This window comes from Monocercomonoides exilis (assembly GCF_001643675.1).
Source record: "Monocercomonoides exilis strain PA203 chromosome Unknown scaffold37-1059404, whole genome shotgun sequence".
Lineage (NCBI taxonomy): Eukaryota > Preaxostyla > Oxymonadida > Polymastigidae > Monocercomonoides > Monocercomonoides exilis.
This window is the reverse complement of record NW_027150582.1, coordinates 47492-105779: the sequence shown is the minus strand read 5'-3', so window position 1 is coordinate 105779 and position 58288 is coordinate 47492. Positions and strand designations below refer to the sequence as shown.

The window sequence follows — 58288 nt, the reverse complement described above, 5'->3', positions numbered from 1 at the left end:
CTTCCATTCAGCAAGTCATCGACTTCAACTGCTCTGTATATGAGTGCTTCCAAAAAATTTGTGTGCATCTGTCATATATATATTTTTTTTCTGTTTCCGCTTTGTACTGTCCAAAAAGACAATAAATTTGTTTAATACATTCTTTCTTTCTGAAACAGCACAAATAAAAGGTTAACTCAATGTTTTGAGCAATCTTGTCATAATTTTCATCTCTTTTTTTTATCATATCTTTTTTTTTTCATTCTCTTCTTTTCCTCTCTCCAAATCAATATATCTAACGAGCTCTCCCAGTTCATTTCTTTGTTCTCTCGTAAAATGTAGTTAACGCACAATTTCTCTATCCAAACATATATTTTGTGATTATAGAAAGTGACGCACATTCAAATAGATTGTTTCCAAAGGTGAGAGAGATTTTGATGTTCTTGATAAAAAAAGATGATTTCTTTGATTTCATAAAGGAAAAGTTCTCGTTCAATATCCTGAAAAAAAAAATAAAAATAACAATAATTTCAAAAATGAAATTGACATGTTCAAACGCAAAAAACCTATCAGAGCAACTTTAAGCTTACATTGTCATTTCAACTTCTTTCTTTGCAGTTATAAGGAAAGAGGAATGCAAGAAAACATTCATTTGATAAAGAACACAAATTTAAAGTAAGTTGAAAGAGTACCAGTTGCAAAGAAAAAGATGACATTTCCAAAGAATAACATAAAGAAATCATCCGGTAAGTGGGCAGATAACGACCGGTAAAAAAAATCGATTGACATGTTTTTATTTATTTATACAATTTTCAATTAATGCAATTATGACATTTCGAAAGTGATTTTCGTATAACAGTGATTTAAAGCTGAGAAAACCTATTTTTTTAAATCCAACAGTAATTTTAATTATGTTAACTTCCCCACCTTAAATAAAAAAAACCCTAATCGGTTGATTATATTAAAAGTTAACGTTAACATAACCCTAATAAACACATTGATAATAGGAAAATCTTTATTTCCAATAAAAACCTAAAAGAAAGTATCTCTCTAATATATCTTAGGGGTTTGATCACTTATTTTTAATAACTCCTGCTTTATAAATACTAAAAATTTTCAGTTTTTAATCGAATATTTCTCCTATTTGTGAATTTTAACATCTGAAAATGGGTTTTTCAAGGTCAATAATTCTTCTTTTGGATAAATTTAATACCGGTCGCTATGTACCCTCTTACCAATCATCCTTTTCCATAAACTTCAGATTTTCAATAGCATTCATCTTTTCACATCCCACATTAATGAAGAACAGAATAATCCATCACTTATCAAACACTATCACACTTTGAAATGTCCCACTTTTTTCATCAACAAATATAAATTTTTCTTAGATATTCACATTTCTTTAATCATTTTGGATGTTTTGTTGAACAGTTAAATTGATGAAACAATTTCAAATGAATTCTTAATTATTCCATCTATTGTTTCATTCATAAAAGATAAGTTTCTACTTTTTTCCTTTCCTCATTGCAAAAATTCAATTCAGAAAACAATTCTGAAAAAAAAAGAAAAAGAAAGAAACAACCAGAATTTCAAATACAACAGCAATTTCTCATAAGAAAATTTCTTGATGGAATTAAAATCCCATGTTTTGACAAAAAATACATCAGTTAGATTTCAAATGTAATATGTTATTCATGAAATATTGGCAAATGAACTGATAGTGGAAATGAAAGTGAATTGAAATTAAAATCAGCAATAATTAAATCATTACTCATTCAATTTTATACGTTTCATATTGAATTTGACAAGATTTGAAAAAAAAAATGGTTTCAACAAATAAATAGAATATAATGGTATGTCTGATCGTATAGTATTAATCAATTTTCATAAACAAAATGAATATATTATACCTCTGTGACCTGACAAATAACTTGAAGCCTCGTCTGTCACAAAGAAAAAAAAATTTTTTTTTTAATGATAATAAAAAATACTATTGCTAAAACTTCTAAAGTCTTTTCAAAGCAAATTGGATAAGATTTGTTGATAGTATATGTAATATCTTGTTGATTTTTCTCTTTTGTCAGTGACCGGCAGTGACCGTCAGTGACTGTCAATGACAAATTGTGACAAAAATATTCCTCAACTGACATTTCATGTCAAATAAAATAAATATTGGGAACTTGATCATCAAAATTTTAAATTTGATAATTTCAAAATAATAAGAATTGTTGTTTTTCATTTTTCAAATTAATTATTTCTGCAATTAATTATTGTGAAATCGTGATTAATAACACTTTTTGACAAATCATAAATATCTTGTCAGTCATTTTGTCATTTTTTCAAATTTCTCTTGTCATGTCACAGAGGTTTAGAATATATTTATTTGATATACAATATGGTGTTCTTTTTTCTATTAAAAAAATTATTATTTTTTTTTTTTTTTTTTTTTTTGAATAATAGCATTAGATATGTGCGACACGACATACTATTTTTTATTGCTGTCGGTCACAAAAAAAAAAAAAAAAAAAAAAAAAAAAAAAAAAAAAAAAAAAAAAAAAAAAAAAAAAACTAAAAACATCTTCCATTCACTCGTTTAATCTGCCAGATTTCATTTTCTCTAGCTCAAGTATTTTCTATTTATTCTATTCATAAATTAATTGTGATTCAAATATTTTTTGATTTATTTGAAAAAACATGATTCTTCAAATAATTTGTTGGTTTTGATCAAAAAGAAACAAAAGATTTCCATTTTTGGCTTCATACAGCAAATCCTTGAGGTTTTTTTTCCAATTTCTTATACACTTCTTTTCATAAAGCAAAAACAAAACCATTTGTGTTGCGATCATTTTAGTACTGCAAGATAATCAACGATGTGTGTATTTATCTTTTATTTTGTTATTTGCCAAGCTTTGCCCCTAATTTTGAATATATTATGCAACAAACAGAATGAATTTGTCAAATGATGATATTTTTGAAGATGATTATTCTGAAGATAATAATTCAGAAGATGATTATTCTGAAGATAATAATTCAGAAGATGATTATTCTGAAGATAATAATTCAGAAGATGATTATTCTGAAGATAATAATTCAGAAGATGATTATTCTGAAGATAATAATTCAGAAGATGATTATTCTGAAGATAATAATTCAGAAGATGATTATTCTGAAGATAATAATTCAGAAGATGATTATTCTGAAGATAATAATTCAGAAGATGATTATTCTGAAGATAATAATTCAGAAGATGATTATTCTGAAGATACACCAAAAATAATTCTATTTCGAAAAAAAATAATTCAAAATCGAAAAAAAATAATTCAATTTCGTAATTAATATTTCAATTTCGAAAAAGAATAATTCAAAATCGGAATTAATAATTCGAATTCGAAAAAAAATAATTCGATTTCGGAATTAATAATTCAAAATCGAAAAAGAATAATTCGAATTCGGAAATTAATAATTCAAAATCGAAAAAAAATAATTCGAATTCGGAAATTAATAATTCAATTTCGTAATTTATTAATTCGATTTCGAAAAAGAATAATTCAATTTCGAAACGTGAATTTTTTTGTTGTGTGGTATGAAAAACTTGTGTTTGGGGTTTTTTATTCTTTAAATTTTTATCTCATCAGCAAATTTTGATTATCAATATTTGAAAAATTATGTATTTTCTTCGAATAATTTTCATTCATTTTGATTGAAAATATTTTATTTTGTTGTTTATTTGAAAAGAAAATGTATTCATTTTCGTTTTAAAAATTGATGATTTTAATATTTTTACCAAAGAAAAAATTTTTTCTATTGGAAAAATAAATTCTTGTTTTTCATTTTTCAATAAACGTGATTGAAATTTAAATATTTTTATTTTGATATTCAATAGAATGAATATTTTTGAAATTTCTATCATTTCAGTGCTGATTTTCGAAAATGAAAAAAAATTCAAAAAATTGATTTGATTCATATTTATGTTAAAAAATATGTTATTTGAGCAATAATATGTCAAAATTTTTTTGAAAAGTTCCTTATGTTAAATTTACAAATAGAATAAAATTTTCATATTTCTCTCAAAGTTCTGAATCCACTCACTAAACTTTACTAAAATGGAAACAAGAACATTGACAATATTTTGTTTTCATTACATCGTTAATTGGTCAGTGGGAACAGAAAATTGATAATTATTTGAAAATTTTTCTTTATTTGAAAATGAAACAAAAAGAACTTTTCATAAAATTTTTGACATATTTAATTGATTATAAAACAACTTGAAATTTTCTGAAATCCATTCTCGAGATATATAAATATTTTCGGTTTTTAATGAATTTCGAAATTGAAGTATTCATTTTCGAAATTGAATTATTCTTTTTCGAAATTGAATTAATAAATTACGAAATTGAATTATTAATTTCCGAATTCGAATTATTAATTTTCGATTTTGAATTATTAATTCCGAAATCGAATTATTTTTTTTCGAATTCGAATTATTAATTCCGATTTTGAATTATTCTTTTTCGAAATTGAAATATTAATTACGAAATTGAATTATTTTTTTTCGAATTAGAATTATTTTTGGTGTAATAATTCAGAAGATGATTATTCTGAAGATGAAATTTTGATTACGGTCAAAACTGTGAAGTTTTCAAGTTTGTCATTATACTTGGTTTGAACAATTTTGAACATAATTTTTGTATTTTGAAACTTGTTTGCAGAATTGTTTTGTGAAGTGGAACATTGCAGAGAAGATGAACAAATGCAGAAAATTGAAGAAATGAATGAAATAGTTAATGAAATGAATAAAGAAGAATTTGAGTCTATTTTCACAGTTAGAATGTATAATAAAATAGACCAAATGATTGGAGAAGAGAAATTGTCATGGAGAAACGCAATTTTGTTGTTGAAGAATGCTGGATTTTGCAAAGTGCTGAAAATAATTTGCTTAGAATCTTTTGATTATTCATTATTGAGCGAAAGGATGAAAGAGATGATAACTAATGAAAATAAGAAGAAAAAAGAAGAAAAGAACGAAAAGCATTTTGTTAATCTCTGCGAATGCTTTGTTTCGCTGGTTGAAGGGGACATTTCAGATGAATTGTTTTCAATATGTGTACCTTGTCTTCTGAAAGTTGCTTCGAACAAGGAGGAAAACGAGGAAACTCAAAAAGAAGTGGAAATAGCGTTGCTATCTTTGAGCAACATAGGATATTGCGTATGAGCATATCTTATTCATTTTTATTTTTCAAATTAATTAAATTCATTGCTTCTTTTTATTATTTTCGTTAGAAAGTGGGACAAGAACAATTTTATAATGAGATCAAAGAGATTTTAAAATATCATCAGGAACATCGCAACCTAACCCATCTAGCTTATCAATCTGCTTGGCAGTTTTTTATAAGAAGAATTTTATTTTATAGAAGCTTGAAAGAAGAAGTTGTGAATGAGCTGCATTTTGTGAGGGAAGCAAGAAGAGAATTAGAAAAGCTTTCAAAATGTGTTGATGGGAAGAGAAAAGAAGGAGATGGAGGAAAAGAAATTATTATTCGAAGATGGATCGATGTTATTGATAGACACTTGACCAGGTACACATTGTGGAATGAAGAACTTGCTGGTGTGATAGGCAGCCTTGTTCATTTATCTCGAGCATCAAGAGATAATCACCCAGATACAAGCAAACAATGCTTTTTTATATTTAGAAGAGTAGCGGAACGTGTTATTGTGAAAATTGATAGCTTATTGAAAAGTGGAGTTGTTGGTGTTGTTTTGGAGGAAATGGAGCAATCAACTTTGGATGATGGAATCATGCGGGATTGCTTGTATTTCTTTTTGAATCTTTCAAGAAGATTGAATAAAGAGGAGAAATATGAAATAGACGAAACGAAAAGAAAAGAGTTGAAAAGGAAGATATTTGAAAAGATGGAAGAAGAGGGATATGAAGATGTCATCACAAGTTTTCATGAAATATTTTATTTTCTATTCAGAAATTTTGATAATTTCTCTTTGGATATTTCAGATTATCTTGTGTATTTTTGAGGAAATAAGAGGAATTTCACTTTGAGAGTCAAACATCAGAAGAATTGTGAAAAAGCAAACATTTTTTCCTTGCCCTCCATAATTTTGTTTTGATAATTTCAGCTTTGTGAATCCTTTAAATTGTATTTGAAAATGTTTTAAGAATATTGAATTTTTTTTTTTTTTGAAAGTTGAAATTTTTTTCTTCATAACACACATAGAAAAATTCAACAAGCTTGATTCTCTTCCTGTTGATTTTTCTTATTTCTTATTATTAATTATATACTTTAAAACAAATGTTCATCTTTCTTGAAAAGTATTGGTATTCTTTGAAAAAACACTTTTATTTAATTTTGCACATTAGAATTCCTTTATTTCCAGAACAAATGAGTGTTCTGCACAAAATATCATAAAAAAGGAAACACAAAAAGATGAAGCGAATATCTATTCAGTTAAATTATTAATACAAAAAATAATCTGGATTATTCTTAATCAAATGATAATCTTCAGAAACACCTTTACATATATAATGGCACAACATGATGATGTAATCTTCATTTCCTTCTTCTTCCATTTTTCAAATATGTTCTTTTTCAACTCTTTTCGTTTTGTTTCGTTCGCTTCTCCATCCGTCTTTTCTTTCGGTCTTTTTGAAAAAATCATAAGAATAAATTCCAAGCATTCTTATTCCATTTCTTCTTTCCATGCTGATCGATGAATTTCCTCCAAAAAGAATTCAAAGACTCCGCCTTTCAACAGTCCATCAACCTCTGCCACTTCTGCAACTCTGCTTTCTTCTGCTATTTTGAATAAACGAATGAGAATCGGCTTCTCTGTTTGCCTCTTTCTATTTAAAGAATTTTTTGGAATATTTTTGTCAAATCCATCGATATAATCTGCTTCTTCCTCTTCCTCTTCCTCTTCCTCCTTTTCATTTCTTCTTTCCTCCCAGAAAACAAAAACTGAACAAGATATCTCCTTTATCTTCAATGCATTCAGAAGATAAGCCTGCTGAAAATGTTCAATAGCATCGCAACATAATTTCAGCAAGGTGACATTTCTGGTTCAGATTGTATTTTTATCCAATATGAGGCGATTCATCAGATTAATAAAATAGTTTGCTCAGATTATGATTGAAACCCATCTCACTGCGGGTGTTGTAAATATGCACTGCCACAACACGAAGAATGCGATTCTGTGGAAAGAGCTGCCTTTGAACCAGCTGAACCACACATTTGCCCACAAGCTCCCATTCACTGAAGAGATATCCAACTGCTTCCAATGCTTTCTTTTCACCTAAGTATTGATGCAGCTGCTTCAGACTCCACTTCACTTGCCTTTCTGTTTGTGTGCTGCACCGTCACAACTCAAAGTCACAGAGGTGTTTGTGTTTGTGCTTGTGTGTGCAGAACAATGAGAAACTTCTGCTTGATTGGAGAAAACGCTATCCGTCAGACATTGTTGCGAATGGAGAGCATTGGATGGAGGAGAAGAAGATAAAGAAGAAGAAGAATTTTATGAAGAAGGAAAAGAAGAAGAAGAAGAAGAGGAAGAGGAAGAAGAGGAAGAAGAAGAAGAAGAAGAAGAAGAAGAAGAAGAAGAAGAAAAAGGAAAACCACAAGCTTTGAACGAAGATGAATCGCTCACGATGTTGTTGTCTGCTGTGAACTTTCAATAAATAGATAGTAACATTTCTCGGAGCTGGAAACATTGTCTGCTTTGGAAGATAATGAAAAATGCATTGATGCAATTTTGAGGGTTTGAGGGGAACAACTGATGTAATCTTAAATTGCAAAGATATTTTTAAAAATAGTTTGGACTTCGCTTTTCTTATTTGTTGAGGAGCAGAAAACAATTCAGATGTGAGGAGTGAATTTCAAACGTGGCTATGATGGAAGCATCTTCGCTAATAAGTTGAAACAGTGTCTTCCACGGCATTGCATCGATTTTGCCTCAGAAAACTGCTTCCTTCGATGCAACAACAGCACTCTCGTTTTGGATGTGTTCATTTTCTGTATTTTGATTCTGAGAATATGATTTATGTACAGCTTCTGGCTTCTCCAAGTTATTAATTCTTCAAATGCATTCATAGATAAATAAATAAACAAAACATTTTTCCTTTGCGTGAAAGTGGCATTAATGCTCCGCGTGAAAGAGATGGTTCTTCCAATATTTCACTAACATCAGATTGAATTTCTTTTCCATTTTGAAGCATCCAGATATAAAAACATTTGTTTCCTGCAAGAAAAACGTAATGTCAGGGAAAACTGAATCTCTTCGCATTGCACATGAAAAATTATCAGTGAAAATATGATGCCTCCAAGGTTTGAGTATGATCCTGGAATAAAACTCAATTTGTGAATAACTTTGATTCACTTGGAAAACGAATTCGAGACGCTGAATATTATATAAAAACTCAGAATTTATGCTCAAAACAATGTCTTTATTATGAGTGTAAACATCAAAGTTGAATGTTCAACTGCCAAATAGATAAGCGAAACTGAAAAAATGAATAATCTGAAGGATAAATATCCTTTATTGAGGTGTCTGTCTGCTTTTCTACGAATCAAAAATTAGCGTTGAACATGTTAGACGATTATTCCCTGCATTTGAGCTAAGCAGCTCAAATCATGGTCTGCCTCGATTCGAACAAAACAGAAAATAGAATAAGCATTACTACAGTGCTATAATCTCAATTTGTTGAAAAAGAGCTTCAAAAATAAAATTTCTCATCAAACGTCAAGAAACAGATTCATTATCAAAGAGAGAAATCAACACGAATCAGTTTCAAAAACGAATTTTCCATTTGATCAAAAATCATTTTCTTCAAAACTGAAACGTGTGAATCACGAAATATAGACTTTCATAAAATCAATAAAATGAAAATGAATTTTCAATGAAGTGATTTTCTTGGTAAAAAAAAGAAGAAATTTATTCCAATCAAAAAAATAATTGAGAAATAATCATGAGAAAACAATTTTAATTTGAAAATGTGTGGAAAAGTTATTCTTTCGCTTTAAGAATATTGAGTAATATTGATTTTTCTTTTGAATAAATGAAAAAGCAATAATAAAATAATAAATAATTATTGTCTGTTTTATTGTGAAAAATATAATAGGGTTATCTTTTTATTGGCACTTTTTTCTTTATTGGCACCAAAATTTTTTGAAATGAAAAAAAGTTAAAAACACATCAAAAAAATACAAAACTCGAATCAATAACTCTTCTCACTTTTCTTTTTCCATTTTCACGTTCAAACGGGTCAAATTCATCACTTGTTTCATCGTCATCATTTTTAATTTTTCTGAATTTCCTTTTCACTTTTTTCTTCAAAGGGAATTCTTCTTCTTCAGTTTCCTTTTCTTTTTCTTCAATTTCTTCAATTTTCATCTTGTGTTTTTCATTATATTCATCCCATTCATCAAGAAGCTTTTCTTTTGTTATTTCTTTTCCGAAGAAGTCGAAACAATGAGAATGAGAAGGAATGAAGTATTGAGAAGACTGAGGAAGCTTCATTAACACAGATCCAGATCCACCGCTGAGGACTCCGCTGTTAATGAAGGCTTTTTTGATCACAGATGGGGTGAATGCTGTGTGGAGGGCTTGTGGCAACACATCTGCAACAGCTGTTCTTTTCGAAGATGAGGAGGTGGATGATGGAGAACTGTAATTGTTTGATAGCTCTGACTTCAATACTGCAAATACGCCTCTGTCCAGCGGCTGCGATATGTGCGTGGTGTGTGGAACGAAGGTGATTACGTCAATTTTGGCTTCCTTGAACTGTCTCCATATCGTTGGATCTGCCCGCGATGAGTGTGAATCCAGGAGAAGAAGGCAACGATGAGTTTCTTTTAGAATTCGCTTTCTTCTGTCAATGATAGCTGGCAGCAGGACTGTTAAGGCGTATTTTTTGAATGCTGTTTTGTCCATCCAGCCGTTATTGTTTGGCCAAATATCAAGCGACTGTGTTAACAGCGTTGTCAGTTCTTTCGGAAGAGTTGCACTCGGCCACAGCACGACAGACGGAAGCGAGAAACCATCAGCAGCAATTCCAGCAACGAGAGTAGCATTCGGCATCCTTTCGGCAGTCTTTTTGAATCCAGCTTGTTCATCTGCTGGATGAACAACGACTCCACGTGTAGAAGTTGGAATTCGAAGCGAAGATTCGTCGACATTGAAGATCAATTCCTCTGGATATTTGTTTTCATCGTGCAGTGACTGTAATTCGGTGTACCACGGCCTTAGGACTTTCTGGCAAGATGCCGCAAGTCTGTTAATGTCAACTTGCTTTGGTAGCGAGGACTTCAGTTCCGGATGTCTCTGTATGAAGGCGTAAACAGTCTTTAGAGTTACTGTCTTTTTTATATTTTCCTTATTTTCTTCTTCTTCTTTACTATCATTAATTATATTTTCCATCTAAATACCAATTAATATACAATTCAAATATCAATCGCAAACCAGATCACGCGCTTTTCGTAACGAGAGGCTTGTCCCAGATCGAGATTCTATTGTAACTTCTTCTAAGAATTGCTTTTCTTTTTCTCCGCTAATAATTGGTGGGTGACCAACTTTTGCAATAGGCCTTCCGTTTTTTATGGCTTTGACAGCGTGCTCCAATGACTTCTTACTGATTCCGCCGTATTTAACACCGTCGACCAGCCTGACAACATTGTCATTCACAATGTGCGCAATTCTTTCCAATCTTGAACTATATTTTCTGTAATGTAATGTAGACATTGCTTCCTTCAGCCGCTTCTGCGCCGCTTCAGCTTTCTTTTTCACTAGTAATTTCATTTATATATTATGGGTAATGATCGTTAATAAATTTTTTTATTTATTAATTCTCATTAAAGAATTTTTAATTAATATTTAAATTTTTGAATGAATTAGAAATATTTACAAACCTTTGTGCAGTCCAATTTCTCATGAAAGCTCAATGGAAGGACTTGAACCCCCCCATTTCCCCCCCATGAGAAATTGGATTTCTTTCAAAATTCAAATATTAGATTATATCACATTTGTATATATACCAAAAATATATTTTAAAATATCATTTGTGGGTCAGATTAATTTTTATTTAAAAAAAAAGTGCCAATAAAAAGATGACCCTATGCAATTTCACACACAATTGCCAATTAAAACAAAGAATCTTGGAGAAAAAACATTTTTTGTGAAAGAAAGTATTTGTTAAATTTTTATAAAATTAAATTAACATCTATTTTTGTGCTTTTTTGAAGTGAGAAATGGAAATATAATATTGGGCGCAGGAATTCTTATTTTGAAATTTCCTCCGCATCCACATCCATGGCGAGGTGTTGTACCAGGGCAAAAGCTGCATTAAATATTGTAGTTATCTTGTTGCTTGTTGTTAACTGCAGAGATAGAGGAAGTTTTGTTTTTCAACATAATCAACAAGAAAGGATTGTGGAGAACCAAAAAGGACAGATCAACTTTTCAAACGAAAATGGAAAGTGTAACAATCATTTTTATATCACTTCAGCAAAAAGTGAAAATGCAGCTGGCAATTGCGTTAGCTATCTCGAAACAAGTCTCAATATCATCAACACCTCGTTGTGTGTGAGCCGTCTCACCATGGTTTCTCTCACCGGTTGCCCACTCCTAACTGCCCAACGCCACTCCGCTGCCACCATCTGCTCCTCCACTTGCCAAGTCCAACCAGCAACCAAATCTCCACTTTTTCTCACTGCCCATGCGTCCATCGCCCTCACAAACTTCTCCCTCATCTCCCCTCAACCTGCCATCTTCTCCTTCCCCCTCTTCTCCACCCCAAACAATCTCCTCTCAGATGCCTACTCCCCAATTCCTGCCTCCTTCTCCATCTCCCGCTCCTCTTTCTCCTCGTTCGTCTCCCTCATCCAGCCCTTCCTTTTTTCCCCTTCCTCATCCTCTTCTTCTTCCTTTCTTCATCGCCAAGTATCCCTCAGTCTCCAACTCTCTAGTACCATCTTTACAAACATCACCACTGCACCACAACATCACACCATTCATGCCAATCACGCACGCGCACACAACTCATTCACCACCACCATCACAAACACAAACACAAATGCAAACACAAACACAAACATCTCCTTCTCCATTCATTCCACTTTCTCCATCCACTCAACCATCTTCCTCCACGCCCACAACCCCATCGATGGAGCCATCCTCCCAAACCTCAACAGCCCGTTCACTTCTCTCTCTGCCTTCAATGCCTCTTTCCTCCACCAAACACGCTCTTCATCAAATGATCCTGTAAAATATATCGGATCCGAATCTCAAAGAATGGAATTAAGTCGATTGTCCTTTACTGATTTGAATAGCTATCTCTTTGAGTGGTGTGAATGGAACAATTCAAATAGTGGTAGTGATCATGGAGGGGCTCTTAAAGTTATTTGCAAAAATGCAAATCTCACTATCATTTCTTGTTCTTTTTTCAATTGCTCATCAGATGGTTTAAATGGCGGAGCGTTAAACTGCATATATTTATCAAATGTGAACATCTCCAAGTCCAATTTCACAAATTGTTCTGCTCCTCGTGGAGGAGCAACTGTTATCGATGGTCGGCAAGAATCTTCCGTATATTCATTTTCTGATAACAGAGTTGAAAATTGTTCAATTACAGACTGGTGTGGAACTGGTTGGTATTTCTATATTGGTGATTTTTCTTCAAATGGTCAATTCTTGTTCACCAAATGCAAGTGTATCGCAAATTCTGGTGGTGATTCAACCGGCTCACTCACATTTCACTGGCCTCCAAAACAAAAGCTAATTCAGTTTTTGGTTAATGAGTGCCAGTTCATAAACAACAAATTGACTGCTTCTTCCACACACGGAGGCGCTGGGCTGTGCTGCACAAACACCTTTTCATGGATGAGTGGAGTAAAATTCATCTCTTTTTGCTTCTTTGATGGAAACACAGCTAAAAATGGCAGAGGAAACGATGTGTTCTTCAATGGCAGCAGCATCACTCAATCTCCATTCCGGCAATGTGGCTCAACAACCACAACAAAAAGAGTATGGAATAAAAATACGGGTAATAATGCTGAGTACAACAGCTGGCTTCCAATCATCAACCAGAACAAAATCGTTGCTAATAGCGGATCAGATGTTGATACCTGCGGTGAAGCAAATAAGCCATGTGCCACGATGGAGTATGCTCTCGGATGTGTTGCTCCCTTCAGTGATGCATCCCTCGCTCTTCTTGACTCCACTTTCACTCCTGCAAAGACTCTCACATTCCGTGCCCTAAATACAAAAATTACAGGAAATGGAACAGATGCCACCACCATTGCTTCAAGTAGTATCCCTCAACCAGCTTCTTCTTCCTCCTCCTCTTCACCAGATTCATCTGCTTCTTCTGCTCTCTTCCAACAAATACAGGGCTCCCTTACAGTCTCTGCTCTCACCATCGCCCACAACTCTACAAATCCCATCACTCCCATCCTCTTCCACCTCTCCGAAAACTCCCCTTCCCTCAACATCAATACAACCACCATCACCGGAACAACCCCATCTTCATCATCAATCGCCACACCCCTCTTCTTCCTCACTGCTGGCTCCCTCACACTCAACCACACAGCAATCACCCATCTCACCCTCAACAGCCAAAGCATCTTCCATCTCGCCTCCCTCACAAATCCACTCACTCTCAACTCCTCCAACATCACCCACATCACCTCCACAGCCGCTCCCACCAGCTGTGTCCTCTCTTCTGCCACCTCCCCTGACCTCTCCCTCTCCTTCACCAACTGCACCATCACCAACATCAACTCAGTTCCACAAAGCCAACAGATTGCAACCAATGGTGGATGCATCTCATTCGCCTCCTCTGCCTCTGCCAACTCGTTTTCGGTGAGTGATTCCACCTTCTCCACCTGCTCTGTGAGCGAGGATACAAGTTCTGGAGGAAGAGGAGGTGCTCTCATGATCGAGTACAAGGATGATTCAGAAGTGTCAGCATCCACATTTTCCATCACCAATATCGTGTTTTCATCCAACAAGGCGAGTGTCGGAAGAGATATGTATTTTGTGTGTGAATCTCTTGTCGCTTCTGTGAAAGAGCCCTTATTCGCCTTCATGAGAAGCATCACTCAGAAAGACAACTCGGTTGCTGGACATGACAGAACAGAGGCATTCAGTGATTGGGATGTTAATTTATTCATTTTTCTCGATGGTTTTTTTGCTGACAAGGTGTTTATCGATGGAACATCTGGGATGGAGGCATTGTATTGTGGGATTGAAAAGGCGCCTTGTTTGAATGTGAACTACGGAATGGGGCATCTGAAGAGAACACAGAACACAAAAGAGGAAATTATTTTGTGCTCAAAATCGACTGTTACCGGATGTGTTGATGTTGGGGGAATGAGTGTGAAGGCCAAAGCTGAGACAGTTGTGGAGATGGAATGCGAAAGAGAAGTGAGTGGCTCTGAAGAAGAAAGTATTCTGAAATCAGCATCGCAGACAGAAATGGAGTTCATTGGGATTGTTGTTCCATCGAGTTTCGACAGAGCAATCGCATCAGTCATCGAATCGAGCACTCAAAATGGGGAGTTACACATGAAGAACTGCGAGATGAGCGTGAGTGGAGAGAAGCAAAATACGATTGGATTTTCCTTGATCAAATCAACTGGGAAGATGGTTGAATTAGAGTCTGTCACGATTTCAGATGTGAAATCATCAGTCACACTGTTTTCACTTTCACCTTCATCCGGAACTGTGAATGAAGGAGAGGGCGAAGGAGAATACAAAGTGAAACTGTTGAATTGTTCAATGGAAGGATGCAATTTTGAGAGTTCATTTGGAGAATCTCCATTGGAAATATTTTCTTCTGTTTTGTTTGAAAACAGCAATTTATCACAGATTGAAAATATAGGCAGTGGAGAAGGAGGTGTTGCAAAAGTGATATTGCAAGGGAATGAAAAACTGGAAATAAAATCAACAAATGTGACATCTTGTTCGCTTTCAACAAGAAATGGAAAAGGAGGATACTTGTATTTGGATTGTGAAAATTGTTTGAATGAGAAGCCATTTCTTTTAGAAAACGTCTCGTTTGCAAACAACAAAGCAGCCATTGGAAAGAATATGTTCATTTTTGGAAAGGATTTCAACAGTTCTGTGACAAATGATTCATTCAAGTTCGATTACTCATCAATGAAGGATGATAAGACTCTGTTTGTTGGAAGTGATGATTTTCATCAAGAAAAGGATTTGTTCATGTTCATTGTTCCATACAGCTCAACTGAGATATTTATTTCATCAGAAGGATTTGATGTTGCGCGCTGTGGAAGCGAGGAAGATCCATGCAAAACGATGTGGAAAGGGATTAAAAACATGAAAGAGGGAGAAGGAAATAAAAAAATACAAATAACAGGATCGACTATCATTCGAGATTCTTTCAATGTTTCCAATTATCAGATCAAAAAGGGTGTAAAGATGGGAGAAGAGAATGTGAAAGCCAAATTGAATTTTGAAAAGGCAGTTGGAAGTCAACTGGAATATTTCATGGAAAACAATGTTCATCTTGAATTTTCCAACATCCAACTTCAACTAACATCGGGGTTTGACAACTCCGCCAAAACAATTATTTCAAACAAAGAAGGAGATTTGGTGATAACTGGATGTGCATTCCATTCAGAGGCAGGAGTGAAAAATGGATTTGATTGTGTATTTGTGGATGTGATTGGAGGAACTGTGGAAGTGAGTGATTTGTCGATGGAATCGTGCAATATTGGAAACAGTATTTTTGTCATTCATGATATTGGAGTTGATTGTCATTTTGTTAATGTTCGAGTGGAATCGTTGAATGAAAGTGGAGGTTGCATTTTGTCAATCAAGAAATCTGAACAAGGATTGAAGATAAATGAAGGAGATGAAGAAGGAACAAATATTGAAATTGGCAATTCATCGTTTTCGGGAGTGAAGAGAAGTGATAATGGAGCAAGCATTTTTGAGTCTGCAAGTGAGAAAAAAAATTATTTGGTTGTGAATGAGTGCAACATAACGGAGGATAAAGCAGAATCAAGTGAAAAAGGAGGAGCCATATTCTTCACGTTGGGCGCATCTGGATCAATGAAGATGATTGATTCAGCAATCAGCCATTGCAGCTGCAGTGGCTCCACAGGGAAAGGAGGAGGAGTGTATCTTGCAACAAAGGAAAGTGGGGATTTGAATTTCACATTTATGGGGATGAAGTTCAGTGCAAACACAGCAAGAGTGGGAAACGATATTTTCATTGAATGCTTCAACATCACATCGCAGATCAATGAAAGTCAATTTCGGTTTGATGTTCGAGAGAATCATTATTCGCGAATTAATGCGATATTTGGAAGAGATCTCTGTGACTTTCCAAACGATACAGATTTGATTGATTTTGTGACGATCCATCAGAGTGACACAATCATTGTGAGCAGTGTGAATGGATCGAATGAGAGGCAATGTGGAACAAGTGCACTTCCATGTGATTCAATTGATTATGGACTGATTCATTTGACTTCAGATTTCATCAGTCAAATGTTCATTGTTGAAGAGAGTGTGATTTGTGGAGAGATGAATCTGAAGGAAATGAGCATGAGTTCGAAGAGCAGAGAAAACTGTGATGTTGAAGTTGAAGCAGGAATTGAAAGAGCAAAGGAATCATTGGTAACAACAACTGGAGAAGTTTCATTGCTGAGAGTACGTTTTGTGTTTGATTCAGATTTCATTTCTCAACATGAATCATTGATATCACCAGATGGAGGAATGCTTGAAATTATGAATTGTTCATTCAGCTCAAAACAATCTAATGAAGAAGGAAATGAATATGCAAGCATTCCATTTCGCATTATTAATATGGAAAAAGGAGAATTGCAACTTGATGGATGCTCAATATCAAATCTTGTGCTTCAAGAATCAGCATTATATCTTTCATCACCACTTTCAACAGTGATTGATTCATTATCGATTTGCAATTCAACTGTTTCAAAATCACTGTTGGATATTAATGAGTGCGGGCAATTGAAAATTGATAGACTGCTTGCTGAAAATATCACAGTTGAAGGAAATGAAGAATCATTGATATCTTGTTTGTCAATGAAAAAGTCGATGCAGTTGACAAATTGCACATTTGGTAAAGTAAATTCAAAGACCACAAAAGGAAAATTGATGGAAATGGAGGATTGCTTGGATGTGATGATTGGATCATGTTTGTTTGATGGAAGTTTAAAAGAAATAAATGAGAAGAATTCAAATACAGAAGAGGAGATGTGCAGATGGAAAGGATCTCTTGTGGATGTCTCAAACAGTTCAGTGATGATGAAAGATACAACAATCATGAATTCACCAGAAGGTGGAATTACAATGAGCAAAGGAAATGTGAATATTGAGACGGGGTTATTTGAGAAGAATAATCCATCGTTTGAAGGATATCCATCATTGAGAAGAAATATTATTTGCTCTGATTCAGGAACATTGAATGTGAAAAGTGTGAAAGGAGGAGATGGAGTTTTGCCAAATACATCTCTTTGGATGTTGAATGAAGGGTGCAGTTTTGAAGGGATTGTTTCAGAAAGGGATTCATCATTCTTCATTCCTGTATTGGAGAGTGTGGAAGCAAAAGAAGAGACAGATAAAATGAAACTTACATTCAAAGGGTTGCTTCTTGTTCCATGCAACTTGTCATTTGCAGTTGTGAAGAGGAAGGGAGAAGAGAAAGAGATTGAAAAGCATGATTTTGACTCAAATGGATTCTTGTCAGAAAGAGAAGTTGAAGGGAATGTGGTGAAAGATCTCCTCAGCGGTTGCGGAGAAGAAATAGAAGTGAGTGTGCATGTTTTGTTTGGAAATGCAGAATCTCCATCATCAACTGATTCATTTATTCTAAAGAATGCAAGTGAAACAAAGGAAAATGGAAATGAAAGGATTGTTGAAGGAGGAAAAGAAGGAAAATCCTATTGGTTGTTGATTGTGATTATCATGGCAGTTATTCTTATGATAGTTCTTTTCGTTGCAGTTGCATTTATTGTTCGATGGAGGAAAGCAAAGAATGAGAATAAAGATTTGAGAGAGATTGTGAATGATAATATCAAAAAGGATCCAAAGGCATTTGAGATGGTAACGATGGAGATGTCACCAGAGGAACAGTGGAGGAGAGCAGAAAGGGAGGCAGAGAAAAAGAACGAAGAAAGGATGAAGAAAAGGGTGAATGAGAAAAGCTTGGGACATTCGGAGTCATCAGAACATTTATTGAGTGAGAGTGACTCAACAGAATACATATTAGGGAAAGACTCAGACAAGATTCCAGAGTGGGCATTGGAAAAGGAGGAGGAAGAAGAGATCCGAAAGAGATCTCCTTCACCATCCATCTCGTCCACCTCAACCACTTCAACGACTGATTCGGATTCCACATTTGTTCGATCGGAGAGTCTGTGTCCAACCACCTCATCGATGTCGAACTTGGTGGATGCAATGGCCTGCTCATCGCCTCACGAGAAGCTGATTGTGGATCTGAGGGATTCGCTGTTCATGTTGCTGCATGGAAGGAACGAGAAAAAGGAGATGGCGATTGGTTCATTGAAGGAAAGAGAGCAGACAGCAGCTCAAATCCTGTTCTGGGTGACTAATCTCGCACTCCACTCCTTTGATGAAATGGACAATCCGCTCTCTTCTCTTTCCAATCTCAGCCCACACATTATTCTTTTCTCTGAGCACATGGTGATCTGCATTGTGATGCATTCTGATCTCCTTTCATCAGATGATTCAGATTCGTCATCCATCTCTTTGGTGACAATGGTTTCTTCTTCCTCCAATATTTCAGTGATGAGCGAGAGATTCACAGACTCACCACCACCTTCATCTGCCTTTGAGGATGAGGATTGCTTCAAAAAAGAGTGCCTGAGGTGGAAGGCACCAGAACTGTTGATCAACAAGAAGATGGGAGCAACAAAGGAGTCAGTTGTGTTTTCGATTGGGATGATGCTGTGGGAGTGCCTGACGCTGCAGATCCCGTTTGGGGAGTATGATGGAGAGGGAGCAGGGCAGAAGATTGTGGATGGAGAAAGACCTGCATTGGAGGAGTTGCAAGCAAACTCATATTTTGAAACCATCAAGAGTTGCATTTCTTCGTCAGCAGAAGACCGTCCGTCGCTCATGCAGCTGAAGCGGGAGTTCATAAAGCGCTTTCCAGCGGAGATGGTGATTGTGACGATGTCAGATGCGATTGAATTGGAAGAATCCTCTGAAGAAAAGGAACTGAAAAAAAGTGGATGTGAGAAAAGTGATGAAAGTGGGACAAATACGAATGAGAATGCTGCACAATGAAAAAGCTAATTCCAAACAAAGGGAAACATTCTGATGAATGAATGAAGAATATCAAAAGCTTTAATGTGTTTTTTCCAATCTTTTTTGTTTTTTTTGAAAGCAACTTCAATATTTTTTTGTTCAATTTTTTGAAATAAATGTTAAATCTTTTTGAAATTTCAGTTTTTAATTTTATTTTTGTTGAAAGAGATTTTGTTTGAAATTGTTTGAGTTCTGTGATTATATCATGTGAAGAAAAGCTGTTTTATATATTCTTGATTTTTTCTTTTGCAATCTGTTTCGTTTCACATCTTTTGAGAGTGACACTCGTAAAAGAGATGTCTTTTTGTTTTTGTTGATAATGTAACTCCAACACCTTTTATCTCAACAACATGTATATATGTAATTCCACATCCTTGCATTCACAATTTATAATTATTCTTTTTTTGCGTTTAAACAGAAGAATATTTATTGATGAGTTTGTTTTCATTTGGATTCGAGAGATTATTGCGTTGAACTGATTTTGATTTTGTATCTATATCCATTTATTTTCAAATTCTTTCAATGAAAACTTTCAGTTTATTCAATTCACAATTTATGCTTTCATCAAGAATTAATAGCTAACTTGTTTGCGCATATCTCTTATTTTAATAAGCATTTTTAATCTTTCCGAAATTAGTATCGTTTGTTAACAAATCAAAATAATTCAATAGAGGAACTGTTTTTGAAGGCTGTTAATTGGCAAATGGGGTTCGTTTTTGAAACATAAAAAGTGGAAATCATTATTTTGAAATTCATGAACAGAAATATTACCAATTAACTATCTTTTTGAAGTAATAATAAATTACAATCATTACTGAACAAACGTCCAAACAGTTGAAGCAAGTCAAATCTGAATTTTTTTATAAGTGATGAAAGCTTTCGCAAATATTATAAAATTAGGCTTTTTGGACTTTTCTTAAAATTCATCGCTATTTGAAAATCTGTACAATTATATTGCATCTCCCAAACATGAATTGGATTGTATGATATAATTTGGAATTAAAATGAAATGAAAAAAAAATTGTAAAAATGAAACAAAATACAATTTTTTGATTTCTAAAACAATCACTTCACACAAACGCAACATTTTTCATAATTGGTAGAACTTTGGCCATCGTATTTATCAAAATTTCTTTTTCTTCATTTTTTGATGGTATCAAAGAGCCGAATTGAGAGGATTTGCATCCTCTTTCTTCGATATTATTAACAGCTCTCAATGCTTTTTCCACAAAACTTTTAACTTCTCTTTCAATTGACGAAGCGCAAAGCTTTTGATTGGCGAAGAGAATATCTTGAATTTTGTGTATTGGATGAGTAAATGAAGCATATCTGTACACATCATCGTCCGCAACGTCGCAAACACAAAACAATTTTTCCTTCTTTTCCTGTTCAACGCTTTCTTTTTCCTTTATCGAAGTTTCTTCATCACCCACACTTTCTTCCTCAATCTCTTCTCTTTCTTCAAAATGAAAAGATAAAATCGGTCGCTCCCAACACACTTTCACGGATCGCTCATTATTCGACTGACGATCCGCAAGTGTCTCAGTTGTTCGATCTGAAACACCCCAAGAGACATATGAATTCTTCAAATATGGCTCAATCAGAAATGGGTGGTTGCACGGAATCGAAGAGCGTTTATAACCACTTGTTAAATGCCTGGAAGAATAAACTACTTCGCTTCCAACAGAAGATGATTGGAGTACCTTTGCGTGCATAGGGCATATGTCGCAGTGGGACGGAGTGGGGTATGTAGAGGCAACAACTCGACCTAACGTGCCAAAAGGAACAAGGCCAGTTGCAGCAACTGACACGACACGATCACCGATGCGCAGCTGCCCTCCGGTGACGTCACTACCATCATCAGTAATGCTGAAAACTGAAGAAACAAGGCATTCTGGATGAATTGAGCATGTCACTTGAATGCGAGTTGTTTTTTGTTCTTTGACTTTTGAGTGAACATTTGTTGAGGAAGATGCTGAGCTTTCCCCGTCTTCATTAAAAGTGAATGTATCCTTTGACCATCCACTTTCCCTCTCGTATCTTTCCATCAAAGTCATCCCCATTTTCTCAAGTCTCATTGTGGTGCATTTTCCGACTTCTGCTTCCGGTTGCTTGCTCATCAACTTCTTCCTCTCATCCATCCAATCAGTGAACCTTTGAACTTCCTCTTCAGCATTACCTTGACCAAACACAGAGAATACGTCAAACCTCTTCAGTCGAAGCGGAATCGAAATAAATGACTCACAGAAATCAAACACAGCAGGAAAGTCCTTTCTGTATTCCAACAACATCTGCAGAGCACAAAACGAGTATTCTGTGCAGTCTTTCATCGGATTGAAGCGAGCGTATAGAGGAGAATGGCTGTTATTGACTGGATCGATGAATGGGAATGATAAGGTCACATTCACAGGAAAGTGAACTTTTGAAACATTTGCTTCTTTTGCTTCTGATTGATCTTTTTGCTTCAGTTCATTCAAATTCTTTCGAATGTCTTGTGATTCATCACCTGATCCAAATACAGATCCTGAATCAAGTTTATAGCCTCCAAGGTCGTTATTTTTCCTTTTAATATCTTCTTGATTCACCCAGTCTCCATCAAGAGATCCTTTGTAAACCCGAGAATCAACAGCAGAAAACTGAGAACTCTGCTCGTGCGAGCTACGATTTCTGTTGCTGTAATAATTGTTCATTGTGAGCGTTAACGTGAAGTTTGGCATTGTGAGCATTTGAAGAGTTAAATGAGAAACTTGCAATATCTGTAAAACATCACTCATATCAATCCACTTCTGTGAAGTTATTAAACAACAAGAAAGAAGATCTGGATAAAGTGAGTATTTTGGAGGAAGCAACGACATTTTTGTGCAATCTTCTACTGACATTTGGCTCAGTATTTCTGAACGCAAAAGATCAAATGGAATGTTGCTAAACAAACTTGTTTCTTTCCCTGGAATTTGTTCCTCAAACGCATCAAACTCAACTTTTATTAGCACATCTTTAATTTTTTCATCTTCACTGACTTTCAAATAATCTCTGCTTTCAATCATTAATTCTTTATCTTTTGTATTGCAAACACTCAAAACAGATCCAGACGTAGCCACCAGAGCGAGTGGATGAGGAATAGAAGAGACAGAAATAGGCACCATCTCTCCTGATTCATCTCGTCTTGACACAGAAAGAACATTCAGATTGCTTCCGCAAACACAAATTGCATCGCTTTGAGACAAAGTTGGGATTTCATTAGGAACTGTTTGAATGGCTGCAAGTCGTTGTTCCAATTCTGTAAACAGCTCTTGTGTCGTATTAACTGTTTCTGTGAATGAAGGGATTGCTGATATCAACTGTATTGGTACACACATTGCGTCGCCCACATTATATTCAGCAGAAATCACTTCTTCATCAAAATCATTAGTGCCATTGAACATGTTTTCATTCTCGAATTTTTCTTTTCCATCTCCCTTTTGTGGATTCCAAACATCGCAAATCCCAACCTTTCCATCTGTTGCAGATTCTGTCGAGTTAAACCCAAATAATCCCTTTTCCAGTCTTCTTTGAGCTCTCTCGAAATCTGCATCGCTCACCTCTTCTCCATCAGCTCGACTTCTCTGCACTAATTTTTCAGCTTCTGCGTAATTCATCACAAATTTCTCTCTTTCAAATTTCAAACTTTCATCATTATCATCATCATCATAGTTTTCATCTTCTTCATCGGTATCTTTTGGATTTGCATATTTTCCCCTTCTTTGGTATTTATTTTGTTTCTGTAACTCAGCGTTCATTTCTTTTTCTTCCTCTTCCACTCTCTTCATCTCCTCCTTTTTCATTGCACTTCTTCTCTTTCTCCATCCTTTTTTCATTGAGCACAAAGGATGCACATAGCACAATATACTGGAAGTCTTTCCCACGTCAATACCTCGCCTTGAAATCAGCTGGTTTCGAATGAATGAAAAACGGCTGTTGAAACAGTCATCCGAAAGTGGCTGAAGAGGTATAGAACGAGCAATTAAGCGAGCAAAAAGAGTAGGGCAGTTCAAAGTTAGAACGTGATGAATCTGCAGAAGAGATTTTATGAATGAAGCAGACAAACATGCACTTTTTGATCGGTTGAAACGAGGAGCCCTTTGATTGAAGCTATTGAAATCATTTCTTTGGGAATCGAAATGCGCTTGTGATTGCGAAGTGAATGAAGAAGCAGAATGTGGAAAAGGAGATGACGACGACGAAGACGAAGAAGAAACAGAAAAATGAGAATAAGGTGAAGAAGATTCCTGATGAGCAGAAAAGCGGTTTGAATATTGCGAGTAGCTCGACGGAGAATGAGAGAATGGATTTTGACCTCTCATTCCAGAAAAACCATCAAATCCCTGAGAGCCTTGATGAAGCGAATGAGATCCGTACAGGTGCTGTTGTCTTTCTTCGAAGGTTCCATTTCTCTGCCCTTCATCCATCATCCCATAGTTATCGGTGCTGTCTTTCGGATCTTCATATAGCTTCACTTCATTTTCGTCAATCTCTTCTTCTTCTTCTTCTTCTTCTTTATCTTCTTGACTTTTGTTGTGCTTATTTTTGAGCGTTTCATTCATCCACATTGCTTTCATTATCTCGCAAAATAGAGTTTCTTCCTCCCTCGCTTTTTTCCATTGTTTGTATTCTTCCATTGTTTGTTCATCAATGTCTTCACAAGAGCCATCACCAGAACACTCAGAAAGTCCTTTCTTTTCATTTAAAGTCTTCATTGTTTCCATCTTTCTCTCCAATCTCCTCATCCTCAGCTCTTCCTCTTCTTCCCTCTCGCTCGCCATCGGGTCCAGAACTAAACTAATTCCCGGTGCATCAATTCTGTACACCCTCGCTGGAATCAAATGGGGATAGGAAACATAGCACATACACCCAACAAGCAGCCGCAGAGCATCGCTGACCATCTGAAGTCGTGTGGAGCAGGAAAGAGAAGCAAAAGAATGTGGAAGAAAAGTTCTTGGATTGATTCCAGTGATTGAAGAAGATAAAGATAATGAATTTGCTATTTCTTCTTTCTCCTTCTCTTTTTCATCGTCTTCATCATTTTTCTCTGAGGAATCTGTATCCATTTCTTTATTTCCCTCAACATTGCTTGACGTTTCAAACATTTCTTCATACATCTTCATGGCGCTGTCGTAATCATCCTTCACCTCTCTTTCTGCTCCCTCCTCTTTCTCCTCTTTTCGTTGTCGTTGATGCAGCTGTTGCTGTTCTCCATGGCTACAAAGACGGTATTCTTTCAGTCTTTCTCTTCTTTCAATACTTTCATATTCCCTCCGCATCCTCTCTTTGTTCTCCCTCAGCATCTTTTCATTGTCCTTCTTTGTGAAAAGCGGATTTCCAACATATATTATTTGAGAAGGGTTGTTCGAACTGTATGAAAACATCTTCATCTTCACAGGGCGAACAAAGCTCGTCAGATTCAGAGCAGATTTGCTTAAGCAGTCAATTTCTCTCAATACTTCCTCTTTTTCCTTTTCTCCACTCCCATTTGTTTCACCTTTCTTTAAATTTCCTTCTTTTTGCCCCGTCAAACAGGGTGAACTTGCAAAGCAACTCACACTTGGAACTGTCATTGGCATCTGATTGACTGCTGAAGAAGGCAAAGGAAGCGAATGCGACAGGAAGAATGAAATAGAAGGCTTGCGCAGAACATAAAGTGATGAAAAGCCAGCACGCAGATAAGAACCAGGAAGGAGCTTTGGTTCAAAGGGAATGAAGCTTTCCCTCCAATACTCGATTGAACCTGAGAATGAGAAGAAGGACAGAAAGAGAAGAATTATTAAATAAATTTTTAAAAATATATATGAATAAATTTTCACATCAGAAAAATTTCAATGTGCAAATCAAAAAAAACAAAATAATAAAATAATTCAAAAAATAAAAAATAAAAAATAAAAAATAAAAAATAAAAAATAAAAAATAAAAAATAAAAGCCAAACCTGAATTTGAATAAATCTTCAATTCATTTTCATCTGCCTCCTCAAGCAGCCTATCTGAATGAGGAGCTGCTTTGAGCACAGCAACACGACACTGCTTGAGCGAAGGGAAAGGCAGAGTGAGAGAGAGAGGCAAGTCAGAACGCAAAGGCGGTTCCAGCATGTGTGAGGGATAAACTGACTCCATTTTAGCCTCTTCTTCATTCTCAATAGACACAAGCAATTCATTCAATTTGTTTCGGCTTTCCAATTTCTTTTCTTCTTCACCATTTTCTTTTTCATCTTCCTTTCCCACTTTCTCTTTCACTCTTTCATCTTCCTCCTTTTTCCACTTCTCAATCGCCTCTTTCCTCTTCTCCATAGCTTCTCCTCTAATCCTCTCCATCTCCTTTTTCCTCTCCAGGTGCTCAGGAGACAACAAAACCAGGTTCCATCCCATTTCATTGCGCTCTTTCTCTTCTCTGCTCAGCTTCGGATACAGCTCCTCTGCTGCTCTGATGACCGTGTCTGAGTCAACAAAAGGCAGAAGGATGACTGACTCGTGGTGAGGAAACTCAGCAAGCGTGTGGCTGTCGATGATCTCATCAGTGGGGAGCGGCTGGAAGAGATCGAAAGAGGAAGAAGAGGAAGAAGAAGAAGAAGAAGAAGAAGAAGAAGAAGAAGAAGAAGAAGAAGAAGAAGAAGAAGAAGAAGAAGAAGAAGAAGAAGAAGAAGAAGAAGATGATGATGATGATGATGATGATGATGATGATGATGTTGTTGTTGTTGTTGTTGTTGTTGTTGTTGTTGTTGTTGTTGTTGATGTTGATGTTGAAATAGCTTCAGTTTCTGAAGGTGAGAGGCAACTCTTTGTTTGTTGCTCATCTGCAACGGATGCATTTTCTTTGTTATTCTCTTCTTCTCCTTTCCCTTTTTCATCTCCTTTCTTTTCTCCTTCTTCCGCACTCCATTTTTCCTTCCCCAGCGTGAACTTAATCAGTGCGTGTCTGTGTTCTTTCTTCTTCCCATCTGCCGTGAATGCATTGTCCACATACAGCGTGGTCGCATTAAACTTCGAAAGCGGAGAAGAAGAAGAAGTCAGAAGAGGACGAAGAGGCTGAGGGAGGAGATAAGCATCGACAGGGCACAGGACAGACAGGAGCTGCTCGAAGGGGCGGAAGGGCTGGCTCACTTCGAAGGGGTAGATGGAGTCTGAAATATTGGTGATAATAATAATTATTATTATTATTATTATAAAAGAGAAGAAAATAAATTGAATGAAAGATTAAATTGAAAGAAATTGAAGAGAAAAGAAATGTGAAAAATGTGATTGTATAATTGTAAGATAAATAATAATTGAAAAAACACATAAAAATGTGATTTCAAATAAAATAAAGATTAAGAAAAAGAAAGGATGAATATATTTGGTAAAAAGAATATTTATGAATCAAATAAAAGGCTTTCATTGGAAATTTCATCATTTCCTTTTCTTTTTCCTTTTTTAAAAAAATTTTTTTTTATTTTTTATGAAACAAACCAATCACGTCCTTCTCTTCGCACTCCTTCCTTCCTCTCTCAAATTTCTCTGTGAATTGTGACAGTCCCACGAGATCAGTCAGCAGAGGGGGGTAGAATGATGAGAAGTGATAGCTCCAGGAAGGGCAGCCGCGTGTGTAGTAGAGAAAGATGAACTGGACAGCTGTGATGTAGTCTGAGACAAGGTCATACAGAGGATGAGGGAAAGAAGGAGAAGAAGGAGAAGGAGGAGAGGAAGAGGAAAAAGAAATTGAAGAAGATGAGGACGAAGAAGAATTTAATGAAGATTTTTGTTCTTCACATGAAATTTCATTGCTCTTTTCAGTAGAAGTTTTCTTCTTTTCGGCCGTTTCTTTGAGATTTGGCAGTGGCAGAGGGAAATGAAGCTTCATCGTGTAATACATTTCTCTCCAGATTAGATCAGCAGACTGAGCTGGTTCTGTTGAAGAAGAGGAAGAAGAAGAAGAGGAAGAAGAAGAAGAGGAAGAAGAGGAAGAAGAGGAAGAAGAGAAAGAAGAGGAAGAAGAGGAAGAAGAGAAAGAAGAGGAAGAAGAGGAAGAAGAGGAAGAGGAAGAAGATGGAAAAGGAGAAGATGGAAAAGGAGAAGATGAAAAATCTGTTGAAGCAGCTAGAGAAGGAGAAGGAGAAAGAGAAGAAGGAGAAGGTGATGGAGATGATAATGATAATGGTGTTGGCGTTGGATTTGAAGAAGAGGAAGAAGAGGAAGAAGGAGGAGAAGAAGAAGAAGAAGAAGGATGAGATTGAATACTCAATCGATCCAACTCATTTGACAGCGCATCAACTTTGTTAGCTTTCCAATTGTGTGTGTATTGATTATTTTGGGAAGTGGAAGAAGAAGAAGAATAATTCCATGGATTTGTTAGAGAAATAGAGGAGCCTGAAGAAGAAGAAGATGATGATGACGACGACGATGAAGGTGAAGGTGAAGATGAAGAAAATTCATTTTTGGAGTTATCACTGGAATTTCTTTTAAGTTCATTCGCTCGCTCCATCTTCTTCCTCTGCCAGAAACTCATTTCTCCTTTCCCTCCTCCTCCTCTTCCTCCTCCTCCTCCTGGATAATGCATCACCCCTCTTCCGCTTCTGCCTCCAAACCCTTTCTTCGACTCCTTCACACTGAGCAGTCTTCCCATCAGCTCTCTCCCGTCTGCCAGAAGCATCGCCCTGATCCCATCTTCTCTGCTTGCATACTCCACAAAGCCAAACCCTTTCGACCTCTCTCTCGTCTCGTCTGCCCAGTCACGCTCTGTCTCGATCCGCACACGTCGGGGAGGTTCTCTGGGAATGAGGGAAAAAGATGTGTCAAAGAGACCTTCGTCAATAAAGCTACCACCGTAATCATCATCGTGAACGCTTTCTTCTTCGTTTTCTGCTGCAATTCCTTCTTCTTCTTCTTCTTCTTCTTTGCCTGTTGTTGTTGTTGTTGTTGTTGTTGTTGTTGTTGATGATGATGATGATTTTTCTGCTTTTCTTCCTTTTTTTGGCACATGAACAAGAGAAGCAAAATATTCATACAAAATATCAGCAGAAACCGAAAACGGAAGATTCTGCACAAACAACGCGAACTTGCCAGGCAAAAAACAACGTTCATAGAACGATACGAAAGGAGCACGTCTGTTGCCAGAACGAGAAGAAGGAGAGGGAGAAGAGGAAGATAAAGAAGAGGAAGATAAAGAAGAGGAAGAAGAAGAAGGAAACTGAAGTGAAGATGAATTACTGACCCATCCGCCTCCTCCTCCTCCACCTCCACCTCCACCTCTTCTTCGCTGGATCATCAGATCGCTCACCGTCTTTCTCTCCTCCTTCGCCACTTTCTGGCAGATCGCTTCGAATGCGTCCCAATCAGTCACCCACCCCTTCTCAGTCAGAAACGTGTGCATCGAAGGCAGCACAGCTTTGTAGGCGGAGATGATCACAGTGAGTGCCTGCTTGCCGATGTCGAGAGAGATCATACGAGGAAGGAAGTCGTTGCCGACAAGGAAGCAGAGGAGCACGAAGTCGTCCAGCGCGCGCTCGAAGTCGAAGGGGAAGGACAGAAGAGGATGGGTTGGAGAGGAAGAAGAGGAAGAAGATGTTGATGAAGACGATTCAGATGAATGTGTTGCTTCTTTCTGAGAAGATGGAATATTTTGAATTGTTTCTAATGATTTGCCATTCTCATTTCTGTCTTTATCTTCACTTCCACTTTCTATGCTTTTTCTCTTATCCTCTTTGGAATTGCTATTTCTATTGCTATTACTATTACTGCCAGCTTTGCCATCTCCCATGAACTCCATAAACTCCAACGCCAAGTATTCTCTCAGCATATTCACATGCAGAAACTGCAGCTTCATGCGGTGGTTCTTGTCGACAGGTGAATCGTCATACATCGACTCCTCCAGCTCTTCCCGCATAATCACAATGTTCCGCTCGTGCGTCAGCAGCGTCAACATAATCAGATCCGCATCGCGCCCGTAGATGCAGTGCGATGTGGACGGGTCGTAGCCCTTCTCCCTCCTCTTGTTGCGGATGTACGACAGGATTTTGTGCTCTCCTTCACCCGGAACATCGCTCCCAGAGATGATCACCTTCAACCTTTGCCAGGCTTTATCGGTGCTCATTTTCATTTGCGCATAGTACTTCACCCACTTGTTCAATCTGCTCATAAATTCTGTTCCGGATGTTATGCACGTTCCCTCAAAGACATGTTTTCCATTAACGCATTGACCGTGTCCTTTTCCAGATATTTCAGCTTCAAATGCAGATCTATATCTTCTTTGCCTCTGCTGATGCATTTTCGCCCTTGGAGCAACTCCTAAATAACAATTTATAAAAGAAAATTTCAATAATACAGTTCAACCAAATAATTTGTATTCAAGCCATCCATTGCGAAATATACAAGCTTCTTCGGCTTAACAGCTTGGAAAAATCTGTCGAACGTTCGAAAAACTTCTGCCATAACTCCTTCTTCTGTGCAGTCTTTTCCAAATAATGATTCATAACGAGATGCATTATGAACAATCCCATTTGCATCCAAGTATAAATTATCTTTAAAAATTATTGTGAAAATGTTAAAAATTGAAAATATAAAAATCAAAAATCTAAATTGAATAGTAATTTGAATGAAACCGATGTCAGGAGAAGAGAAAGGATCAATTGGAGAAAGAATCATTGGATAACGCTCGCTCATGCATCTATCATGTTAAAAGATTTTCTTCAACAAAACTTAACGAATATTCACGCCTAAAAAGCTTTGGTATCCCCATTTTTGATTCACGGTTATCCAAACGAAATTCGAATTTTTATTATAATTTAGCTAACGATCAAAAAATCAGTTATGTTTTTCTGAGAAACTCAACGAAATATTTTTAAAAATCCTTTTTCATTTTTATATTTCTAAAAATTTGCAAAATCGAATTTTTTTAATGAAATAGATCGAACAGTGCATATCAAAAGTTTTCTTGAAAAAGAACGCCATGTCTTCACTGAAGAAGGAAGATACCGAGCAATTAAAAGAACTTATTGAATTTCTGTCATCTGATAGATCTGATGTATGTAAAATAGCCATGAATCATTTGCAGGATTTTCTTCAAATTCAAAAACAAGACAAATACTTGCATCGTAAGGCCTAAATAAAATATGGAAGCTTCGAAATGATGCCCAAGAAACTGCACATCCAGCTTTAATATCTATTGTAACATAACTACTGATCGTCCCTCTTGTCTAAAATTTACTCGACTTTACCAAAAAGATCCAGTCGAAGCGGAATTGAAAACGAGCGATCAGTCAAATGATGAGCATCAAAAGGGCAGTTCAAAAGAATTATTAACTTTGCTTGTGGATAGAACAAGTGACGATGATAATCTTTTTCGCTCGATGTATGCCGCGATATTGTTGAATATAGCAATATATCCAGAGGTATTGAACTTGTTGTTTCACACAATAGGTGTTAGAAATGTCCCTACTAAAATGGAAGAGCACGATCCACGTTTTGATGCAGATATATCAATTTTGAGACTTGTAAACTATTTTTTGAAATCATCTCAATATGTAGAAGATGTGAAAAACTCTAAAGAAAAAGGACAGTTGGGTGATCCATTGCGCTAGGTTGCATCGGTACTGATGAACATATCTCAACTTCCAGAATGCAGAGCAGTTCTCCTCCAAAGGCAAAAACAACCGAGCCTTTCATCATCCGCTTCTTCAACAGCTTCTGCATGCCTTCCTCCCGATACTAATTGGAAATTTGATTCATTTTATAAGACATATTGATTTAATGCGTCGCGGAGGAATTATGGGCACCATACGCAACTGTCTGGTGGAAGGAAGCGAACTGTTAAGATTACTTGGCCCCTCTACAAATTCATCGGTAAGTTCATCAACTTCTCCAACAGAAATATCAACAGAAAAAGTCGAGCACCCTGGTTTTGATCTGATAGCTTCACTTCTCCAGACGATAGCTGATGACGATGGAGAATATCGGCCAGGTGAGCTTGCTGGATTACCTGACATTTTGTCTCAGAGACTGCCTCGCAACGCCGCTAAAGAGAAGATGAGAAAAATGACACAACAGCTTACTTCCTCGTCAGATGGCACTGAAGATAAAGGAAGTGTAGAATACAAAGAGCATAAGTGGGAGGTGGTCAGCGATGGAACAGGGTCGATTGGGACAGCAGGAAAAATGGTTATTATGGACAGAATAACAAAGGAGAATCTGATAATCTCATCCACTCCGCATGGGCTGCACACAAGCAGTGTGGATGAGATCAAGACGAAGGAGACGGACCCGTTCATCAGGAAAATGTGTGGGCAGGCTCTGCTGCTGGTTGTGTCATCGAAGGTGGGAAGGGAGCGTGTGAAAGGATGTGGGTATGCGTATCCGATTATTCGCGAGTATCACAAAAACGAGACAAATGACGAAGCTTTTGAGGTATTTGCTCAGGTTGTTGATATGATCATCAGAGAAGATGTGAAAGAAGAGAAGGAGGATGAGGCAAAAGGAGAAAGCAGTGGAGATGGAAAAGAATCAAAAGCAATCGAGTCTGATTCAAGCAGACTCGAAAGCAATTCTGAAAAATCGAATGAAGCTGGAGATGCGAAAAGTTCATCTTCATCATCATCTTCTTCTTCTTCGAGTGGAGAAGTGGTTACTCATGTTGAAGAAGGAGGAGTTGTGCACAATTATGCAGTTGTTGCATCGAAAGAAAAAGAGGCTATTCCTTCACTGTTTATCCCTCCACCAAAAAAGTGAGATTCCTGCGATTTGTTTTGTAATCAATAAATGAATTTCAGTTTTAAATTCTCGTTAATAATTTTTAGCATTTCAAAGTTTCTGTTTATATTCAATCAAAAATTTTCGACTTTTGATATAAAATGACCAAGGTTTTTTGCAAATATTTTGCTCAAATGAAATAAGTTTTTGTTAATTTTTCGCTTATAGAGTTCAAAGAAAAATAACAAATTTTTTGTATTTTCAGAAACATTTTCGTTAAGTTCGTGTGTATGAAAATAAAATGAGTACAGTTTTTCAAATTGGAAAAAATTTAATGTTAGTTAATGAATAAATTGGTTCTTTGGATAAAATGAAATAGTGTTTATTTCGATATTTTGAAATTTTGGCGGGTTTGTTTTTCTTTCAAGACATATTTTTTCAATAGGCTTATCTCATTTTGTGATAACCAAAAATAGAAAAATCATTCAGCGAAGATCGGTATAATCACAATCCATTGTTATCCATTTTTCATGATAATAATCGAACTTGATAATAACCGGAACAGCTTTTTCATTGAATAATTTTTTCATAATATATTTTTGAAAGACATAAAAAAAATGTTTTTTCAAATATGTCAAAATTTTTTTGTAAAGTTCCTGCAGTTTAATTTTCTAATAAAATAAAAATTTGAAAATTTTTTCTAATTTCTGTTTCCACTCACGAATCTCCTCAAGAATGTTTGAAATAGCATGATCAAGAAATTTATTCCATGTTAGTGAAGTTTGGTTTGTGTAAACAAAATTTTGAGTAAAATATGAAATTTTTGATTTTTTTTGAAAATTAAACACTCGCGACTTTTCAAAAAGAATAACCCATATTGAAAACTTCAGTAAAACGAAAAGAACATAAATTGAAAGAAAACTTTTTTTTCATAGAATGAAACACTTTGATATTTCAATGCCACTGAAAAAGTTGTGATAAGAAATAATTTTTTTTTAAATTCGATCAAAAACCACTAAATTATGATTTTTCAGAAATGTGCTTTATTTTGTTGGCTTCACAAAAGAAAAGATCAAAAATGTTTTTGTAAATGAAATATGAGTTCTAATGAAGAATATCCTAAAACAAAAAACTATTCACATCATCAGTCAATTTAAAAAAAATCAATTCCATTTTTCTCTTTGAAATATGACTTCGCTTGTATTTCAATCGGAAAGTCACAAAATTTTTGTAAAAAACCCGAAGCGATTTAATCAGGATTTGAAATTTTGTAATATATAAGGGAAAAATCGAACTTTCTTGCTTTTTATGCCCAAAGCAAGAAAAAATTGTTTCACTCAAAACTTTATAAATCTTTCTCAGATTTCAAAATAAATAAAATTCTCATATCCATAAACAAATATCATCGAAACAACATCACAATGATTTGTGGCACCACAAATAATTCAATAAGGAAAGTGATTTTGATTGAATTTTTTGATCACAAAAAGTTCATCAATAATGCATTTATTTTCAATGAAAATGCATGAAGTCAAATATTTTGTCCCATATCAAAAAAAAAGATCTTAAATGGAAAAAACAAAAAAATTGAGGAACTTAATATTATCTTTGAAATATCGATTTTTGATCAGAACATAGTTCGTTTCTTTTTAATAGATGAGATAATTTTTGAATACAAATTATTCCATTCAAAAACTTCGGAATGAAAATTTGGTTTGAATATTGATTAATGAATATAGAAAAGTTGTTCCTCCTTTCAAAAAATATTTTTTTATCAAAAAAATCTCTTGCATAGTTTTTTTTTCTTCTTTCTAACTTTTAACTTTTGAAGGAACAATTTTTCTAAAAAGAAATAATATTTTTGAAAAATTATCACTCCGAAAAAAGTTATGATTTCGAAAATAATCGCACATATAAAACATTTGCTTTTGATGGAATTGTAATGATTTTCACATTTCAATGATAGATTGATTATCAATGACAATGAATTTTCATAATAATCAACTCACCGAAAAAAAGAAATGATATCAAAAATAAAAACTCATGAACAAAAAAAAGGTAAATCCACCAAAGGTGACATTTGCCTAAAGTTTTTTGTGAAAGCTTTCATCAATCGAATTAAAAGCCGATTTTCCTTTCTTTTTATGACAATTCATTCATGCAGTTATAATGGTTGTTTTTTTTTTTTTTTTTTTTTTTTTTTTTTTTTTTTTATTTTATTTTATTTCAAAAAGAATGTTAATCATTTGCCTTTCTATTCAAAAACTTCTTGACAATGATTTCCACTTTTTATGTTTCAAAAACGAACCCCATTTGCCAATTAACAGCCTTCAAAAACAGTTCCTCTATTGAATTATTTTGATTTGTTAACAAACCAAACTAATTTCGGAAAGATTAAAAATGCTCATAAAAATAAGAGATTTGTGAAAACAAGTTAGCGATAAATTTCTGATTCAATTCGTAATTATGAATAGAACAAACTGAAAAATTTCACTGAAAGAATATAAAAATAAATGGATATAGATACAAAATCAAAATCAGTTCAACGCAATAATCTCTCGAATCCAAATGAAAACAAACTCATCAATAAATATTCTTCTGTTTAAACGCAAAAAAAGAATAATTATAAATTGTGAATGCAAGGATGTGGAATTACATATATACATGTTGTTGAAGATAAAAGGTGTAGGAGTTACAATATCAACAAAAACAAAAAGACATCTCTTTTATGAGTGTCACTCTCAAAAGATGTGAAACGAAACAGATTGCAAAAGATGAAATCAAGAATATATAATACAGCTAATATTCACATGATATAATCACAAAACCCAAACAATTTTAAACAAAATCTCATTCAACAAAAATAGAATTTTAAGTGAAATTTCAAAAAGATTCAACATTAATAACAAAAAAGAGAACAAAAAATTGAAGTTGCTTTCAAAAAAACAAAAAAGATTGGAAAAAACACATTAAAGCTTTTTATATTCTTCATTCATTCATCAGAATGTTTCACTTTGTTTTAAACAACATTTTTCATTGTGCAGAATTCTCATTCGTATTTGTCCCACTTTCATCACTTTTCTCACATTCACTTTTTTTCATTTCCTTTTCTTCAGAGGACTCTCCCAATTCAATTGCATCTGACATAGTTACAATCACCATCTCTGCTGGAAAGCGCTTTATGAACTCCCGCTTCAGCTGCGTGAGTGACGGACGGTCTTCTGCTGATGAAGAAATGCAACTCTTGATGGTTTCAAAATATGAGTTTGCTTGCAACTCCTCCAATGCAGGTCTTTCTCCATTCACAATCTTCTGCCCTGCTCCCTCCCCATCATACTCCCCAAACGGGATCTGCAGCGTCAGGCACTCCCACAGCATCATCCCAATCGAAAACACAACTGACTCCTTTGTTGCTCCCATCTTCTTGTCGATCAGCAGCTCTGGTGCCTTCCACCTCAGGCACTCTTTTTTGAAGCAATCCTCATCCTCAAACGCAGATGAAGGTGGTGGTGAATCTGTGAATCTCTCGCTCATCACTGAAATATTGGAGGAAGAAGAAACCATTGTCACCAAAGAGATGGATGACGAATCTGAATCATCTGATGAAAGCAAATCTGAATGCATCACAATGCAGATGACCATATGCTCAGAGAACAACACAATGTGAGGACTCAAATTTGAAAGCGATTGAAGTGGAATTTCCATTTCATCAAATGAATGGAGTGCGAGATTAGCCACCCAGAAAAGGATTTGGGAAGCTGTCATCTCCCTCTCATTCAATGAACCAATTGGCATCTCTTTTGTCTTATTCCTCCCATGAAGCAGCATGAAAAGCGAATCCCTCAAGTCCACAATCAGCTTCTCATGAGGGGATGAGCAAGCCATTGCATCCACCAGATTCGACATCGACGAGGTGGTCGGACACAGATCCTCCCCTCGAACAAATGTTGAATCTGAATCAGTTGTTGAAGTGGATGAAATTGATGGTGATGGCGTTCTCTTTCTTGTCTCTTCTTCTTCCTCCTTTTCCAATGCCCAATCAGGGATCTTGTCTGAGTCTTTCCCTAATATGTATTCAGTCGATCCACTTTCACTCAACAAGTGCTCAGATGACTCCGAATGTCCCAAGCTTTTCTCATTCACCCTTTTCTTTATCCTTTCTTCGTTCTTCTTCTCTGCCTCCTTCTCAGCTCTTCTCCACTGCTCCTCAGGTGACATCTCCATCGTCACCATCTCAATCAGTTTCGGATCCTTTTTCACTGTGTCATTCACAATCTCTCTCAAATCTTTATTCTCTTTCTTTGCTTTCCTCCATCGAATTGTTACAACAACAGATACAACAAAAACAATCAGCAGAATTACAACAAGCACAATGACAATCAATAACCAATAAGATTTTCCTTCTTTTCCTCCTTCAACAACCCTTTCATCTCCATTTGCCTTTGCTTCGCTTGCATTCTTTAGAATAAATGAATCAGTTGATGATGGAGATTCTGCATTTCCAAACAAAACATGCACACTCACCTCAACTTCATCTCCGCAGATGCTGATGAGACCTTTTGCCACACTCCCTTCAACTTCTCTCTCTGACAAAAATCCATTTGAATCAAAATCATGCTTTTCAATCTCTTTCTCTTCTCCCTTCCTCTTCTCAACTGAGAATGACAAGTTGCATGGAACAAGAAGCATCCCTTTGAATGTAAGTTTCATTTTATCTGTCTCTTCTTTTGCTTTCACACTTTCCAACACAGGAATGAAGAATGATGAATCCCTCTCTGAAACAATCCCCTCAAAACTGCACCCTTCATTCAACATCCAAAGAGATGTATTTGGCAAAACTCCATCTCCACCTTTCAAACTCATCACATTCAGTGTTCCTGAATCTGAACAGATTATGTTTCTTCTCAATGATGGATATCCTTCAAACGATGGATTATTCTTCTCAAATAACCCCGTCTCAATATTCACATTTCCTTTGCTCATTGTAATTCCACCTTCTGGTGAATTCATGATTGTTGTATCTTTCATCATCACTGAACTGTTTGAGACATCCACAAGAGAACCTTCCCATCTGCACATCTCTTCTTTCTCGTTCAAATATTGCTCATTTCTTTCCTTTGAATTCCCATCAAAAATGCAACTGTCCATTTTCACATCCAAACAATCCTCCATTTCCATCAATTTTCCTTTTGTAGTCTTTGAGCTGACTCCACCCATTGTGCAATTTGTCAATTGCGTTGCCTTTTTCAGTGAAAAGCAAGATATCAATGATTCTTCATCTCCTTCAACTGAGATATTTTCTGTATGAAACTTTTCCATGTTTAATTGTCCACATTCATTAATAACTATCTGAGATGTTTTAATTGTTGAGTTGTTAATTGTTAATGAATCAATTACTGATGGAAGTTGAGAAGAAAGATGAAATGCAGATTCTTGAAGAATGAGATTTGACATTGTGCATCCATCAAGTTGTAATTCTCCTTTTGCCATATTAATAATGCGAAATGGGATGTTTGCAAATGCAGAATTTCCTTCTTCATCAGATTGTTTTGAACTGAATGAACAATTCATAATTTCAAGCATTCCTCCATCTGGTGATATCAATGATTCATGTTGAGAAATGAAATCTGAATCAAACACAAAACGTACTCTCAGCAATGAAACTTCTCCAGTTGTTGTTACCAATGATTCCTTTGCTCTTTCAATTCCTGCTTCAACTTCAACATCACAGTTTTCTCTGCTCTTCGAACTCATGCTCATTTCCTTCAGATTCATCTCTCCACAAATCACACTCTCCTCAACAATGAACATCAGACTCATGAAATCTGAAGTCAAATGCATCAGTCCATAATCGATTGAATCACATGGAAGTGTGTTGGTTCCGCATTGCCTCTCATTCGATCCATTCACACTGCTCACAATAATTGTGTCACTCTGATGAATCGTAATAAATGCCATCAGATCTGTATCTTCTTTGTGTTCCCAACTATCAATTCCATATATCGCATTAATTCGTGAATAATGATTCTCTCGAAGATCAAACCGAAACTGGCTTTCATTGATCTGCGATGTGATGTTGAAGCATTCAATGAAAATATCATTCCCCACTCTTGCTGTGTTTGCACTGAACTTCATCCCCACAAATAAGAAATCCAATTTTCCTCTTTCCTTTGTTGCAAGATACACTCCTCCTCCTTTCCCTGTGGAGCCACTGCAGCTGCAATGACTGATTGTTGAGTCAATCATCTTCATCGAACCAGATGCACCCAATGTGAAGAACATTGCCCCTCCTTTTTCACTTCTTTCTGCTTTGTCTTCTGTGATGTTGCTCGCATTAACCACCAAACAAATCTTTTTCTCACTTGCTGACTCCAAAATGCTTGCTCCATTATCACTTCTCTTCACTCCTGAAAACAATGATTTATCAATATTGAGATTCATTTCCTCACCCACTTCATTTATCTTTGTTGTTGATTCAGTTCCTTTGATCAGAAGAAGACATCCTCCACTTTCATTCAACGATTCCACTCGAACATTCACAAAATGGCAAGAAACTCCAGTATCATGAATGGCAAAAATGCTATTTCCAACGTTGCATGATTCCATCGACAAATCATTCACTTCCAAAGTTCCGGATGAAGGTGAAAGTGAAAACAGTGTGACTGATGATTTCACATCTGAAATCGTGACAGAGTCCAGCTCAACCATCTTCCCAGTTGATTTGATCAAGGAAAATCCAATCGTATTTTGCATCCCTCCAGTCACGCTCATCTCGCAGTTCTTCATATGCAATTCACCATTTTGAGTGCTTGATTCAATCACTGATGCGATTGTTCTGTTGAAGCTCGATGGAACAACAATCCCAATGAACTTCATTTCTGTCTGTGATGATGATTTCAGAATGCTTTCATCTTCAGAGCCACTCACTTCTGTTTGGCATTCCATCTCCACAGCTGTCTCAGCTTTGGCCTTCACACTCATTCCCCCAACATCAACACATCCAGTTACAGTCGATTTTGAGCACAAAATAATTTCCTCTTTTGTGTTCTGTGTTCTCTTCAGATGCCCTGCCCCGAAGTCCACACTCTTGCATGGCACCTTTTCAATCCCACAATACAATACCTCCATCCCAGATATTCCATCGATAAACACCTTGTCAGCAAAGAAACCATCGAGAAAAATGAATAAATCCACATCCCAATCACTGAATGCCTCTGTTTTATCATGTCCAGCAATCGAGTTGTCTTTTGGAGAGATGCTTCTCATGAAGGCGAAGGAAGGCTCTTTCACAGAAGCAACAAGGGAGTCACACACAAAATACACATCTCTTCCGACACTGGCCTTGTTGGCTGAAAACATGATATTTGTCATGGAAAAGGTTGTGGATGACACTTCTGAATCATCCTTGAACTCGATCATGAGTGCGCCACCTCTTCCTCCAGAACTTGTATCCTCGCTCACAGAGCAGGTGGAGAAGGTGGAATCACTCACAGAAAACGTATTGTCAGAGGCAGATGATGCGAATGAGATGCACCCGCCATCTGTGGCAGTCTGTTGGTGTTGTGGAGCTGAGTTGATGTTGGTCATGGTGCAGTTGGCGAGGGAGAGGGAGAGGGCAGGGGAGGTGGCAGAGGAGAGGACACAGCTGGTGGGGGTGGCTGTGGAGGTGATGTCAGTGATGTTGGAGGAGTTGAGGGTGAGGGGAGCTGTGAGGGAGGCGAGATGGAAGATGCTTTGACTGTTGAGGGCGAGTCTGGTGATTGCTGTATGGTTGAGGGCGAGGGAGCCAGCAGTGAGGAAGAAGAGGGGTGTTTTGATTGGTATGGAGGTTGTTCCGGTGATGGTGGTTGTGTTGAGGTTGAGGGAAGGGGAATCATTGGAGAGGTGGAAGAGGATGGGGGTGATTTGATTTGAGGAGTTGTGGGCGATGGAGAGGGCAGAGACTGTGAGGGAGCCCTGTATTTGTTGGAAGAGAGCAGAAGAAGCAGACGGATCTGGTGAAGAAGATAAAGAAGAAGCTGGTTGAGGGATGCCACTGGAGGCGATTGTTGTGACATCAATTCCATTTCCTGTTATTTTTGTGTCAACCGCGCTGAAGGTGAGAGTTTCTGTTGGAGCGAAGGTGGAGCTGAGGAGCGTGAGAGAGGAGTATTGGGTATCTGTCATGTATAAAAGAGCAAATTCAATTGAAGCACATGGTCTAAGTTGTGTTATTCCGCAGAGATTAGTGTCAGTTCCATTATTTGCAACGATTTTGTATGTTGTTATAAGAGGGAGCCAGCCATTGTATTCTGAGTTATCAGCTGTTCCTGCATTCCAGACTCTTTTTGATTCTGTTGTTGACCCACACTGATTGAATGGAGATTGGGTGATGCTGCTGCCATTGAAGAACACATCATTCCCTCTGCCATTTTCAGCTGTATTTCCATCGAAGAAACAGAAGGTGATGAATTTTTCTCCATTCATCCAGGTATATGTGTCTCTGAAAAACATTGCAGCACCTCCCCATGATGTTGATGAACTTGTTAATTTATTGTTTACGAACTGGCAATTATTGACTAAAAATTGACTTGGTTTGCTTCTTGGAGGCAAATTAAACGAAAGAGCACCAGCAGAATCCCCACCAGTATTTGTAATGAACTTACAATTTGTAAACAGGAATTTTGCATTTGTTGAAGTCCCTTCGAGTGCAAAATACCAACCAGTTCCAAACCAATCTGTTATTGAACAACTTTCAACCCTGTTTTCTTGAAACGTCCAAACAGAATTAGATTGGAGATACCATATTGAGACAGCTCCTCCATGGGGAGCAGAACAACTTGAGAAATTGGATTTTGTGATGTTGATTTTCAACAAATTTTGACAGAATAACGCTCCACCAGTATGTCCATCTGTGATTGAACATTTGTTGAATGAACATGAAGCTATTGTGAGATTGGCATTTTTGCAAACAACTCTAAGTGCACCCCCGTGATCTCTTGTGCAATTTGAATCGTTCCATTCACACCATTCAAATTTATGGCTGTTAACATCGAATGAAGTCAATCTTCCAGGTGATTTTCTGTTGGTTTCATTTCCAACATGAACCACAGCATCATTTGATGAAGAGCGTGTTTGGTGAAGAAAAGAAGCATTGAAGGCAGAGAGGGAAGTAAATGGGCTGTTGAGGTTGGGGAGAATGGAGCCATCTATTGGGTTGTGGGCGTGGAGGAAGATGGTTGAGTGGATGGAGAGAGATGAGTGAAGAGAGAAAGAGAGGATGATATTGGTGTTGATGTTTGTGGAAGTGGAGGCGGAAGAAGAGGAAGAGGTAGTTGAGATGAATGGATTGAGTGGATATGAAGGAAGGGATGGAAGAGATAGACGGGATTGGGGAGATGAGATGTTGGAGAAGAGGGTGTTTGAGAGATGGAGATGGAGGTGGATTTGGAGGTGGGGATGGGTTAAAGAAGAAGATGATGAAGGAGAAAATATAAAGGGCTGGATGAGGGAGACAAACGAGGAGAAAGAGGAGTGGGAGATGGAGAAGGAGGCAGGGATTGGGGAGTGGGGATCCGGAAGGAGATTGTTTGGGGTGGAGAAGAGGGAGAAGGAGAGGATGGCTGGCTGGTGGGTGGTGAGGGAGAAGTTTGTGAGAGCGAGGGAGGCATGGGCAGAGAGGAAAAGTGGAGATTTGGTTGCTGGTTGGACTTGGCAAGTGGAGGAGCAGATGGTGGCAGCGGAGTGGCGTTGGGCAGTTAGGAGTGGGCAACCGGTGAGAGAAACCATGGTGAGACGGCTCACACATAACGAGCTGTTGATGATAGAAATACATGTTTCGAGAGAGCAAACGCAATTGTCAGCTGCATTTTCATCTTTTGCTGCAGGGATACAAAAATGATTGTTAAACTTTCCATTTTCGTTTGAATAGTTGATCTGTCCTTTTTGGTTCTCCACAATCCTTTCTTGTTGATTTTGTTTTTCATCAAAACTTCCTCCATCTCTGCAGTTAACAGCAAGCAACAAGATAACTACAATATTTAATGCAGCTTTTGCCCTGGTACAACACCTCGCCATAGATGTGGATGCGGAGGAAATTTCAAAATAAGAATTCCTGCGCCCAATATTATATTTCGAAATAAAGAAAAAAAAGAACATAAAAACGAATGATTCTTTTATTTTGAAATAAAAAAGATAATTTATCTTTGAATAAAATTAGTCTATTTTTAAAGTTTATGCAGTTTAGTGGACAAATGTGGATTTTATTTATTTTCCATTTTTCACAAAAAAACAGATAATAATTATTGAATATTTTTTTATTGTTTTTTCATTTATTCAAAAGAAAAATCAATATTACTCAATATTCTTAAAGCGAAAGAAATAACTTTTCCATACACTTTCAAATATAAATTGTTTGCTTCAAAATATTTCTCAATTATTTTTTTGTTTTGAATATATAACTTCTTTTTTTGCAAAGAAAATTACTTCAAAGAAAATTCATTTTCATCTTATTGATTTTATGAAAGTCTTTATTATGTATTTCAAATGTTTCAGTTTTGAAGAAAATGATTTTTGATCAAATGGAAAATTCGTTTTTGAAACTGATTCGTGTTGATTTCTCTTTATGATAATGAATCTATTTCTTGATGTTTGAGGAGAAAATTATCTTTTGAGCTCTTTTTCAACAAATTGAGATTCAACCACTGTTACAATGTTTATTCTATTTTCTGTTTTGTTCGAATCGAGGCAGACCATGATTTGAGCAACAAAATTCAAATGCAGGGAATAATAGTTTTTAATGTTCAACGCTAATTTTTGATTCGTAGAAAAGCGGACAGACACCTCTGTTAAGGTTATTTATCCTTTGGATAATTCGATTTTTCAGTTGCGCTTCAATATTTGGCAGTCGAACATTCAAATTTGTGCAAATGCTTATAACAGAAAGACTACATTCTAAACATAAATTCTGAGTTTTAATATAATATTCAGCGTCTCGAATTCGTTTTCCAAGTGAATCAAAGTTCTTCACAAATTGAGTTTTATTCCAATGTCATACTCAAACCTCGGAGGCATCACATTTTCACTGATAATTTTTCATGTGCAATGCGAAGAGATTCAGTTTTCCCTGACATTACGTTTTTCTTGCAGGAAACAAATGTTTTTATATCTGGATGCTTCAAAATGGAAAAGAAATTCAATCTGATGTTAGTGAAATATTGGAAGAACCATCTCTTTCACGCGGAGCATTAATGCCACTTTCACGCAAAGGAAAAATGTTTTGTTTATTTATTTATCTATGAATGCATTTGAAGAATTAATAACTTGGAGAAGCCAGAAGCTGTATATAAATCGAAATCTCAGAATCAAAATACAGAAAATGAACACATCCAAAACGAGAGTGCTGTTGTTGCATCGAAGGAAGCAGTTTTCTGAGGCAAAATGGATGCAATGCCGCGGAAGATACTGTTTCAACTTATTAGCGAAGATGCTTCTATCATAGCCGCATTAAAAATTCACTCCTCACATCTGAATTGTTTTCTGCTCCTCAACAAATAAGAAAAGCGAAGACCAAACTATTTTTAAAAATATCGTTGCATATTAAGATTACACCAGTTGTTCCCCTCAAATCCTCAAAATTGCATCAATCCATTTTTCATTATCTTCCAAAGCAGACAATATTTCCAGCTCCGAGTAATGTTACTATCTATTTATTGAAAGTTCACAGCAGACAACAACATCGTGAGCGATTCATCTTCGTTCAAAGATTGAGGTTCTCCTCTTTATTATTATTATTATTATCATCATCATCATCAACTTCTTCTTCTTCTTCTTCTTCTTCTTCTTCTTCTTCTTCTTCTTCTTTTCCTTCTTCATAAAATTCTTCTTCTTCTTCTTCTCCATCCAATGCTCTGCCCTCGCAACAATGTCTGACGGATAGTGTGTTACAATCAAGCGAAAGTTTCCAATTGTTCTACACACACAAGCACAAACACAAACACCTCTGTGATTTTGAGTTGAAGCGGTGCAACACACAAACAGAAAGGCAAGTGAAGTGGAGTCTGAAGCAGACTAAATAAGGCTTCGGTGAAAAGAAGGCCTTGGAAGAAGTTGGATATCTCTTCAGTGAATGGGAGCTTGTGGGCAAATGTGTGGTTCAGCTGGTTCAAAGGCAGCTCTTTCCACAGAATCGCATTCTTCGTGTTGTGGCAGTGCATATTTACAACACCCGCAGAGGGATGGGTTTCAATCATAATCTGAGCAAACTATTTTATTAATGTGATGAATATCCTCATATTGGATTAAAATACAATCTGAACCAGAAATGTCACCTTGCTGAAATTATGTTGCGATGCTGTTGAACATTTTCAGCAGGCTTATCTTCTGAATGCATTGAAGATAAAGGAGATATCTTGTTCAGTTTTTGTTTTCTGGAAGGAAAGAAGAAATGAAAAGGAGGAAGAGGAAGAAGCAGATTATATCGATGGATTTGACAAAAATGTTCCAAAAAATTCTTTAAATAGAAAGAGGCAAACAGAGAAGCCGATTCTCATTCGTTTATTCAAAATAGCAGAAGAAAGCAGAGTTGCAGAAGTGGCAGAGGTTGATGGACTGTTGAAAGGCGGAGTCTTTGAATTCTTTTTGGAGGAAATTCATCGATCAGCATGGAATGAAGAAATGGAATAAGAATGCTTGGAACTTATTCTTTTTGATTATTTCAAAAAGACCGAAAGAAAAGAAGAAAGATGAAATGGAAGAAGAGGGAAGAAAAGGAACGAAAATGGAGATATTCGAAAAAAATGGAAGAAGAAGGATATGAAGATTACATCATCATGTTGTGCCATTATATATGTAAAGGTGTTTCTGAAGATTATCATTTGATTAAGAATAATCCAGATTATTTTTTGTATTAATAATTTAACTGAATAGATATTCGCTTCATCTTTTTGTGTTTCCTTTTTTATGATATTTTGTGAAGAAAACTCATTTGTTCTGGAAATAAAGGAATTCTAATGTGCAAAATTAAATAAAAGTGTTTTTTCAAAGAATACCAATACTTTTCAAGAAAGATGAACATTTGTTTTAAAGTATATAATTAATAATAAGAAATAAGAAAAATCAACAGGAAGAGAATCAAGCTTGTTGAATTTTTCTATGTGTGTTATGAAGAAAAAAATTTCAACTTTCAAAAAAAAAAAAAAAAAATTCAATATTCTTAAAACATTTTCAAATACAATTTAAAGGATTCACAAAGCTGAAATTATCAAAACAAAATTATGGAGGGCAAGGAAAAAATGTTTGCTTTTTCACAATTCTTCTGATGTTTGACTCTCAAAGTGAAATTCCTCTTATTTCCTCAAAAATACACAAGATAATCTGAAATATCCAAAGAGAAATTATCAAAATTTCTGAATAGAAAATAAAATATTTCATGAAAACTTGTGATGACATCTTCATATCCCTCTTCTTCCATCTTTTCAAATATCTTCCTTTTCAACTCTTTTCTTTTCGTTTCGTCCATTTCATATTTCTCTTCTTTATTCAATCTTCTTGAAAGATTCAAAAAGAAATACAAGCAATCCCGCATGATTCCATCATCCAAAGTTGATTGCTCCATTTCCTCCAAAACAACACCAACAACTCCACTTTTCAATAAGCTATCAATTTTCACAATAACACGTTCCGCTACTCTTCTAAATATAAAAAAGCATTGTTTGCTTGTATCTGGGTGATTATCTCTTGATGCTCGAGATAAATGAACAAGGCTGCCTATCACACCAGCAAGTTCTTCATTCCACAATGTGTACCTGGTCAAGTGTCTATCAATAACATCGATCCATCTTCGAATAATAATTTCTTTTCCTCCATCTCCTTCTTTTCTCTTCCCATCAACACATTTTGAAAGCTTTTCTAATTCTCTTCTTGCTTCCCTCACAAAATGCAGCTCATTCACAACTTCTTCTTTCAAGCTTCTATAAAATAAAATTCTTCTTATAAAAAACTGCCAAGCAGATTGATAAGCTAGATGGGTTAGGTTGCGATGTTCCTGATGATATTTTAAAATCTCTTTGATCTCATTATAAAATTGTTCTTGTCCCACATTCTAACGAAAATAATAGAAAGAAGCAATGAATTTAATTAATTTGAAAAATAAAAATGAACAAGATATGCTCATACGCAATATCCTATGTTGCTCAAAGATAGCAACGCTATTTCCACTTCTTTTTGAGTTTCCTCGTTTTCCTCCTTGTTCAAAGCAACTTTCAGAAGACAAGGTACACATATTGAAAGCAATTCATCTGAAATGTCCCCTTCAACCAGCGAAACAAAGCATTCGCAGAGATTAACAAAATGCTTTTCGTTCTTTTCTTCTTTTTTCTTCTTATTTTCATTAGTTATCATCTCTTTCATCCTTTCGCTCAATAATGAATAATCAAAAGATTCTAAGCAAATTATTTTCAGCACTTTGCAAAATCCAGCATTCTTCAACAACAAAATTGCGTTTCTCCATGACAATTTCTCTTCTCCAATCATTTGGTCTATTTTATTATACATTCTAACTGTGAAAATAGACTCAAATTCTTCTTTATTCATTTCATTAACTATTTCATTCATTTCCTCTATTTTTTGTTCTTGCTCATCTTCTCTGCAATGTTCCAGTTCACAAAACATTTCTGTAAATTGAATTCAAAAAAACAAAAATTTAGTTCAGAATTGGTCAATTCAAATACAATGACAAACTTGAAAACTGTTCTGTTCTAGCCGTAGTCATAATTACATCTTCAGAATAATTATCTTCAAAATAATGATCTTCAATAAAATTATCTCCAAAATAATGATCTTCAATAAAATTATCTTCAAAATAATGATCTTCAAAATAATCATGTTCAGGATAATCATGCTCAGAATTATTATCTTCAGAATTATCATCGTCTGATAAACTCATTCTGCTTGTTGCAAAATATATTCAAAATTAGGGGCAAAGCTTGGCAAATAACAAAATAAAAGATAAATACACACATCGTTGATTATCTTGCAGTACTAAAATGATCGCAACACAAATGGTTTTGTTTTTGCTTTATGAAAAGAAGTGTATAAGAAATTGGAAAAAAAACCTCAAGGATTTGCTGTATGAAGCCAAAAATGGAAATCTTTTGTTTCTTTTTGATCAAAACCAACAAATTATTTGAAGAATAATGTTTTTTCAAATAAATCATAAAATTTTTGAATCACATCTAATTTATGAATAGAATAAATAGAAAATACTTGAGCTAGAGAAAATGAAATCTTGGGATTGAAGAAGTGAATGAAAGATTTTTCTCAGTTTTTTGTGATGAAGAATGAGTCTAAAACCAAAAACAGGTGATTGTTAATGATTTGACATATTTTGTGAATTGTTTTGTTTTTGAACTCATTTATCAATGGATCATTGGGTTGTGAAAGATGAAAAGAAATGAAATTCTGAAAATAATCACAAATTGTCTAAACAAAAGAAAAGAAAAGAACATGAATATGAACATGGAGAACATGCATCCTGAGTTGCAGAATATCAAGTCTCAATGCTTCAATTTCCAAATAATCACACATCATAAAGAAAAGCACGAAGTCCAGCACCAACAGAAAAAATGGAGATTCCCAAGTTTTGTGGGAGTGAAACATCAATTGGATGATATTGAAAGATTTGAACATTCAAGTCCGTTTTCATTTTAGTTGAACTGAGATATGGAGAAGAAGGAGGAGGAAGAAGAGGAGGAGGAGGAGAAGGAGAAGGAGGAGGAGGAGGAGAAGAAGAAGAAGAAGAAGAAGAAGAAGAAGAAGAAGAAGAAGAAGTTGATGATGATGATGATAATAATAATAATAATAAAGAGGAGAACCTCAATCTTTGAACGAAGATGTATCGCTCACGATGTTGTTGTCTGCTGTGAACTTTCAATAAATAGATAGTAACATTACTCGGAGCTGGAAAAATTGTCTGCTTTGGAAGATAATGAAAAATGGATTGATGCAATTTTGAGGATTTGAGGGGAACAACTGGTGTAATCTTAATATGCAACGATATTTTTAAAAATAGTTTGGTCTTCGCTTTTCTTATTTGTTGAGGAGCAGAAAACAATTCAGATGTGAGGAGTGAATTTTTAATGCGGCTATGATAGAAGCATCTTCGCTAATAAGTTGAAACAGTATCTTCCGCGGCATTGCATCCATTTTGCCTCAGAAAACTGCTTCCTTCGATGCAACAACAGCACTCTCGTTTTGGATGTGTTCATTTTCTGTATTTTGATTCTGAGATTTCGATTTATATACAGCTTCTGGCTTCTCCAAGTTATTAATTCTTCAAATGCATTCATAGATAAATAAATAAACAAAACATTTTTCCTTTGCGTGAAAGTGGCATTAATGCTCCGCGTGAAAGAGATGGTTCTTCCAATATTTCACTAACATCAGATTGAATTTCTTTTCCATTTTGAAGCATCCAGATATAAAAACATTTGTTTCCTGCAAGAAAAACGTAATGTCAGGGAAAACTGAATCTCTTCGCATTGCACATGAAAAATTATCAGTGAAAATGTGATGCCTCCGAGGTTTGAGTATGACATTGGAATAAAACTCAATTTGTGAAGAACTTTGATTCACTTGGAAAACGAATTCGAGACGCTGAATATTATATTAAAACTCAGAATTTATGTTTAGAATGTAGTCTTTCTGTTATAAGCATTTGCACAAATTTGAATGTTCGACTGCCAAATATTGAAGCGCAACTGAAAAATCGAATTATCCAAAGGATAAATAACCTTAACAGAGGTGTCTGTCCGCTTTTCTACGAATCAAAAATTAGCGTTGAACATTAAAAACTATTATTCCCTGCATTTGAATTTTGTTGCTCAAATCATGGTCTGCCTCGATTCGAACAAAACAGAAAATAGAATAAACATTGTAACAGTGGTTGAATCTCAATTTGTTGAAAAAGAGCTCAAAAGATAATTTTCTCCTCAAACATCAAGAAATAGATTCATTATCATAAAGAGAAATCAACACGAATCAGTTTCAAAAACGAATTTTCCATTTGATCAAAAATCATTTTCTTCAAAACTGAAACATTTGAAATACATAATAAAGACTTTCATAAAATCAATAAGATGAAAATGAATTTTCTTTGAAGTAATTTTCTTTGCAAAAAAAGAAGTTATATATTCAAAACAAAAAAATAATTGAGAAATATTTTGAAGCAAACAATTTATATTTGAAAGTGTATGGAAAAGTTATTTCTTTCGCTTTAAGAATATTGAGTAATATTGATTTTTCTTTTGAATAAATGAAAAACAATAAAAAAATATTCAATAATTATTATCTGTTTTTTTGTGAAAAATGGAAAATAAATAAAATCCACATTTGTCCACTAAACTGCATAAACTTTAAAAATAGACTAATTTTATTCAAAGATAAATTATCTTTTTTATTTCAAAATAAAAGAATCATTCGTTTTTATGTTCTTTTTTTTCTTTATTTCGAAATATAATATTGGGCGCAGGAATTCTTATTTTGAAATTTCCTCCGCATCCACATCTATGGCGAGGTGTTGTACCAGGGCAAAAGCTGCATTAAATATTGTAGTTATCTTGTTGCTTGCTGTTAACTGCAGAGATGGAGGAAGTTTTGATGAAAAACAAAATCAACAAGAAAGGATTGTGGAGAACCAAAAAGGACAGATCAACTATTCAAACGAAAATGGAAAGTTTAACAATCATTTTTGTATCCCTGCAGCAAAAGATGAAAATGCAGCTGACAATTGCGTTTGCTGTCTCGAAACAAGTATTTCAATTATCAACAGCTCGTTATGTGTGAGCCGTCTCACCATGGTTTCTCTCACCGGTTGCCCACTCCTAACTGCCCAACACCACTCGGCTGCCACCATCTGCTCCTCCACTTGCCAAGTTCAACCAGTAACAAAATCTCCACTTTTCCTCTCTGCCCATGCCTCCCTCGCTCTCACAAACTTCTCCCTCACCACCCACCAGCCAGCCATCTTCTCCTTCCCCCTCTTCTCCACCCCAAACAATCTCCTCCCAGATCCCCACTCCCCAATCCCTGCCTCATTCTCCATCTCTCACTCCTCTTTCTCCTCCTTCATTTTCCTCATCCAGCCATTCCTTTTTTCTCCTTCTTCCCTCCCTTACACATCCCCTTCTCCATCTCCATCCCTTTCCTCTTCTCCTTCATCTTTCTCATCCTTATCCTCATCCACATCATCTTCTTTTTCTTCTCCTTCCCCTTCCCCTTCCCCTTCTATTTCCTCTTCTCCTTCCCTTCTCCATAACCATTACCTATCCCATCCCCACCTCCAAATCCACCTCCATCTCCATCTCTCAAACACCCTCTTCTCCAACATCTCCTCTCCCCAATCCCATCCATCTCTTCCATCCCTTCCTTCACATTCGCTCAACCCATTCATCTCAACCACCTCAATCACTTCTTCCACTTCCACTTCCACCAACACAAACATAAATACAAACATCTCCTTTTCCATTCATTACACTCTTTCCATCCACTCATCCATCTTCCTCCACACTCACAACCCCATCGATGGTGTCATCCTCCCCAACCTCAACAACCCATCCACTTCTCTCTCAGCTTTCAATGCTTCTTTCCTCCACCAAACACGATCTTTATCAAACGATCCTGTTGAGCATATTGGAAATGAAACTCAAAGAAAGAAATTAAGTCGATTGTCCTTTACTAATTTGAATAGCTATCTCTTTGAATGGTGCGAATGGAATAACTCAAATGCTGGAAATGACAATGGTTGTGCGCTTTATGTTGTTTGCGCAAATGCAAATCTCACGATCACTTCTTGTTCATTCAATAATTGTACAACAAACAGTCATAGTGGAGCATTATATTGCGAAAGTTTGTTGAAAATCAAAATCGTAAAATCCAATTTTACGAGCTGTTCGGCTCCACATGGAGGAGCTGCTCATATTGGCTGGCCACAATCAAATTCAGATTGGTCACTCTCAGAAAACAAAGTTGAAAGTTGTTCAATAACAAGTAACATTGGAACTGGTTGGTATTTTGCTTTAGGAAATAATTCAACCAATTTTCAATTCTTGCTTTCCAAATGCAAGTTCATTGCGAACACTGGTGGCAATGCGTCAGGTTCTTTGACATTCAATTGTCCTCCACAAAATAAACCAATTAAATTTTTGGTAAATGATTGACAATTTTTGAATAACAAATTGACCTCTTCTTCATCTTCATGGGGAGGTGCAGCGCTGTGTTGCACCAGTACTTATTCTTGGATGAATGAAATAAGATTCATCACATTCTGTTTCTTCGATGGAAACACTGCAACAAGTGGAAGAGGGAATGATGTGTTCCTTCATGGTAATAGTATCACCCAATCCCCGTTTGAGCAATGCGGCTCAACAACAGCATCAAAAAGAGTCTGGAATAATGGAACAGCTGATAACTCAGAATACAATGGGTGGCTCCCTCTTATAACAACATACAAAATTGTGGCAAATAATGGAACAGACACTGCTCTCTGCGGAATCACACAACTCAGTCCATGCAAAACAATTGAATTCGCTCTTGTTCACCTGACAGATCCCCAAGACGCCTCTCTCACTCTCCTTTCCTCAATATTTGTTCCAACTCAAACACTCACTTTCAGCGCGGTTGACACTAAAATCACAGGAAATGGAACAGATGCCACCACCATCGCCTCCAGTGGCATTCTCCAACCACCAATCTCATATTCACAAATATCACAATCAGCATCATCATTTTCCTCATTTTCATCATCATCATTTTCATCTGCATCTTCTTCACCAGATCCATCTGTTACTTCTGCCCTCTTCCAACAGACCCAGGGTTCCCTCACAGTCTCTGCCCTCGCCATCGCCCACAACTCCTCAAATCAAATCATTCCCATCCTCTTCCACCTCTCCAATGATTCCCCTTCCCTCAACCTCAACACAACCACCATCACCGGAACAACCTCCATACCAATCAAAACACCCCTCTTCTTCCTCACTGCTGGCTCCCTCGCCCTCAACCACACAGCAATCACCAGTCTCGCCCTCAACAGTCAAAGCATCTTCCATCTCGCCTCCCTCACAGCTCCACTCACCCTCAACTCCTCCAACATCACCGATATCACCTCCACTGCCTCCCCCACCAGCTGTGTTCTCTCCTCTGCCACCTCCCCTGCCCTCTCCCTCTCCTTCACCAACTGCACCATGACCAACATCAACTCAGCTCCACAACACCAACAGACTGCCACAGATGGCGGGTGCATCTCATTCGCATCATCCGCCCTTGCCAACTTGTTTTCGGTGAGAAGCTCCGCTTTCACAGGATGCATCATGAGCAAAGAAGAATCGAAGAATTAGAAAGAGAGAAAAGCGAATACTCAGAGATCGGAACATGTTGGTGGACATGAAAGGAAAACCCAAACGAAACCTATTTCAAGCGGATCAAAGAGAATGACATTCTGCGGCAATGATGCGAAAAAGAATGATACAAAAGATAATAATGAAGAAACAAAAAATTTTTGAATAAGGAGAAAAGATGTAAAAGAAGATGAATGAATAAACCAGATAACTGTTTCATTTCGCAAGCTTTCTGTGATTTACAAGTTAACAAAAGCAACAAAATACAATATATTGATTTTTTTAAAATTTCGAGATGAATTATTAAGTATTTTTTATAAAGCAATTAAAATCAACGTGCTACAAAAATATCTTTTTGATATTGCTCTGACTTGATGTGAGATATTGAAGAAAAAAATATTAAAAATTTAATGTGCATAAGCTTAAAATAATAAATAAACTTATTCAACAATGAATCCACTTTCATAACTTCCAAGAAAAATCATGAAACAAAAAATATTACATTCATTCGAACAATGATTCGTCCCTTCCTTTTCATTGTGCATAGATAAAAAGAATCTAGGGTTATCTTTTTATTGGCACTTTTTTCTTTATTGGCACCAAAATTTTTTGAAATGAAAAAAAGTTAAAAACACATCAAAAAAATACAAAACTCGAATCAATAACTCTTCTCACTTTTCTTTTTCCATTTTCACGTTCAAACGGGTCAAATTCATCACTTGTTTCATCGTCATCATTTTTAATTTTTCTGAATTTCCTTTTCACTTTTTTCTTCAAAGGGAATTCTTCTTCTTCAGTTTCCTTTTCTTTTTCTTCAATTTCTTCAATTTTCATCTTGTGTTTTTCATTATATTCATCCCATTCATCAAGAAGCTTTTCTTTTGTTATTTCTTTTCCGAAGAAGTCGAAACAATGAGAATGAGAAGGAATGAAGTATTGAGAAGACTGAGGAAGCTTCATTAACACAGATCCAGATCCACCGCTGAGGACTCCGCTGTTAATGAAGGCTTTTTTGATCACAGATGGGGTGAATGCTGTGTGGAGGGCTTGTGGCAACACATCTGCAACAGCTGTTCTTTTCGAAGATGAGGAGGTGGATGATGGAGAACTGTAATTGTTTGATAGCTCTGACTTCAATACTGCAAATACGCCTCTGTCCAGCGGCTGCGATATGTGCGTGGTGTGTGGAACGAAGGTGATTACGTCAATTTTGGCTTCCTTGAACTGTCTCCATATCGTTGGATCTGCCCGCGATGAGTGTGAATCCAGGAGAAGAAGGCAACGATGAGTTTCTTTTAGAATTCGCTTTCTTCTGTCAATGATAGCTGGCAGCAGGACTGTTAAGGCGTATTTTTTGAATGCTGTTTTGTCCATCCAGCCGTTATTGTTTGGCCAAATATCAAGCGACTGTGTTAACAGCGTTGTCAGTTCTTTCGGAAGAGTTGCACTCGGCCACAGCACGACAGACGGAAGCGAGAAACCATCAGCAGCAATTCCAGCAACGAGAGTAGCATTCGGCATCCTTTCGGCAGTCTTTTTGAATCCAGCTTGTTCATCTGCTGGATGAACAACGACTCCACGTGTAGAAGTTGGAATTCGAAGCGAAGATTCGTCGACATTGAAGATCAATTCCTCTGGATATTTGTTTTCATCGTGCAGTGACTGTAATTCGGTGTACCACGGCCTTAGGACTTTCTGGCAAGATGCCGCAAGTCTGTTAATGTCAACTTGCTTTGGTAGCGAGGACTTCAGTTCCGGATGTCTCTGTATGAAGGCGTAAACAGTCTTTAGAGTTACTGTCTTTTTTATATTTTCCTTATTTTCTTCTTCTTCTTTACTATCATTAATTATATTTTCCATCTAAATACCAATTAATATACAATTCAAATATCAATCGCAAACCAGATCACGCGCTTTTCGTAACGAGAGGCTTGTCCCAGATCGAGATTCTATTGTAACTTCTTCTAAGAATTGCTTTTCTTTTTCTCCGCTAATAATTGGTGGGTGACCAACTTTTGCAATAGGCCTTCCGTTTTTTATGGCTTTGACAGCGTGCTCCAATGACTTCTTACTGATTCCGCCGTATTTAACACCGTCGACCAGCCTGACAACATTGTCATTCACAATGTGCGCAATTCTTTCCAATCTTGAACTATATTTTCTGTAATGTAATGTAGACATTGCTTCCTTCAGCCGCTTCTGCGCCGCTTCAGCTTTCTTTTTCACTAGTAATTTCATTTATATATTATGGGTAATGATCGTTAATAAATTTTTTTATTTATTAATTCTCATTAAAGAATTTTTAATTAATATTTAAATTTTTGAATGAATTAGAAATATTTACAAACCTTTGTGCAGTCCAATTTCTCATGAAAGCTCAATGGAAGGACTTGAACCCCCCCATTTCCCCCCCATGAGAAATTGGATTTCTTTCAAAATTCAAATATTAGATTATATCACATTTGTATATATACCAAAAATATATTTTAAAATATCATTTGTGGGTCAGATTAATTTTTATTTAAAAAAAAAGTGCCAATAAAGAAAAAAGTGCCAATAAAAAGATGACCCTAGCAAAGTTATGAAAGTCTTTTGTGAATATCTTCATTCAATGCAAAAATCAAATCAAAAATTTCTGATCATCTTTCAATTCTTCCAGCTGTTAATAACTCGTCCATTTCGCAATCCTCATCCTCAAGAACATTTGTTGAATGTTTGCACCATCAAAATTTTTTTTTCTATCACTCGTTTTCGAAGAAAAATTCTTCAGGCGTTTCTGAAAAAATTGCGTTCAATAAATCAAATGATGAAGATAAGGAAGGCAGGCGCTTCAAGTCGATCGAAGAAATTGATAAATACTTTTCAACGTTGTCGGGAAAGAAAGATGAATGAAAAAAAACGAAAATAACATTTTTTTGAAAAGGAAATTGTTGAAGCCGAATCTTCAAAATATTTGTGTGTGTAACAAATAACTTGAAGATAAACAATGAGGAGTTGGTTATCTGACTACTGGCTTTGGACATTTTAGTGAACTTTGTGAACTTGTTAATAAAAAAAATAGTTCTTTTAAATGTATCATTAAAAAAAATAAACCCTTTTCTGATACTATATAATTCTGAACGAATTGTTGAATTTTTTTGAGGACAAGTTTTCTTTGTTTGTTCTCGCTGCACGTGTTTAATTTTGATTTGTTCCATAATTACTTGATAAAAGCGCAAAAATTCTTCATCGCATGATTCTATTTCACATTCAGCATAGAAAAATGCAACTTTTTCACCAATTCGTATTTATTTCAATTTTTTGTCCAACATTGAAATGCTGACTTGCACTGACGGTCATGACGGTCACCGACGATCTTAAATTCCTTTTTTGCCTATCCGTCAGTATCCCATTGAAATTTTTTTTTGATTAGGGTCAACTTTTTAATGGGACTTTTTCCCTTATTGGCACTTTTTTTGTTTTTGACTGCCAACTTTCAACAAACATTGATTGGCTTTCAGTGCTTCAAAAAACCTTTTTTACAAGTTTAACACAATTTATTTACAGTTTGTTTTTTAAATTTTGCTTATTACACATTGAGAAATTACGTTTTTTTGTTAAATTTGAAAGGACTTTTTCTAGCCAACTGGGAATCGCTCAAGAAATTGATGAGCTGTTTTGAATAGCAAATACTATTATCTAACTACTTTTAAATTCTTTTTTTTCACTATCACTTTTTTCTTGTTTTTTTCACATTTCATTTTTTTAACAACATTCTAACATAAAACCGATTATTTCTTTGTTCATATAATGAAATGAAAAAAATAAAAATTTGATATGAAAAACAAATAGTCTAATAATAAAGTGTTGGAAAAATGATACATTAATTTTTTCTATTTATCTGAAACGGACAAATGGCGCTAACTTTATATAATCGATGATCAAGTTTTTGTAAAAAAGTTAAGTTCTTGACAAATAGAAAAAATTAATGTATCATTTTTCCAACACTTTATTATTAGACTATTTGTTTTTCATATCAAATTTTTATTTTTTTCATTTCATTATATGAACAAAGAAATAATCGGTTTTATGTTAGAATGTTGTTAAAAAAATGAAATGTGAAAAAAACAAGAAAAAAGTGATAGTGAAAAAAAAGAATTTAAAAGTAGTTAGATAATAGTATTTGCTATTCAAAACAGCTCATCAATTTCTTGAGCGATTCCCAGTTGGCTAGAAAAAGTCCTTTCAAATTTAACAAAAAAACGTAATTTCTCAATGTGTAATAAGCAAAATTTAAAAAACAAACTGTAAATAAATTGTGTTAAACTTGTAAAAAAGGTTTTTTGAAGCACTGAAAGCCAATCAATGTTTGTTGAAAGTTGGCAGTCAAAAACAAAAAAAGTGCCAATAAGGGAAAAAGTCCCATTAAAAAGTTGACCCTAATAGCGAGAAAAAAAGTATTTTGATTTTCTTGCATAAATAATAAACTTCAAAATGAAATTTTATGAATTATTTGATTTTTTTGAGCTTTCACGAAAAATTAAAAAAACTTCAATAAATCACTGAAGTGAATATTTTTGTTGAGTCCGTCAGAATTGAAAATTTTCACGTCAATGGTCATTACGTCACTCAGGTTTATTTATTTCTCATTTTTTTTAATAAATTCACAGTTTCGATTTGAATCAAAAATTAATAGCTGACTTGTTCACACATATCTTTAATTTGAAAGAATGTTTTCTATCTTTTTGAAACATAACTTGAATAATATAATAACATCACCACTATTAAATTGGAATTTTTTTGGGACAAATAGAGAACATTTTATTTCATAAAAATAAAAGAAAAGAAAATTTAATAAAAAAAATAACAAACACTTATAATAACATGAAGATTTTGAATTTTTATTGCGTTGGTGATTATCTCTTAATCTTTCTTTTTGATTTTTTTAAACAACTCACCGCTGACACCATTCAAAAACATTTCAACAATTTTAAAAAACAAAATTAAAAATTTTGCAACTGAAATAGAAAATTCACTTATTTTCAGTGGAAAGACTTTAGTGTGAATTACGCTTTTTCAAAAAACTGAAATTATCATGATATGTTAACTTAAACAAAAAGGAAATTCAAATATAAATTCGACAGCTAAACCGACTGAAAGAATTGGCTTTAGAAAATTTTTTTGTGATTTTGAACAAAATTATGAGAAAAAAAATTGTGATTATAATTATTTATTTTCATAGGGGATAATGAGTGACTTCAAGCTTTTTCATTGAAAAATAATGCACTTTTAATTGATTTCTTGTGATCAAAAAATGTGGGGAAAATATGTTTTCTTATTGAAATATGTGTGAGAACTCAAAACGTTATGTTGTGATATCAATAATATATGTTAATAGATATGAGAATCCATTTAATTTTGAAATCTGAGAGAGTTCAGAAATGACATGAGTGAAACAATTTTCAAGTGCAATGTGCGAAAAAAGCTTGAAAGTACATATTTCCCCCCATATACAAAAAACGAAAGAATTTTTTCTGATAAAAAAACACTGTGATTTCAAAAAATAATTCCACAAGCAAAAACAATAAAAAAGAAGATTCGTGTGAAAACCTCACAAGTGAATGAAGTCTGGATTCAATCATACAAATGCTCAAATTTATATTTCAGAATCAATTGAAACAAAAGAACATTATTCATTCGGAAACATTATTTATCAAATAAACATATGAAACAGATAAAATAATCTTTTCCACGTCCATCAGAAATAGAAAAATAACGTCAGTGTTTGTTTTGATAAGTAATATTTATTTTTGCAGATTATTAGGGATTTCGTTATATATGTCAATAATCATGAATTCATCATTTTATTTTATTCTTCAAACTGTTCTTTGTTTCATAAATAAAATAAAAATTCCTGCTCTGCAAGTTACTAACTTTATTGACAGTCACTGACTTCA

The 58288-nt window shown here is 35.5% G+C and overlaps 9 protein-coding genes across 9 annotated transcripts; 4 read left to right on the top strand and 5 right to left on the bottom strand.

Annotated features, from left to right (window-relative positions):
* Window positions 1-9177: 9177 nt before the first annotated feature.
* Window positions 9178-10779, bottom strand: MONOS_12161c2 (putative DDE superfamily endonuclease; the record flags this gene model as incomplete). The annotated part of the gene is made up of 2 exons (XM_067864759.1): window positions 9178-10305; window positions 10444-10779. The coding sequence occupies 2 exons, from the start codon at window positions 10777-10779 to the stop codon at window positions 9178-9180; spliced, it is 1464 nt and encodes a 487-aa protein (XP_067723344.1).
* A 1657-nt stretch (window positions 10780-12436) lies between these two features.
* Window positions 12437-19281, top strand: MONOS_12160 (uncharacterized protein; the record flags this gene model as incomplete). Its single annotated transcript, XM_067864757.1, has 2 exons — window positions 12437-12439; window positions 12496-19281. The coding sequence occupies 2 exons, from the start codon at window positions 12437-12439 to the stop codon at window positions 19279-19281; spliced, it is 6789 nt and encodes a 2262-aa protein (XP_067723343.1).
* A 932-nt stretch (window positions 19282-20213) lies between these two features.
* MONOS_12159 (putative 5'-3' exoribonuclease 2) lies at window positions 20214-29961 on the bottom strand (the record flags this gene model as incomplete). The annotated part of the gene is made up of 5 exons (XM_067864755.1): window positions 20214-25063; window positions 25260-26447; window positions 26773-29586; window positions 29652-29819; window positions 29901-29961. The coding sequence occupies 5 exons, from the start codon at window positions 29959-29961 to the stop codon at window positions 20373-20375; spliced, it is 8922 nt and encodes a 2973-aa protein (XP_067723342.1). The 3' UTR covers window positions 20214-20372.
* A 1086-nt stretch (window positions 29962-31047) lies between these two features.
* MONOS_12158 (uncharacterized protein) lies at window positions 31048-32022 on the top strand (the record flags this gene model as incomplete). Its single annotated transcript, XM_067864754.1, has 1 exon — window positions 31048-32022. The coding sequence occupies one exon, from the start codon at window positions 31048-31050 to the stop codon at window positions 32020-32022; it is 975 nt and encodes a 324-aa protein (XP_067723341.1).
* A 2994-nt stretch (window positions 32023-35016) lies between these two features.
* Window positions 35017-40449, bottom strand: MONOS_12157 (uncharacterized protein; the record flags this gene model as incomplete). Its single annotated transcript, XM_067864753.1, has 1 exon — window positions 35017-40449. The coding sequence occupies one exon, from the start codon at window positions 40447-40449 to the stop codon at window positions 35017-35019; it is 5433 nt and encodes a 1810-aa protein (XP_067723340.1).
* An 808-nt stretch (window positions 40450-41257) lies between these two features.
* Window positions 41258-41863, top strand: MONOS_12156 (uncharacterized protein; the record flags this gene model as incomplete). The annotated part of the gene is made up of 1 exon (XM_067864752.1): window positions 41258-41863. The coding sequence occupies one exon, from the start codon at window positions 41258-41260 to the stop codon at window positions 41861-41863; it is 606 nt and encodes a 201-aa protein (XP_067723339.1).
* Window positions 41864-50131: 8268 nt separating this feature from the next.
* MONOS_17915 (uncharacterized protein) lies at window positions 50132-50461 on the bottom strand (the record flags this gene model as incomplete). Its single annotated transcript, XM_067870883.1, has 2 exons — window positions 50132-50264; window positions 50331-50461. The coding sequence occupies 2 exons, from the start codon at window positions 50459-50461 to the stop codon at window positions 50132-50134; spliced, it is 264 nt and encodes an 87-aa protein (XP_067723338.1).
* Window positions 50462-51257: 796 nt separating this feature from the next.
* Window positions 51258-52352, top strand: MONOS_12162 (uncharacterized protein; the record flags this gene model as incomplete). The annotated part of the gene is made up of 1 exon (XM_067864760.1): window positions 51258-52352. The coding sequence occupies one exon, from the start codon at window positions 51258-51260 to the stop codon at window positions 52350-52352; it is 1095 nt and encodes a 364-aa protein (XP_067723337.1).
* A 636-nt stretch (window positions 52353-52988) lies between these two features.
* On the bottom strand, window positions 52989-54590 carry MONOS_12161c1 (putative DDE superfamily endonuclease; the record flags this gene model as incomplete). Its single annotated transcript, XM_067864758.1, has 2 exons — window positions 52989-54116; window positions 54255-54590. 2 exons carry the CDS (start codon window positions 54588-54590, stop codon window positions 52989-52991), a joined length of 1464 nt encoding a protein of 487 aa, XP_067723336.1.
* Window positions 54591-58288: the final 3698 nt, after the last annotated feature.